This window comes from Crinia signifera, chromosome 9 (assembly GCF_055691185.1).
Source record: "Crinia signifera chromosome 9, ASM5569118v1, whole genome shotgun sequence".
Classification (NCBI taxonomy): Eukaryota; Metazoa; Chordata; class Amphibia; order Anura; family Myobatrachidae; genus Crinia; species Crinia signifera.
In genome coordinates, this window is record NC_139225.1 from 13,110,638 (window position 1) to 13,182,726 (window position 72,089).

The window sequence follows — 72,089 nt, forward strand, 5'->3', positions numbered from 1 at the left end:
ATAGTGGGAGCAGGAGTGGCAGCGAGCCCTCCGGAACAGGGCGAGTGCATGGCGAGAGAAAAAATCTCTTGCCATGCACGGAGAATTTTTCACATTGAATACTGCCCTAAGACAACACTCAAAAACTTTTTACCACTTTTATGATCCGTGTATTAAAACCCTTTATAAAATACAAAAAGCTAAAAATAAATAAAATAAGACTAAACTTCTAAACTAGTTTCCCAAATATTGGTAAACCTAAAATGGCTGTGTATGATAAAGCCTACTGACAATAGAAAGACTATGGAAGTCTATCATCTTGATGCTAAAACTTCCTTAACCTCCATTACTGAACCACCTACAGGCACCTGTAGTCATTACCCAATTTCTTGTCGTCTTCTCATGAAGTCTGAAAGGATATGATCGTTCTCTCTAGGCGCACGCACTGACAGATGTACTTTAAATAGCATGTATTTATTTTAATACTGTACAAATAAAAAAAGACATTCCAACATCCTTCATTATATGACACAATAAGTATACAGAAGCCGGCGAGCCATTTCTATGTTGCCACTGCTCTGGTAAATGAGAGATAGATTGAAGGCAATCTCTCTGCGAAGGTCCACTTGGTCCTCGTCGATCCCCTAAGAAAAAGTAAAATAATAAATTGGTTATTCACATTTATTTTTAAAGCAAATTGACTTTCTTTTACAATACATCTCTCTTTTTTGGGATTACAGAGCGTTGTTGTGTTTCCCACTCTTCCTGGGCTACATGTGATGGGGTAAGAGCTGGCGAAAGGTATTTAAGATATGAATGGAGCACCTCCCAGGGTTCGCCAGAATGCCCCCGCTGACGATCACAGGCAAAGAGACATCCTAGTTACCGGGCGGCGGGGGACATGAACCCTGCCCATCTCTGCTTCAGGGAGATGAGCAGGGTTACCGGGCGGGGGGTGCAGGGAGGCGGCAGCAATCGTCGAGGACCGGCGTCTCATGCGCGCGCGTCCCCTTCCGGCAGTTGGCTGTCAGACCCCCGCTGAATGAAGGCGGCTCTATCTGTACCACATAAAAGGTGATACTTTAAACTAACGGAAAGTATTTGTTTTGGTCAGAGCCATCTGTAACAAAATGTCACCAAATTAGATTGGGAATTAGGACACAGGAAGCAGAATTCCACAGATAAAAAAATATCAAGTCAAAAAGCTATAGGGGAATATGACACTGTACAGTGACATTCAACATTTCAACAATGACAGAATGTCAACTTTAAATAATGTTAACATTGTGGTTAGGATTAGGTGACATCAGACAGTACGTATGAAAGAGAGCCAGCCCCCCCCCCCCCCCCCTGCCCCCACATGACCACTTCATTCACCGGCGGACATCTGCTAATGCCTGTGAATAAGAAGGTTGCAGCCCAATTATCACAAGCAGGTTCATTTGAAAGATGGACATTGGTACTCCTCCGAAGGCAGCCCTGTTTAGTGAAGACCGCTACTCACGGTCAACTATAGACATTCACAATGTTTAGTCCGTGTCGAAATTCTAAATGTAGACTTTTCATACAACACCAATATAAAAATATAAACTTAATCTTAAGGGATGTCATGTACTCAACACAAAAAACTGGTCTAAAAACTGAAGTACTATTAAATCTATATGGGGGTATTTAATCCCAGCCGCTATCTGGGACAGGGAAAAATAGCGGCGACCGCCTATTCAAAGCGGTCTTTACCGACAGCATTGAAGAAGCAGACCGACAGAACTGGCACGACTTTAAAAGTGGTCAGGCCCGTTTTGTCGATTTCAGCCGTGAATTGTCGCGATCGCGCCCGAATAATGACAATTTACGCGGACACGCCCCCTTTTCGCCGATCGGCAGGTGGGACATTGAATCGCGCCTGGCGATCTGCAGTCGTACAGAATGAAAAAACGGGACAGGGTCACGGCTGTTGCGCCGGACCGACAGTCGTGACCCGGGACTGAATACCCCCATAGTGTTCTGTAATTTATTAGCAGATGTAACATTTTTCCAAGATGTTACCATGGATTTGTAGTAATAATTGTTTCGCTTGTTGTAGTATGTCATTTGTGCAATGTGTATGGCAGAACCCCCAAAAACAACGTAATAACCCCCACTGTCACCTGTCTAATGAGCACTAGATATGCCTTCAGAAATTGATTTTTGAGAAACAATTATACCCCTTTCAGACCGCACAAAAAAAACCGGTATTTCGCCGATTTTTTACCATTTTAAAACGGTTATATGCGCGGTCTGAAAGGTGCAGAGTGATTTTACCATTTCCAAAAACAAGTTTTTTGGAAACGGTAAAAAAGCAGAGTCCTACCCGTTTTAGACCTTTTTTGGGTGTCTGAAACGGTAATCCCCCCCCGTGTACCTGCAGCTCAGCTCCCGTGGTGAGTAGTGCCAGAGCTGGCAGCCAGGCTCACGGAGTGCAGACTGGCACACCCCTATCAGATGCCTGGAGCTCCCAGCAGCACCCGGAGCATTCAGCAGCACTGCGCCCAGCGCACAGAAGAGAGAGCAGCATCATCAGGCGCAGGTGGGGTGGGTCCCTGGGATCGGACTGGATCTACCGCCTGCGGGGAGGTGAGTGGGGATGGGCGAGCCGCTGGGCTGCGAGTGGCTGTCTTCCCTGTCCCAGCAGCTCAGCTCCCATGGTGAGTAGTGCCAGAGCAGGTAGTCAGGCTCCCGGAGTGCAGACTGGCACAACCCGGAGCGTCACACACAGGATGATGCCCGGAGCTCCCAGCAGCACCCTCACTGCCCGGAGCAGAGAGAGCAGCATCAGGCGCAGGTCGGGGGGGTGGGGGGGGGGCAGTGAATTTTACCGCTTTCACACCGCAATCCTGCTTTAGACCAGGTATTTACATGCGGTGTGAAAGGGGTTAAACTTCCTCTGACCCGTTTTAAAAAACGTTTTAAATACCTGGTCTAAGCAGGTTTTGCTGTGTGAGAGCAGCATTAGACAGCATTTATATTATTGTGGCATACACTGTACCTCTAACTGGAGAGGTGGCAGCTCCAAGGCTTGCTGGTAATACTGTATGGTAAGGTGAGTTAGCCCCATTTGGTGCAGGGCGCGTCCAATGTTGTAGTAGGTCTCCTGGCAAGGGCCGCGTAGGTCAAGATATCGATTCAAGAATGAAAACCCCTAAAACACAAACAGTATATTGTATAAACAGAAATAGAAGTAATGAAAGGGCAACTAGAGAACAATGCTACTATGTATTTATAACATTAAAATACCAAATAATCTGAGTAGGTTTATTATAAACGGCCTAATGTAATCATTACTGCAAATGAGAAAAACATTAATTCATTATAATAGAAGTCAGCAAGAAGCTTTGTTGCATGTGTATTTCAATCCCAAAATCCCGGGATTGGAGATGCCAATCCTGGGATTGAAATCCCGGCCCAAAATGACCAAAATACCAGGATCCAGCCAATCCTGATCCCGAGATTGGCATCCCTAGGCAAGTTGTACTAAGCCCTGAAAAGTGATAAAGTAGAGATAAAGTACCAACCAACAAGCACCTGTCATTTTCGAACACATCCGGTAACATGGAACTTTTTTGGATTTTGACTATACTAGAATTAACATACTGGGTTGGTTTTTAATTTCAGATCTCCTAGTGAATATCTCCCTCAGCAGTGAATACCAGCAATCTTGACTAGACAGCCAGCGATCTAGTTAACAATATTCTTGCCTGGCAACTAGTTTTTAGTAAGCGATATTATAGGACGATTTTTCTAACCTTGACAGCACTTTTTACTAAACTTCTAAGCAATTTTGACGCGTGTGGATCGTTTTATCGACCACACTAAGGTCGACAGTCATTAGGGCGACACCGTTGGGTCAACAGGTGGGAAGGTCGACGGGTATCTAGGTCGACATGGTTTTTTTTACCCGAATGTCGACACAGTCAACATGGACACAGTAGGAAGTCAACCGCAGCCCCTCACATCGCTCGCAATGCTTCGGGCACGCTATTTTATTCTTCCCTAGTGGATTGTTGGGCATGAAATACCGCCTGTCGGCACATGTCGGCTCAAAATACATTTAAAAAAAACCATGTCGACCTTCTGTCCTGACCTAACCCTATGACGACCTAAACACGTCGACCTTGTCCTATGTCGATGTAGACACCTGTTGACCTTCCCCTATGGTCAACCTAGATACCCGTCGACCTTCCCACCTGTCGACCCAACGGTTTCGACCTAATGACTGTCGACTCAAGTGTGGTCGACAATACGACTGTATCCCAATTTGACTATGTAGTCAAAATCGCTTAGAAGGATTGCTCCGTGTGTACACCCCTTTAGTCCCCCCGTCCCCCCCCAGATGAATGCCTGTACATGTTAGGATGAGTCTCACTTGTCTTTAGCAGCAAATGTGTTAAACATTGTATAATTCGTCCCCAAACCAGTGAATTAACAGTCCCGATATCTGTTCAGTACCTGTACTAGCAGAGCGTGTCTTTTTAACACAAATTTCTGTGATGCCATATGAACAAACGTTAATCCAATACAAAGACAGTGCATGGGATCGTCAGATTTCATCCGAAAGGCCTGGACATATTGAGCTACAGAACAATGGGAAAAAAGGAAGTGACTATAATTACACAATAATAACAATGAACAGTGCTAGGACAATCACAACTTGGGGTGCAGTAATGCTAAGCATACCCTAAAAATGGCATGGGGGTCACAGAAGTATAAATCAGAGTAGTCACAATTGCAGAAAGAGAAATTAAAAGGCAGTTCTAAACAGTGATTTAATGGGAACATTCATTTAAAAGGACCCTAAATGTCAACGACCAATCAATTGAGAGCAGTTATTTTAAGACAAAATCTAATTGAGAAAGTGTTTAGAAAGACGATAACAGTGATTCAGTATTAATTCCTGGGTGCGTGCGTGCATGCGTTAGCGGCTCAACTGTTTGTTGCAGTTGGAAGAAAGGGGTGGTATTGACATGCCTGATATGTTTGGTGAGGAATTTGGGGTGTGCAATCGGTGGCAGCTGTTCTGATCAGGGCGGGGGCTATAGCATCTGTGGCAGAGCTTTCATTAGGAATCGTGAGGCTGGGGAATGACACATCAGGAAGCCCCCTTCCATTCATCATGCATGTGCTCAAAGAGGCCCCATTTATGACATCACAGATCCTGACATTGTGCATTTTCACACTCTCCATGAATGCATATATACACCTCTGACATGCCACCTGCTGCCCCAGATTACAGCCAGCCATCAATCTTCCACAGTGGATAGGCCTCTTGATAGTCCACAAATGATGACAGCCCTGATCTGTAACCACATCGTTCAACTTTTGGGGTGGGGCGTTATTGGCCACAGGGTCCTTAAGCAACTGCCAAGTTAGTATACGCTTTGTTCATTATTATTATCATCATCCTCTATTTATATGGTGCTATGAGGGATTCGTCCAATTACAGAATACATAAATAAGCAAAACAGTGACTTACAGCTGTATACAATAGAGGACACGTACAGGGCACATAACCATAGCTGCATCAGCAGGGGGCACTGACATAAGTATCAGGGGGCAGAGAACAAGAGAACCGCAGTGCCCTATTACAGAGTATATAACCCAGGAGGCAGTGACTTATAGCTGCATACAATAAAGGACAAGTACAGGGCACATAACCATAACTGCATCAGCAGAGGACACTGACATAAGTATCAGGGGCCAGAGAACAAGGGATCCGCAGCGCCCTATTACACAGTATATAACCCAGGAGACAGTGACTTACAGCTAAATACAATAGAGGACAAGTACAGGGCACATAGCCAGGTACTTGTGTATTTTGGCGGCGCCCATCGCATCACATACCATAACGTATGCGATGGGACGCGATATCGTGCCATAGTGTACGATGGCATACAATTTTCAAATTGTATGCCATTGTACATGGCATACAATGCCATACGATACGATGCGATTAAACATTGTATAAGCACCCTAATGGGTGCTTACAATGTTAAATGCACCCCCACGCCACCCCCCCACTATAAACGTGAACCCGAAGCGTGGCGAGCGCAGCGAGCCCGCGAGGGGCGGTGGTATGTGTCCTACGACCTTTTCATATCCCCACTATCCACGTCGGCGTGGAGTTGAGAATAGAAAGTGTGGCGACCTGTGAAGGTATCCGCGTCCGCTCGCAACACTTTCTATTCTCAACTCCACGCCGACGTGGATAGTGGGGATATGAAAAGGTCGTAGGACACATACCACCGCCCCTCGCGGGCTCGCTGCGCTCGCCACGCTTCGGGTTCACGTTTATAGTGGGGGGGTGGCGTGGGGGTGCATTTAACATTGTAAGCACCCATTAGGGTGCTCAAAAGCACCCTTTAGGGTGCTTATACAATTTTTCATCGTATAGGGGGCAAAAATCGCATTGCATGCCATCGGGTACATGGCATGCGATGCGTTCATCGAACGATGCTGAAATCGGGCGCCACCAAAATACACAAGTACCCATAGCCATAGCTGCATCAGCAAGTGGCACCGACATAAGTATCAGGGGGCAGAGAACAAGGGATCTGCAGTGCCCTATTACAGAGTATATAACCCAGGAGATAGTGACTTACAGCTGTATACTATAGTGGACAAGTACAGGGCACATAACCATAGCTGCATCAGCAGGGGACACTGACATAAGTATCCTGCAGAAAACTGCAGGACTTGGTGCCATCAAAGAGGGTTTAAATAAGAGGTGGGAAAAGCACATGAGGGAAGAGAGCCCTGCTCGAGAGAGCTTACATTCTAAAGGTACACAGTCTTTTATAATAATAGAATAATTGCACAACTGCTTTTCTAGAACAGTTCAGAACATGTATATTTACTGTAGATTATAGGACATATTTGATGTCACCCAAAATATTGAAAAAGTTTTATGATAATGTAAAACTGAAGCATATTCTTCAATCTCTCATTGAAACTACAGTATAAAAAAAAAAAAAATTTAGACACTAAATTCTGCGATTTGTTGGACAAATAAAATATTTATTTACCAAGAGCATGTTTAAAGCTTCCAGACACGAATGCATTGTGACCGCTAAGTACGCACAGAGCCAGGTTGTCAGGATTTTTGAGCATCAGTCTCAGGCAGAAGCGATGATGTCTCACATCCTGGGAATGCATTGTAACTTGATTGAAGATGTTCCAGAGTTGAGGTTTGTTCACATTTTCCATCAACATTATTCTGGGAAAGGAAGTCATAGTGATTACAGCGACACCTAAAACTTATAGTAACATTACACCAGACTGCAAACATAACCAGTACAAGTCGTCATATAACTTGCCAGACATTGTAATATCTGACACTGAATTTCCACTCTGCAGGAACACGCAAGCTATTATTCTCTATTATGAGGACATTTCTGGTAAAAAAAAAACAAAAACAAAAAATTGAAAGAAAGATGACTGAATTGTCCTTTAACAAGCTTAAGATCGGTACACATTATGTAGTTATTAACCTAAAGCAGCCCATACACGGTCCGTTTAACGGAACCGTTTGGGACTTAAATAGTACACATCAGATCGCATCCCTAGTGCATGCAGTGTGCATGCACTGCGATCCGATCCGATGTGTACCTAGTACAAAAAGTATGCAGCACACTTTTTGTACCGTACTATGTGATGCGCGGGAGCGCGCATCGCATAGTACAGAACGGAGCCGTACACAACGGACCGTGTATAGGCTCCTTAAGTTGTATATTATCAGCAGATTGGGCCAATATTTGGATAATGCACACAGATTGAGCGCCTCTCAGCCAGTGCCGGGGATTGCCAAAATGTCCCCGCCGGCGGAGAGGCGCTCCATCTGACTAGGAGTCACGAGCGTCTCACACACGCACAGTTTTCCAGCGGCGGGGGACGGGAACCCTGCCCATCTCCGCTTCAGGGAGATGGGCAGGGTTAGGGGGTGGTCCGGAGAGGCGGCAGGGAGCTGTGTCGGAAGGGGACGCGCGAGTGTCTCGTGCCCGGGTCCCCTTCCGGTTCACATTTTCCAGGTCCCCCGGCAGGTGCACAGGTGCACTTATTACTAACTGACACATTTTAAAAGATCCACAGGTGGGGGTAATTATTTCACTTGATTCTGTGAGGAGACCTGCAAAACATGCGCTGTGTGGGGTCCGGAGGACCGACTTTGAAAACCTGTGACTTAGAGGATAGTCAGACAGTTTACTGTATGTGTGCGTGTATATACCTGTGTATGTGTGTGTGTATGTGTGTGTGTGTCTGCGTATGTGTTGAAATAAATTAAGCAATAATTCAGTTGCCACCAATCAAAGTTGTTGGATCATAAATCAGAAAATAAAAGCTGCAGAAATCGGGTAATTCAGATCACCCACGGAGCAAGGCCGCTGTTCTAATACTTGTCCGAAGTTCCACAGAATCAAACTGTAAATGTGTCAAATCCACAATGACTCTTTAAATAATAGTTTCCAAAATGATGGTGGAAAGGTCCCAAGCAACCACTAATGCCTTACCGTAATAAGATGAGTTAACAGAACATACCGTTCTGTGCAATGAGGAATATATGATTAATGATCCAAAATCGAAGTTCTTTAGTATAAACATGTACCTTATATAATTGTATGCTTTCCTAAAGTTCTTGTCAAGAATCGCTGTGGAAAGTCCAAAATACTCCAGTTCTTTCCTTTTTTGGCGGTCATCGTAAAACGAATAATATTCCAAAGAAGAGTCTACGAGCAGCTCCCCCTCTTTATACCGCGCCAGGTCACATAAGGCGTAAATTGCCTTTAAAAGAAGAGTCCACCAATCATCCTTGGTCAGTACACTGGTAAGAATAGCAAAAATGGCTGTGGAAGAAGACACACATAACTTGTAAGTAAAACATACGTGCATGAGACTACTCAACTTCATGAAAAAAACAGCTATTCTGCTTAGACTATACTTGCCGACTCTCCCAGAAGCTGCAGGAGGCTCACAATGTTTGGGGTAGTCCCAGCACCACCAGAAGAGTAGGCGGCGGCTCTCCCACATGCTGCCCGTGTCCTAGTGACGCGGGCAGGATTGTAGGTTACTCACCGGCTATCACATCATTTAGCTCTGAAGCCTAACCGCAGACCCAAGAATCGCCGGTGTATCCCTATGCTGGGGGCGGGGCCTAATCTAATGACAAGATGATTGGGCCTGGTCTTTGAAATGCCAAGAAGTGTCTCCTCTCCAGGCTTCTTCTGCGCGCTTGTGGTAGGGAATATACTGTAGATTGTAAGCTCCGCTGGTTCCAGTGACTGATGTGAATGACCAAATATGCTCAGTAAAGCTGGTAATAAATAAAATCATAGTGTATGGGGGCCATCACAATGTAGGTAACGATGGCTTAGATTTAAATGGGGAAAGATTTACAAAAACGTATGCGCAGATAAACAATTCATGTCCTTTACCACTAACAGCAGTTTGGATCAATGAGAGATTTGCTTTCATTTTATGAAGAGGCTCTAGATATAGATCTCAGAAACAACCCTTTGGCATTAGAATGAGCCAGTGCTATTGTCAGTATAAAACAGTTTAACAGCCCATTTGTATGTAGGAAATGTGCCTCTGTGGGAGAACAGAAGCAGCCAATGCTCCTCCTGCACTATATAATAAACGTCTCATTGTCAGATGTAATCTAACAATAATGGTGCACTTCCAAAAGTCTCATTATGGTACTTCGATAAATATCTGTAGAATCTGCTACTTGGAGACTGTAAAAACCATCCACTCTGCTCTGTTCACGGAAGTAAAACCCACACACAGTACAGTATCACAGTCTACACTGAAAACACGCGTGTTACAATGTAAACATGACTGCAATCAATAGAACAGTAATACTCATTTTTTATATGGTTCTAGGGATTTTTATTTATTTGTATTTTTTTAGAAAATATTTTAAACAGAGCACCATTGACCTTAGTCTAGAGATCTACTAACTTTTATGGCATAGGGGGTCGACAGTCACTAGGCCAACAATTCATGATCAACAGTGACTAGGTTGACACATAAAAAGGGTCGACACAAGCTTAATGTCGACCTGGGCATGGTTGACACGGCCATGCTTCGGGCATGGTTGACACGGCCATGCTTCGGGCATGGTTGACACGGCCATGCTTCGGGCTCGCCCCTCTCGCCATGCTCCGGGCTCGCCCCTCTCGCCATGCTCCGGGCTCGCCCCTCTCGCCATGCTCCGGGCTCGCCCCTCTCCCCATGCTCCGGGCTCGCCCCTCTCCCCATGCTTCGGGCTCGCCCCTCTCGCCATGCTCCGGGCTCGCCCCTCTCGCCATGCTCCGGGCTCGCCCCTCTCGCCATGCTCCGGGCTCGCCCCTCTCCCCATGCTCCGGGCTCGCCCCTCTCCCCATGCTCCGGGCTCGCCCCTCTCCCCATGCTCCGGGCTCGCCCCTCTCCCCATGCTCCGGGCTCGCCCCTCTCCCCATGCTCCGGGCTCGCCCCTCTCCCCATGCTCCGGGCTCGCCCCTCTCCCCATGCTCCGGGCTCGCCCCTCTCCCCATGCTCCGGGCTCGCCCCTCTCCCCATGCTCCGGGCTCGCCCCTCTCCCCATGCTCCGGGCTCGCCCCTCTCCCCATGCTCCGGGCTCGCCCCTCTCCCCATGCTCAGGGCTCGCCCCTCTCCCCATGCTCCGGGCTCGCCCCTCTCCCCATGCTCCGGGCTCGCCCCTCTCCCCATGCTCAGGGCTCGCCCCTCTCCCCATGCTCCGGGCTCGCCCCTCTCCCCATGCTCCGGGCTCGCCCCTCTCCCCATGCTCAGGGCTCGCCCCTCTCCCCATGCTCAGGGCTCGCCCCTCTCCCCATGCTCAGGGCTCGCCCCTCTCCCCATGCTCAGGGCTCGCCCCTCTCCCCATGCTCAGGGCTCGCCCCTCTCCCCATGCTCAGGGCTCGCCCCTCTCCCCATGCTCAGGGCTCGCCCCTCTCCCCATGCTCAGGGCTCGCCCCTCTCCCCATGCTCAGGGCTCGCCCCTCTCCCCATGCTCAGGGCTCGCCCCTCTCCCCATGCTCAGGGCTCGCCCCTCTCCCCATGCTCAGGGCTCGCCCCTCTCCCCATGCTCAGGGCTCGCCCCTCTCCCCATGCTCAGGGCTCGCCCCTCTCCCCATGCTCCGGGCTCGCCCCCCTCCCCATGCTCCGGGCTCGCCCCTCTCCCCATGCTTCGGGCTCGCCCCAAAGTCTGTTTAAACAACAAAACCATGAAAAAACTCATGTCGACCATCTGTCAATGTCAAATTAAGGTATGTCAACCAAGTCTCTATCAACCGACAGTGGTCGACCTAGTGACCGTCTACTTAGACAATGTTGACCCAGGGACCGGAAACCCTTCTAACTTATATGCAATAGCTGTGGATCCCAAACTTCAATAGACCCCAATAGTCTATAAGGATATCTGTACTTCACCAAAGATGGGTAAATCAAATTCTATACCTCATTAAGTCGGCCCTATTACTGTCAACATGCATCGGGTCAACAACTGATGGTCGACAGGATTTAGGACAACAAATGAAAAGTGTTGACATGGGTAAGGTTGACAGGGTTGGAAGGACGAGACAAGCATTAGGTCAAAAGGTCGACAGTCACAAGATCGGCATGAGTTTCGCGTGTTTTGAGCCGACGGGCGGTATTTCATGCCCGACCGTCCACTACGGCACGGTGGAAAAATAAATAGTGTGCCGAGCGCACCAATAGCAGGATTTATAAAAAGCTATAAAGGTTGTGTTGGATAGGACAATCACCTTGTTAATGATGCCGCTTACCTTTTGCATCAGAATTCGCTGTCTCCTGTTCATCGCTGTCCGATATTTTATCCCTAGAGACTTTAATCAGATACAAATGTCTCTCCCCAGATTTTGAACTGGAAATCAAACAGACCTGTGCGCGATTCATCGCAATCTAAAAACCACAAGGATGAAACATCACAACAGGATTACTGGTCATAACTGACATTTAGATGATGACACCAATGGTTGACTGTACGGTTGATATTATTGTAACCTTTCCAGACCACAAACCTCATCCTTTCAAATGAAGACCCAAATTCAGAACATACAAATGCAGACAAGGGATGGATAGAGAGAAATCATACACAGGGAGGCTGCTGGACATCATTTTCACAAGTGTAAATAACCACATATACGTACTAGAAAATATAAACTACAGTACACGATTACCTGGCGGTAATAGAAAATGTATATAGAGGTTGAGTATCCCTTTATCCAAAATGCTCGGGACCATGAGCATTTTGGAAAAGGGATTTTTTCAGGTTTTTAAATATATTTTTTCCCCCATACTTACCCAGTCCCCTGGTGGTGCCCCGAAGATCCCCCGACATCCACGGTGTCCTTCAGGATCTTCTTCAGTGGCATCTCTGGTCCCAGGGGTGCATTGCACACCCAATGCGCTCCTCAGACCGGAGATGCTGCTGAAGAGGATCCCGGAAGCGGTCGTGGACATCGGGGGACGATTTAAGTATGAAAAAAAAGGGCAGTGGGAAACAAAAACAAAAAAACTACCCCTAAAATATTCTGAAAAAAACACGGTTTTCGAAATATTTTGGTTTTTGGAACATACAGATAAGGGAGATCCGACCTGTATATATATTTCGTCTTTCAACTTGGGTCTTTTGACCGTCTCCCATTATCTATTTTAAATTCTATTTGTGTTGTGTAGCTCATAGTTCTAATTTATAATTATTTCAGAATGCCACCACTAAAGAAACACTATCTTGCAACATTATATCACTATGCAACCTACGACCCCAAGATGTAACACTAAAGGGATACCGTAAACCATTTAAAAAGGAAAAACAATCCGCACATCCCTTTGAGGACAAACCACCTCTTTTTCTGAGTTTTTCTTCTCTTCATCTCCCCCGGTCGGGCTATTTTCTTCCCTCTACTTTTTTATTTTACGATTGCCTTCTTGTGAACTTAAGGTGGCCGTACATCTACAGATCGATTGTCAGATTGGGCTGGTTGGAACAAAATCCTGGTAATATCTGAATGACCATTTTTGGCAATTTACCACCATTTCAAAGCAAATGGTCAACTGTCATTTGCTCTCATCAGTTACCAGGATTTTGTTCCAACCAGCCAGATCTGACAATCGATCTGTAGATGTATGGCCAGCTTTACCCAGAATATGAATGGACTTTTCTGGGATGAAACCAAATAAGGAGTTTCAATGAAACAGGCAAGAAACTAGACGTTCCCTTTACGAGTCTTCTGGATTCCAAATACTACGCACCAATGCCTAATGTGCTATACACACAATGCTTTGCCTGCGGCTTACAGAAAACGCTGTGACACCAGTGAAGAGACACACCAGCGCAGACACTATCGCTTACTGTAAGAGGTAAGTGAACACATCACCTAGAACAGTTCAAGAATATTATTATTATTTATTATTATTGTTGATTTATATGGTGCCACAAGGGTTCCGCAGCGCCTGACAATACATAGATGATCAAAACAAGAAAATTGTGATTTACAGTACAAATGGAAATTAGGACAGGTACATGGTAAATAGAAAAACAGTTGCAGCAGCGGACACTGACGCAATTATAACAGTGGCAGAGATATATTCTAAGAAAAGCACATGAGGAGAGAGGGCCCTGCTCGTTAGAGCTTGCATTCTAAAGGGGGAGGGGCAGACAGACTGGGGTGACACAGCAGGGATATAAGTGAGCATAAACAGAGGGATAGGATGAGAACTGGTTAGATTTAATGAAGAAGTGGGGTATTGAGAGCCCGTTTAAAAGTTTTGTAGGGAGGTGGCAAGTCTGATAAGGAGGGGTAGAGAATTCCAGAGATAAGGAACACAACGGCCAAAGTCCTGGAGGCGGGAATGGGAGGCAGTGACCAGTTTGCAGGAGAGGCGGTGTGCCTTTGTGGAGCAGAGAGGGGAGATGGAGTGTAAAGAGAGACAAGGTCAGTTATGTAGGTGGGAGAGGATTGGGTGACGGCTTAGTAAGTGAGTGTGAGGAGCTTGAACTGTATTCTGAAGGGGAAGCGGAGCCAGTGCAGGGCTCGTAAGAGAGGGGAGGTGGACATACTGTAATAAGTCTGGAGAGGATGATGAGCCGGGCAGCAGCATTGAGGATAGATCGGATTGGAGAGAGGTGTTTTACAGGAAGACCAGAGAGTAGAAAATTACAGTAGTCCAATCTGGATATAACAAGTGAGTGGATGAGGGTCTTTGTAGCATCCTGGGTGAGAAGGGTCTGATCCTGGAAATATTTTGCTGAATGTAAAGAATAGTCTAGAATATGTACTAGAAACTGGAAATTTCACACGACAGTGATACATCCATTCCTTAGTAAAACGAACAGGCACTGCAGCATTTGGCCAAGCTGCAACAAATGAAATTCTCTACTGGGGAAAGCTCCGCAGCGCGCTGCCTGGATGTATATACACCAGCATGGGTAAGACATCTGTTCACAATCAGCACCTTATATTTTGTTAGCTTGTAAATCCTAATACCTCACACACACACACAAATGCAATATCGACAGGCTATGGTGAGACCATGTTCAGCCTTTTTACGAACACATCTGTTTTAGTCGTAAAAATCACCCACACACTGTACAGACAATTCGGAAACAAATCAATTCCTCATTAGGTCCCAATAATTGTAAGGTAATATCTGCTAAAGTGCCCAGGAATAAATCTCTCATAAATAATTGAGATTAAGGCAATTAAATATTCCTTGTTAGTTAATAATTATACATCTGCAGAAATACATAAATACATACCTCTGGTTATACGTTTCTTTTATGCCAAAACAAACATGACCCCAACCACTCAGCATTTCATAGCACATGTTTTATATAGACACATACCTTTACATAAAGGCCTCTTGCTATGGGGGCTCAGCCCACCTTTCGCTCCCCTACCTTTCCTCCATCCACCCACCTTTCCCTCCCCTCCCTTTCAACACAGAATTGTGAATTGATGGAACTGCGAAAAAAATATATATTTTTAAACACCAGACTGACAAATCAGTTACAATTCAACGGAGATCGAATTTAATTTCCCCCAGCTAGAGTGTAAGATCTTGTTAGTATGAGCAACTCCCTCTTGTGTAGGTGTTAAAAATTGTATGTCAATGTTCCATTCTTTTCAGGCCTACTTAAAGAAGTAAATAAATACAATACAGGTTTAAGTATCCCTTATCCGAAATGCTCCGGACCACAAGCATTTTGGATAAGGCTAGACAAAAGTGAGAGCGCACTGTATTGACCTGTAAATGATTTAAATCGATGTAATAATCAATTTAAAGACATTAAAAAGACACAATTATGACATTTACAATTATTGTAAATGTCATAATTGTGTCTTTTCAGTGTCTATAAATTGATTATTATTCCGATTAAATTATTTACAGATCAATACAGAGCGCTCTCACTTTTGTCTAGTTTTTTCATGTTGGTATTGAATTTCTGGGAGCAGCATATTCATTTGTTGATGCTGTGGTAGTTTTATTAATCGCTAATTCACAATTAATTATTTATTCTTTTGAGCTGAATATACTTTTGGTATATATTTTGGATAAGGGATTTTTCCCGATTTTGGAATATTTTTTCCATACTTACCCGGTCCCCTGGTGGTGCCCCGATTGGTCCCCCGACATCCTTCAGGAGCCTCTTCAGCGGCATCTCCGGTCCAAGGGGTGCACTGCACTTGCGCAATGCACCCCTGGGCTGGAGAAGTCGCTGAAGAGGATCCTGAAGGCTGCCATGGACATCAGGTGACGAGGTAAGTATGAAACAGAGGGCGGGCGGGCAGGGCGGGGCGGGAAACCCCCCCCATAAGTATGAAAACAGGAGCGGGGGAGAAACCCCCACCACAAAAAAACAACACCTCAGAAATATTCTGAAAAACATAGGTTTTCGAAATATTTTGGTTTTTGGAATACACGGATAAGGGAGACCCAACCTGTATAAAAAAAAACTATGGATAAGTACAATGAAACGCGCACTTACTTTCAGGAGCATGGCGAGCATGGTGAGTAAAGTATCCACATAATGGTACATCTTCCCCTGAGAGAAAAGTAGGGTTGACCGATGGAGTAAAAGTTTAAGTTCCTGGAAGTAAAAATAACATTTCAATACTTAAATGCGCTAATGTTGTGTAAATAATTATATTATTAAGCGTTTCTGATCATTGTCTTTCATACAGGCACAGGATAGCACAGTAATAATCACCTCGACATAGGCTGCACCAAGACTACACAAAATACCTAATCTGGGGACTGAAAACTGAGCCAGGATTGGCTCCCCTAGTGGAAGCGGATGGGTAAGGTGGCTGCAAACATTGGGTAGCAAGGTCGGTGTAGTAGGGATCAACACTGTATCCTACAACGCACACATACCGTGTACTGAGTAATTGGCTCCATACAAAAAAGACTAACCCTAGCGCGCGTGTGAGTATATGTGATGGGGACTATGGATTGTAAACTCCGCTGGAAGAAGATAGCTGAGTGTGCTGATTAACTCTCATCCCTTGTGTAGGGAGAGTGGCGTACAGCAGAGGGTTGATTTTCTATAGTGTGGCGAGCGCAGCGAGCCCGAAGCGTGGGGAGCGCAGCGAGCCCGAAGCGTGGCGAGTGCAGCGAGCCACGCGAGGGGGACGCGTAATACGTCTGAAGTAATGCGCGTCTGCTCGCTACGCTCGCCACACTATATAAGATCAACTCCACGCCGACGTGGATAGTGGGGGTATGAAAAGGTCGGAGGACGCGTACCGCCGCCCCTCATGGGCGCGCTGCTTCGGGTTGACGTTGATCGTGGCGTGCCGTTAACAATGGGGGGGGGGGGCATACAATGAAAAATGGGGTCTGGGGGGCATTTAACATTGGTTCCAATGTAAAAAAATCAGGTCGGTCGGGTCGATCGCATGCGATTTGGTTGCATGTGATGCAAATGACCCAATTTTTGTGACTCGATTGCATACAATTAAAATTAGTGGCGCCGTGCTAGGAAACAAGTACCAAAAAAACATATATACAGTAGGACAATGAATAAATAAAATCAAGAGGCTTTCAGCAACTAGTGTGGTGCTAGGTTACAATCTATCTATTTGTTTGTAGAAAAAGCTAAAACTGATATAACTAATTGTTGCCAACAGTAACCGGGGGGGGGGGTTTGCCAACAGTAACCCGGGGGGGGGGGGGTGTTCGGTTTGTCCTTAGAAAGCTACTTAACCTGGGTACACATCTATACAATCGTTGGGCCGTTCTTCCGTACTGGGTCGGACGGCCGTTCAATTGTATAGGTGTGTACGCTGTCCCGACTCCCTCTGTACGATCGATAAACAGGATAAAAAGGTCTTGTCCATCCATACTCAGTCGGTCGAAGGTTCTTTGCGGTTTAATTTTCATCCGACAGCACGGGCCCATATCGGAACAAAAGTGCAGTGTGTACGCACGTTCGATCAATATGCTGCCCGTCCTTGTGACTATACTGCCAAAGCTGGAACACCCATGTGCGTTCCATAGCTGCATGATCTCTCCTACAGCACAAGAAGCGTTCACCTCTCTATGAACAGATGCGGTATGCGACTACCCAGTCAGTTTGCCATATCTTTATAGCAGTTTGCCGTATATGTCCACATGTTTATGGGCATGTGGACATATACGGCAAACTGCTATAAAGATATGGCAAACTGACTGGTAGTCGCATACCGCATCTGTCCATAGTCACCCTGCCGGCTGCTATAAAGATGGGGTATGCGACTCAGTTTGCCATATCTGTCCATAGTCCCTGCCGGCTGGTACAATCTTTTACTTGTGGCTGTTTGGACGGGAGTACATCGGACGTCGCAAGTAAAAAATTGTACAGGTGTGTACTCGCGTATCGGCTGTTATTTGTTGCGCCTATGGTCGGTCGAACGGTCGCAAGAAAACAGGGATTGTATATATGTGTACCCAGCTTTACTCTAGGAATCAGATATAATACCCTGAGAATCCCTGGTTAAGAAGTTGGATAATAACCATAGAATAAAATGAGCATACGATAGGACACACGGAATCTCCACACGGGTCATTTTAACTTGCACTATCTCACTTGTTTGTATTGTTTGTTTTGTGTATTTTTCGCAGTTTTAACAAACTATTAAAAGTTACATTTTATAAGTGTCCATTTTTTGAGGTGCATCACATTTAGACAAACCTTTGACTCCTTCTGCTAATCATATCTGGAAGCAGTAGTGTAATGACTTGATTTGCACTCCCCCGGTGAAAATTTCGTCAGCCCCCTCCCCAACAGTAAAGTTAACCCCCCCCCACCCACCTACCTACCTTACCCTTCTGCATGCCACTTCTGTGGCAGGGACCCACAGATCTGGCCTGCTGTCCCAGCACCCCTCCTGGCTCATGCTGCTAATGAAGACGAACCCTCACAAAATGGCTGCCCCTAATTTTTAAGGATGCTAGAGAAGGCCGCCTCTGCGAGTTCCGGCCACAGACGCGGCAGGTCCCAGCAAGCGGCAGTGGCGTAACAATAGCCTTGCAGCCCCCCCTGGAGCGCATACTTACAAAGCATCTCCCCGCCACCACGGGGCTATTGTTACGCCACTGTCTGGAAGTCAGGCCGCCAGTAAAGCAGAGGTGCGGCAGCGCCTCCCCTTCAGACCTCACAGCACTTGCTATAAATGGACGAATTAGATTATTTAATAGATTAAAGTATTGATATTTTGTTTTGGTTCATAACCACATCATTTGGTTTACCTACTTGTTGGGCAGCATTGGCATCCTGCGCCAATGTGTCTGGATCATACATCGGTTCCAAAGCCTCCAATGCCTTTTCTGGGTGGCCAAGCTGCTGCTGAAGTGTAGAGAGGGAGATCCTGGCATCTAAGTGCAGCGGAGCCATATCCACCACCTTACAGTAACTCTCTGCGGCACTTTCCATGTGTCCCAGGGCCTTTAAACAATCTGTAACATGAGTTAAACATTCTGTAAGGAAACATTCAGATCCTGAAAACAGGTTTTTTTTTTCCATGTGATTTTTTTATTTTTATTTTAACAGCTTACCCCTTTGAGTGCCAAGTGAATTTGTCAAAATAGGTGTGAAAACTGAAAAATACATTTTTTTATTCACCATAATGACTATGGTAATGTTCACCTTCTATAGGAAATATAATATAGTTCTTCTTTCATACACAATATTTTTTTCTTTCATTTATATGTATAGATGGATTTGGTTATGGCGCTGTAATCACTATGTCTGTGGGAGCAGCTCGATTGAGTAGTCAAATCTCAGAGAATAAGTAGTTTTAAAAGGAATAATGTTGGGCGCTCACTTGGTGTGTATTTGTAGGTGCATATCCCTCTGCACCTCTGCATTTACATATCCCTCTGCACCTACAAATACACACCAGGTGCGCGCCCGACATTATTCCTTTTAAAACTACTCTTTCATTTATATAACAAATGTGAGCGACGTTGGCCTTTTTAGTGGATATTTTGTACATCTCTCACAGAGATGTTGCCACTCAAAGGGTCAGAAAATACAAAACTAAAATTCCATATAATTACAATATCAGTATCTGTAACACCAAAGTCAAAATCTGTACACAATTGTAATGTGATTGAAGGCGTGAGGAATTTTTGTTTTTTAGAAGAAAGGAAAGAAAGACGGAAGGAAGGAAAAGAGGAAAGAAAGGAAAAAGGGGTGGGGCTAAATTCATAATAGACTGATCACTCTGTGACATATGTCTGGTAATGCGAGGGACGAGACCCCCTTAAGTTACACACAGGTTACCTTTCACAATATTTGGCGTGTCAAAAACCAAGTAATGTTTTTAAAATATCGGATTCGACGTAGGTAAAAGGCAGACTGTCAATATATCAACCCCACTTCTTTTTTCAATATGAAAGGCCGCCATTTTACATTCATCCCATAATACCTCCATCAAAGTAATTTTCCATCCACCTATTGTAGTGGCAGCAGAAACTATCCAGTGATTCAGTATTATTATTTAGCAACCATAACCATTACAGAAAGCACGGGGATCAGGAGAGCATTGCCACTTTAAATGCACCAGAAAAAAAAAAAATATCTGCGAACAGTAATAATTAATTAATTAATTAATTATACGATTACCTAAATCAAGGAATTTACAACAAAACTTTCCTATTGTACCACAAAATCAGAATAGGTATGAAATAGCGAGTCTGGGTTTGGCAGATGCCGAGAGAACATCTTTACCTGCCTGACTGCATTAAGCCAACTGTGAGGTTTGGTGGAGGAGGAATAATGGTACGGGTCTGTTTTTCAGGGTTTGGGCTAGGCCTCTTATCCGGTGAAGGGCAATATTAATGCTTCAGCATACCGAAATAATTTGATTTTTGAATGCCATGCTTCCAACTTTGTGGCAACAATTTTGGGGAACGCTCTTCTCTATTCCAACATGACTGTTTCCCAGTACACAAACCAAGGGCTATAAAGATATGGTATGGTGATTTTGGTGTGGAAGAACTTGACTGAACCGGACAGGGCCCTAACCTCAACCGCATCAAGCACCTTAGAAATGAACTCTAACAGAAACTGCGAGCCGGGCCTTCTCATCCAACATCCGTGCCTGACCTCAGAAATTCTCTACAGAATAAATGGCCAAAAACTCCCAGAGAAACGGCAAAATCTTGTGGGAAACGTTCCAAGAAGAGTGCAAGCGGTAAAAGGGGTACCAACTCCATATTAAAGTATACAGTTCGTGGTGGTGTAATGGTCAGGCACCCAAACCCTTGTCCATATTAGTGTCTGTGTAATTGTGAGTATGTCCTGTGGCTACCACTAATCTGCGACTGAGACAGACAGGAAGTGGTCACTGTGGACGTCACAACCCTTTATCAAAGATGCCAGGTCACGCAGGAGGTTTTCATACACCTACAAAACAGCAGGCTCCCGCCCCCAAAATGCTGGCTTCCTGCCAGTCAATAGCTCTTACCTGCATGTCGTAGCCAAACAACAGCCAGATTATATTTCTCAGAGCACACCAGCGCACTAAGGAGTGGCAGCGCAGAGTTATATTCTCCAACGTCAAGAAAAGCTTCTGCCACATCCAAATACAAATCCCCCATTTCTTCCGGATTCTGCTCCATTAAGGATGTCAACATGGGCTATAAAAAAAGAAAAGAAAAAAAAGTTCATGATATATATTTTGTTAAAGCCGTATGAGGGTGGCCACTTGGGCGATTGTGTATGGCTGCAGGTATCTGTGAGAGATGAGCTGCAGGCATCTTTGAAAAAGCTCACATTGGAGCGAAACTATTTAGAGGATCCCGGCACCCGTGGAGAGGAGTTACTTTTTCCTGTGAAGTCCACCATTGTTGTCCCATACGCTTGTACTCACTGCCAATTCCGCCAGAGACATCGATTACACAGGCGGCCACTACACGGACACCGAGTTCCAGCTTTGGTGTTACCATCAACTGTGCAGCGGGTGAGAGACGCAGCACAGTACGCCCCACGGACACACCGCACTAGCCGGAGGTGAGACCCCCCCACTGCAGCGGGTGAGAGACGCAGCACAGTACGCCCCACCGCACTAGCCGGAGGTGAGACCACCCACTGCTGCGGGTGAGAGACGCAGCACAGTACGCCCCACCGCACTAGCCGGAGGTGAGACCACCCACTGCTGCGGGTGAGAGACGCAGCACAGTACGCCCCACGGACACACCGCACTAGCCGGAGGTGAGACCACCCACTGCTGCGGGTGAGAGACGCAGCAGTACCGGAATGACATCACACTGCTGGTTTTCAGGTGGTTCTCTTACCCGGCAATTCATCTTGCATTCACCGCAAATTAGCAGGTAGCAGCACTGGGGGCAGTGAACACTTCACGGAATCGTCCCTCAGTCTCCCTGCTTCTTTCCACCTTGCTACAAAATATTTACTGGAGTCCGTGAGTACCACATATGTGGAAATATTATCCCTGCTAAATAACCAAATACACTTGGAGACCGAGTAGTTTATTGGCAACCTGGTGGACAATCTATATTCATATATTCCCATATGGAATTTGAATAAATCCCGGGGACATTCATTTTTATCTTATATCAATTTTTATGCATATATATTTCGTATTATTTATTTCTATATATATTTTTGATCTTTTTTATTTAATTTTCATTAATTAGGTTATAGCTTGCATATAAACCAACAGAAATAGCTGGCCACCTAAATTATATGAGCATTGTCCATTTATCCATCTAATATTCAATAATATTTTATATTGTGTGAAAATTATTTATTGTATTTTTTTTATATGTTTTATAAACGAGATTTTTTTTACAAATCATTAAATAATCATTTATTAAAAATTGTGTGGAACGGTGACTCAGCCATATTGCACTCTATACAGACAAAAGCGCAGACACTGGGATTTTTATCTCTCTTTGAGGCATCTGTGAGAGACAGGCTCCACGCGTTCCGTGCCAGAACAAAAGACAGCTCCAGAGGCAGGAAGCTGCTCCATGAAGTCTCTGAAAACAAAGGGAATTCATTGTTCGTGTATGGCAGGAGAAGCGTGTGTTATATATTTATATAGGTGTCCTTCCACATAAGTACTTGCATGTTTGTATCTCTTAATTTTTTGAAGGTAAAGCTTGTATAATCAGTATATTGCTAAATGACTAAATACCAGTTTATATTTTTGGCAGAAGACGGGTTCAGCCGCTATCTACGATTTAGTGTCAGGATGTCTTAGCATAGTCATGTTTAGTATCACTGTATTTCTTATTATATTGGATAAATTAAGTAATGGTTTATATTAGGATAGCTTGTTTAGTTTCAGAGATCTAGATAATAACTGACAGACATTTGTGATAGAAATTAAATTAATGACAGGAGACCCCTGTATGAAACTGGGTGAACCCGTAAGATATGCTGGTCCAGTCTCGTGGATGGGAACGAAGAACCAAGCTCCCCTCCAACCAGCTCGCAGTTACCGGAGATGACCTGAGTGAATGACCAATAGAAGACACCTGGGAAGTGACATCACCGCCTGTTGTTTAATGTTAATTGATAACGATTGTACATTGGGGTCTGAAGGCCAATGCCGTTCTAAGCTGCATCTTACGACCTTGTACTTTTGGACTAATACGACCTTTTTGACTTGAGAGTAAACCTTGCTCTTGGACTTCTCCTCATCTTTGTAGCAACTACTATTTAAACGTAACAGTTTATACAAAGCAAAGTATTTCTCCAGTACCAGGGTTTATGTAGTTTGACTTCACTTACATTATAAATTAACATAATCATGGCATATGAAATAGTCACTGTTTGCGGGCCGATTTGAGGCATACATAAAAAAGCTTTATTTGCAGGGAACCACAATGCAAGATTCCATACTAGTTCATCTGCAAGAAGGAAGAGATTGCCACCCCTTGATTTTATGCAAACCCCAGCAATCATTTTCATCATCAGTAGTATAACAAAAGAGATTGGAAAACCCGCGCTTCAGACAATAGGCGGTATTCAATACAAGGGCGAGCGGCTGGCGAGGTGGGTTTATACGGCGAGGATGGGTTTTTTTTAGCAAGGAAAAGCCATCCTCGCCATCTAGCTCCCTCGCCCTATTCTATGTTCTGGGGAAATTCTTACCGTCAGAGGGCGGCGAGGATTCCCCAGAACAGTGAGGCAAATACAGGGAGCCCGCTGCATATAGCGGCGAGCGACTCGGTTTCCACTTCGCCACAGGCGGCAGGCAAGTTGGAAACAGCGAGTAAGCGGGGGGTTGAATACTCTGACTGTGAGCTATTGGCACTGCTCGCCGTATAGCTCGCCAGATGCCATTGAATATCACTGAAAGGGTGTAGCCCTATCTAGAAAATACTCATCAACTATTCAAGATAACACGTACAAATAAAAAATAAGACAGGGCGCTCCCCACTTGGGAAATTCCATTTTTCACAGAGCTGACGATGTAGTCAGTGCTGGTTGTTTTTGATTTGTATCGGGCACGATGTACAGGTCTTTATACCTCAAAGAAAAAAACAAATCAAAAGCTCCTCGTCTTATTTTTTATTTGGATCATCAGTAGAATTAGAAGCACCAGCCCTATCATAGGTGTAAGATATCTATCAGAAGCAGGTGTCCTTATCCCCCTAACCACAGAGCATTGGAAACAATTCCAAGCCACTAAGTTTCCACCTGAAAAACTTCCAATGGAAAGTCAGATTTGGACAAGTACCAAACGGCGGGGATGCACGTGCATGTGAGATGCTTGCATGTCCCCGTCAGATTGAGTGACTCTCCCCCCGCTCTCACCAGGGGAGGGGATCTGGGGAGGGCTGGGGATAAATGAGAGGTGCTCCATCTGTAAGTGTTCCAATGTTGTACCGTATTTCGCAGCAACAGATCCCAGCCTCCTGCTGCATTCCAAGGAAGCAGCCGCGATTCACACTCCAACCACAACTGAATTAAGCCCTGTGTGCAAAAACTTCTGTGTATCCGTAAACTGAGATTAGTCCAATTTATAAATCAGGCCCATAGTATTGTAGAAGAACAAAAACAACTTCATGTCAAAATCTTGGATTATTATTATTACTACTTACACTGACAGGCTCCAGAATATTTAGATGGATCAAACAAAGCATCATCTTCACTGTAATATCTATTGGGACTCCATCCGGTACATGGCACAGAACACTCTCTACAGAGACAATATCTACAAAAAACAAAAAAATAAAAATAAAAAAAAATACATTTTACACAGTGACTGGCATACAATTTTAACATACATCTTATACCCCTTTCACGCCGCAGACAATTACCGGTTCGACCATACATCTACAGATTGATTGTCAGACCTGGCTGGTTGGAAGAAACACCTGGTAATATCTGAGTGACAGATGCTTTTGGCAGTTTTCCAGCATTTCAAAGCAAATGGTCAACTGTCATTTGCTCTCATCCATTACCAGGTTTTTGTTCCAACCAGACAGATCTGACAATCAATGTGAAGATGTATGGCCAGCTTTAGTCAAGTTTTAGTAAGTGGATGTTGACGAACATTTTCATCTAATTTTAGTCATTGATTTAGTCGTAGCCTTGCAGTTTATTGATACTGTATTGGATTTTGCTGAAGATCATTTCTCTACCATTCCCTGGAGTACTTTGTATAATTTTCACTATGTGTTTCGTAATCTAGGTATCAAACAAGTGCAACACAAATGCGATTTCCGTCACAGCAGGTCATTTATTTTCTGAAAATATTAATTCAAGAACATAACTGTTTTACTTTTCATTAAAAACATTAATTGAAATAATTAAAAAAAATCTACAACCTGCCTGATACCAGCAAGTAGTAATACAGTACTTGTCTACTGCAAAATAAAATGAAGCTGTAAGGATGCATATTATAATATATAGTTATAATGCCAAAGTTAACTAAACAGCTAGCTACAAAAATTGACTGAGTGTTTCTCATGACACAGTAGTTTTGCAGCCGCAGCGTAAGTAAATCTAGGGCCAGAGAGGATGGGTAAAACTGCATAAGATACAGTATTATAAATTAAATAATCCCAAAAACCAATCACTCAAAAAATGCTTGTCCTGATGCAAAATGATAGAGCATTTTCGTCCAGTCAATCTTAGCCAGGAAAACATGGACTAATACTGTATAAAACATTTTCGTTATTTAAAAAAAAATACTATTTTTGTTATCGTCACATTTTAATTACAGAAAAAACCTGTCAAACTGTTATAGACTTGAATTTTAGTTGATGAAATTAACACTACCCCCCATAAAACCAGTACATTTCCCTATCATGTGAATTTAATTTGGCGCACTTAACACTGCTTTAAAGAAGTCCCAGGAAGGGAAATCTGAATATAGATTAACAGCTGAGGAGGGCACTCAGTACTTATGTAGTATCTGGGCGTCCGATTTAGAAATCGGGTCGGATCGGGCACATCGCATCGCATGCGACCATCGGATGCGATGCAATGCCCCGATTTTTCCATAGGAATCAATGTTAAAATGGACTGAGTCCATTTTAACATGGAATTCAATGGGAAAAAGGGGTCCTTTTCATACCCCTACTATCCAAGTGGGCATGGAGTTGGATATAAACCTGTGGCGAGCGTAGCGAGCCACCGAGCCCGAAGCGTGGCGAGGGGACACAGAATACCGTCCCCTCGCGGGGCTCGGTGGCTCGCTACGCTCGCCACAGGTTTATATCCAACTCCATGCCCACTTGGATAGTAGGGGTATGAAAAGGACCCCTTTTTCCCATTGAATTCCATGTTAAAATGGACTCAGCCCATTTTAACATTGATTCCTATGGAAAAATCGGGTCATCGCATCCGATGGTCGCATGCGATGCGATATCGCAATGCATCTGATTGTATGCCTTAACTTAAGGCATACAATCAAAAAATCGGACGCCCAGATACTACATAAGTACCGGGCACTCACTATTAGATGTGAAAATCAATGGTGGTTTAATGAACAAAACTACATATTCTATGTCGATGTTTCGACTCTAAACGGATCTTTTTCAAGACATACGGGAATCAGCAACAGCCCAACAAGCAGGTCACTCTGATAACCTGCTTGTTGGGCTGTTGCCGCTTCCCATACTGTGGGGCAGATGTATTAAGCTTTAACAAGAGATAAATGCAAGGGTGATAAAGAGAAATAAACGTCCAGCCAATCACCTGCTAACTGCCATGTTACAGGCTGTGTTTGAAAAAAGTCAGTAAGGAGCTGATTGGCTGGACGTTTATCACTCTTTATCACCCTTGCATTTATCTCTTGTTAAGGTTTAATACATCTGCCCCACGGGTGCCGGACGGGGTCCCGACAGTCGGGTTCCCGACTGTCAAAACACAGACAGCCGGGTTCCTGACGGGCGTCTGCTATTTTCCCTTGTGGGGGTCCACGACCCCCATAGAGGGAGAATAGAATAGGTGGCTCACGTAGCAAGACACCGTGCCCGTGGCGAGCGCAGCGAGCCCGTAAGGGGCTTTGTTGCGCTCATCATGCTGTCTGGGTCCGGCCAGTCGGGATCCCGACAGCGGGATAATGACTGTCGTTATCCCGACTGCCAGACCCCTGCCCCACTATGTCTTGAAAAAGCCGTGTTTAGGGTCAAAACGTCGACATTTAATATATGTACTTTTGTTTAATAAACTACCTTTGATTTTTGCATTGAATGGTGAGTGCCCTCCTCAGCTTTTATTTGCTGGACTGTTTATCTATATTCAGAATACCCCTCCTGGAACTTCTTTAATGGTGCATTCCTCTTCTATATACACTCCTGAATGCGAGTCCAGACCCTGAATTATATATAAATAAATGATTAACATATACATGTACATACCTGGCTGACATATAAACACAATTAAAATGAATTACATTTTTTTCAAAATTTCTTAAAAAATGTTCATGGGGTTGGACATACTAAAATGTTTGAGAAAATATAAAGCCATTCTGCCCGGGGAATCCATAACATTTTCAACCTACACTGACAACTCCAGGGGTAACTGGTCTTTGTTTTTATAAAACATTTCAGGAAGACCTTTAATGTGCACATTAATGACATCGCTCTGCATCATTGATTAGCCATAGTTTTCAGCAGAGCATCTGATTACCTGGATTATCTTCAGAGTTGGGGTCTTCGATTCTATTAAGTGTAATCCCTGAGAACTGTGTAATGACCTTAAAAAAAAAAAAAAAAAAATAACATTCTCTTATGAAGAGTAGATCCAAAGCTGGCCATACAGTACCCCGCTCCAAGGTATCGCATGCAGTTCTGCCGGATCCGATAAACCTTGCGTGCAGCACTTTGGTTTGGGAACTGCTCACCCGGATTCTCGGCCCGATCAGTCAGAATCGGGTGAATAGAGATCGAATCGTATAAGTGCATGGGCCCCTTTAGAAACATCACATTCCTGTATAAATACATATTAACAATCAAAACTATTTTCCAAATAACATTGTGTTGTGTGGTTCTTCCTGGCCATTTATTAGCTGTAGGGAAAAATACAAACAAAAGACACACATCCCCTAGCGTCTATAACACACATGGAAATAAAAAGATTCTGCAAGGGCTGTATTCTCATAGATATGTTGCCATGTTCCGTTAACAGGACCAGATTCGCAGATGCATCAAATGCCTTTGCAGCTAGACACACCAGGATTTGTATTAAATCGCCCGCTGACTATGTCGCTGAACTGCCACTTGTGTACAAAGACTCAAATCATCAGCACAAAATCGACCTAAGAAACCGTATAACCCACACTGGTGCCGAAACAGAGGGGGTACTAGTGGGGAGACAGGCCTTCAAGGTCAGGTTTTTTTCTAGCAGGCGATTTGATTGGATCGCCCAATAAACGACCCGTTTTCACCGACCGCAGCCTGAGGCAAGCAAAAACAAATCCCCGACAAGCCCCGGCGCGCACCCACTTATCAGTCTGATTAGAATGCCCTGCATATTGTTCTACGTTGTCGTTTTCCATTATCTTAGTGCAGACAAATAGTTAAGCATCATTTATTTACACAGGAGAGACTGCTAACTACCCACTGACCGAACAAGCGCTCCTTAAAAGAATGACACCAAGTACCGGCAGAATATTTTGTTACGTATCACACAAGTACGCCACCAAAATACATAACATCTTACTGGTCCGGAGGAGTCTTCCCTATGCTGAGCTACCAGCAGCCTACCACTGCTGGCAAATAATTGCGAGGCCCAATTTATAGGAATTCAGATGGTAGCAGCTGGACTCTATGGTTACCCAAAGTCCCTAGCATGTAGAGTAAACAGACTGAACGATGTGGGTCAGCGCTTGGACTACATTATATGCAAATGTGAGGACTACGAAAACTTTTATTAGATCAGCGTCACAATGCTCCACATACATATGTGTGTGCGTGTGTATGACAACAGGTAGAGGGGAGCTGGCCCTGAATGAGAGGCGCTCCATCTGTATGTCCTGAATACTGCGTTTTCCTCATTGGATTGGTATAATTATATATCTTGCCCTGCAGCTGTATAATGAAAGGACACTGAAATAATATAATATGAATGCTGCGGGAAACACACAGTTACAGTACAAATACCTCGAGCGCTTTGTCGTACTGGTTGTTGGAGATGTAAAGTTCTGCAGCAATATTGACATCCTCTATTGCGACAAGATCTTTATGCTTGGAAAACGCTTCTTCAATAATGACGATGGCAGAGGAGACGTCGTTGGTTTCATAATAACTCCTGTAAAAATTTTGCACAACATTGTGTTATTAAAGAGAGAACGTTAACCCATGTATCCCGTTGCTTGATAACCCTTTACATGAAAAGGTGTATATTATAATGAACAATGAGCATCCTACTATAAAATTACGGATATAAAAAAAAAAAAAAACCCTCAATGTTTCTTAATTTATGTATGCACAAGGTTAACGCCTCAGGGAATTGCAATATTAATATACACTAAGTACAACATTATTACTATTATAAGTTGAAAGCCTGTGAAAATGATGGATACCAGGGCCGTATTATGGGGGAGGGGGAAGGGGCTGCTGATCTCACAGGAGCTGCGGGGTCTCAGATACTCCTGCTGCTGGGAGTTACTTCTCAGTCATACTGATTGTGAGTGAATGAGAGTGTGTGTGTGTGTGTGTGTGTGTGAGTTTGTAGGTGTGCACCACCATTGCACCATAGAAGCGAGGAGCAGCGTTAGCCTTTTCTATACCTAGATGCTGTATATATGGGTGATGGGCTAGAATGATTCTCTATACACTAGCACTGGCCCATGTAAGCTCACCAGTCCCCAAACATCTCCTGGCAGTCGGGAGGTAGAGGGGAGCAAAAGCCAACAGCAACTGGAAGGTGTGTGTGTGTGTGTGTGTGCGTGTGTGCGTGTGTGCGGGGTCTGGGTAGGCCTCTGTGAGGTGTGACATAGTGTCCGTGCGGCTTCTGAAACACTGCTATCTGTTGGCAGCGAGTGAAATTACACCTACTAGCTTTCGACGCATTTGCTTTGAGCGGGCTCACTAATATCCATCTAACTACGCCTCACCTCTAGGAGTACTGCCATAGACCACAAGAGGCCACTCAACAGACCAAATCACTCCTTTGTGTTCTAAAAAATGTAAATAATAGAGAAGTAAAAACTATTTTTGGAGGTAGGAGCAGATGGGGACTGGGGGTGGGGTGCAGAGTTTGTGGGCTAAAAAACTGTCACAGTTCAAAGTGAAAGTACATGTATTTATTTATTTACAGTTTCATATATAGCGCAGAATATTCTGTTGCACTTTATAATTGGAAACAACAGTGATAAAACAAACTAGGTAGTAACCAACCGACACAGGAGGAAGTAAACAACAGACACAGGAGGAAGGAGATTCCTGCTCGCAAGCTTAGTACATTGCAGAAGCTGTCACTTTGACGGGCTTTTAACTAGTTGTAGAAATAACAACACAGCTCCTGGCAACCATTGGCCATCACTTAGAAGTCATATAGTCCACCAGAAAGTCCCCTTTAAATTGCAGCTATACAGAAATCTACAAAACAACTTTTACATAAAGAGAAGATGCATCTCAATACGTCCCAGCTGAACTGATAAGCAAATTGTGAAGCATTCCATAGCTCAAAACATTTTGAAGTATACCACACTACAATTTGGAAACCAGCTATGTTAGTCTGCTACACTGTAGTCTCTTTGCAGCTTATGAATGTTTATCTCATTGTTTACTAGCTCAGTGTTAATGACCGCTTACTGAGTACAGGGCCGGTGCTAGGGTGTCCGGCGCCTTCCTGCAAACCATACATTTTGCGCCCTTTCCCATTGCCATTGCAACAAGCTGCCGTCCGATTGTGGGAGTGTATGCAACATGCAATCCTATGGAGGATCTCGGGTGCATGTACATGTATGCATACACCATCTCCGTGCTGTGTCCGCAAAATGTTGCAGGCACTAAAGGTGCCCATACACGTTGCGAGAACCACAGACGTTATGGGCTAGATCACATCGCACAGAATGCATGCAATGTGTGTGCGATGCGATCCGAAAGCAGTACAAAAAGTATGTGCAGCACTCGTGACTGAGGGGGAAAGGAGGGGAGAGAAGTAGGAGATGGAAGAAGAGGAGAGGAGATAGAGGGGGCGGAGTGTTGAGGACTGGCATCGGCACTGGCACAGCACACTGAGAAGAGGGAAAGAAGGGGAGGCGGCACTGCTGCCTGTTCGTCATTTGATTGACAGCTGACAGGAGCAGGGAGCAATGGGTAGGGGGCGGATCCGGACATGACATGTCATCCAGGCATTCACAGTCAGCGCTACATACCTCAGCGCAAGTGTCTGTAAGGAAGAGGGGGCAGGTCGCAGGAAGAGGACAGTGTGTGCATGGTGCAGGGAGCTGCTCAGCCTCTCCATACTGCTGCCCGCTGTCAGACAGGCGCTGCGGGCGGCGTGCAGGAGGCAGTGACAGTGAGGGCTGAGGCAGCTTTAGCAGAGCAGGGAGAGAGACAGCGCCTTTTCAGCATGGCGCCTCCCTGAAGGAGCTGCTGAGTGGGTAGCGCCGGCCCTGACTGAGTAATACCACTTTTACACCCGACCCGGTATTTGGTACACGGTTCCAAGCCAGGTCGGATCCGGGATATGCACCGTTTACACTGCTGTGCCGACCCGCAGTGTGACATCATCTTCAAGCACCGGGACCGCCGATCGTTGTGCTGTGGTCAAGCCCAGCACCAAGGTAAGCTGCTGGGCTGCTCCCAGTTCCCGTGAACCCCCTCAGCCCCCATCCGTAAGGTGAATGGATGCCGCACACAAGTATCCATTTACCCCCTCCCTGCAGAGTACAGCAGACAGCAGCGGAGGCTGTGTGCACCCCCGTCCAACCTCCAAGTTGACCGCAGGATGCTGCGAAACGGAGGTTGAGCTTCCCCCATTGCTGTAAACGGGATGACCCGTACCCATTTACACTGCCTTCTACCCAGGTCCTGCCCGTGTTCCAGGACCTGGGTAGAAGTCCCGTGTAAAGGGACACTAGTTAACCCCTTTTACACCGCCGCTGACCCAGGTCCACGAGGGAAAAACTATTTTTTGGCAGCGGTATAAAAGGGGTATTACTGTTACCAGGGGATCTCCTATTTGGCAATGGAAAACTGGGATAAAGATTTGTTTTATGACGTTTTATTACAAAAGGTTTTAATTGTTTTACATGTGTATGTTCATTTATCTTTCCGATTGATATATTATTTACCAATTTAGCACTGCCACCTCTTTAATGTCAATAAGGATCTCGGACACCATCATTGTGGTCTCCAGACAGAGCTGTCTTTCCCGACAGCATTGAAGAGGCATCTCGGCAAAACAAGCCCGACTTTAGAAGCATTCGGGCTCGTTTTGCCGAGAACGGACGTGGATTGTCGGGCTCACGGCAGGATCTTGATAATCCACGGCCGTTTCTCGCAGCCACACCCCCTTTTTCAGCACTCGGCAGGCAGGACATTGAATCCCGCCTGCCGAGATGCAGTCGAACGGGCCGAGAACGGGACCTGGTCACAACCATCGTGCTCAATAAACATCATGACACCGTCCATGTCACGTCCTACTGTACAGTGAACAGCGAATTGCCTTCCGCAAGATCAGAACTAAAAACCTGTCGATACTGTATAATAACTTACTTGGCCATATCTCTTGCCAGCTGCATGAAGCGATCCCCGTCCGTAGGAGACAACAAATTAAGGATACGGCGATACCCATCCATTGCCAATTTATGCTCTCCCACCTGCTCATAGAGGCTCGACCTCTCCCACAGATAACGAACATTTGTAGGATTATATTTCAGTGCTGGAAAATGCGAAATCATTTATAGTCAATAACGATAAAATATTGATAATTTGCCTCATGTACTCGAACAACTAAAAATACAAATAGTGCAAGAAAATCTCTTAATAAAAAATAATGCTTACACAGCGAAGTGTACAGAGGGGCTAATTTGGTATGGACCGTTTGTGCAATTCCCAGCACGGTTTTCCCAAGCATCGCACACAGAACACGTTCTGCGTATACAGTGTGTGCCTAATGGGTCCTGCGATTGCAGCCCAGTTCAGCAAAAGCCTTTGCCTATTTAAAAAAGCAGAGGCGCTCGGGTAACCTGGCATGGTGAGGCAAAGCACTGCATCGTATACACAGTTTACAATGCCCCCTGCGACTGCACGTCTGGGTAGGGTCAGACTTACTCTGGTTGCAGTCACAGATGACCATCATGATCGATGGTCGAGAGCTTCATGTAGAATTCCAATCTCATCGCAGTTCTAGCACTCGCAAATACAGGAAGGAAGTGTATGCACCTTCTCCTGCAATTGTATTGCTAAGGGTCGCAAGCAGTTAAGTAATATTATCCATACAGAGGACCAGGTGCATCACGCTTCAAAAAGTGAGAAAGTGGAGAGTGATAAACAACTAGCCAATAAATATTTGTCGTTTAAACCTAGCCTGTAACATGGCAGTTAGGAGCTGATTGGCTGGTTGTTTATCACTCTTATTATTTATTTACAGTTTTCATATAGCGCAGCGTATTCCATTGAGCTTTTCAATAAGACTCAACAGTGATAAGACAAACAGGGTAGTCACAGACAGATATAAAGGCGGGAAGACCCTTCCCCCATAGGGACATTTTAAGGATACATAAGGATAGGCCCTATCTATAGCACAGGGGCCCCACCAAATTACTAGGAACATACAGTGGCATTATTACTTCTTTCTTCCTACTGCTGATACCTCTCCCTATGCAACCAAGCATCTGACTTGCCTTCTTCATTGCTTTATTACATTGCCTACCTGCTTTTAAGTCCCATGAAATAGTGACACCTAGGGGTTTATTCTAGTTCATTCTTTCTGACAAAATCCTTCTTAGATGGACAAAACCATGTGCACTGCAGGGGGTCAGATGTAACATGTGCAGAGAGAATTAGATTTGGGTGAGTTATTTTGTTTCTGTTTTTGTTACTGACTGCATGATTTTACACTGCAATATAGATCTCACTTTGAAGAAAAACCCCACCCAAATCTAATTCTCTCTGCACAAGTTACATCTGCCCCACCCGCAGTGCACATGGTTTTGTCCATCTAAGAAGGATTTTGTCAGAAAGAATGGACTAGAATAACCCCCCTAGATCCCTCTCTTCCTCAGTAGTTTCCATTATAGTGCCATTTATACTATATTTTAGTCTTTGGGTTTTTGAGACCCAAATCCATGATTTTGCATTAAACTGTAATTTCCAAGATCTTGCTCATTCCCTTAGTCCTGCAGTTTCCAACCTGGTGTACTCTGACTCCTGGGGGTATGATGCAGACCCACCGGGGGTACTTGAAGATAATATTGGTAATGGGGGAAGAAGAAATCTCCCATTGGCACGGAGACGACCCATGTTGTGTCGCTTCCGGTTCCGTCTGCAGCGTTATCAGCGTCTCCACATGCTTTTGTCTGACCAGCAATCCACTGGGAGCGAACCACGCTGCCCCCAGACATCAGCGACCACCTGACATGGGAGGAGGAAGCAGCGGCATTGATCCTACAGGTAGGCACAGAGGGAACCGATTGCTCCTTGTGCACGAGCGGTCATTCAATAATCGCACAGCAACCGTAAGGTCAGAATGACCCCCATACTGCGTACACACTAGATCAGTGGTTCCCAACCTGGGGTATGAGTACCTCTGGGGGTACAGTGCAGACCAGTTGGGGGTACTTGGAAGTAATATTCATAATGGCGGAAGAAGAGGAAGTAGTTTGCGGATGGCAGAAGAAGGCTACCTTTGCTGTTGGGTTCCACAGCATCAGGTATGTACATATGCTGTACTGTACCCCTTGTACATTCTATGCCCCTATATACCATGTGCTGTGCCCCCATGTACTTTGTGCACCCACTGTACTCAGCCCCTATGTTTCCTGTACTTTCCTGCTTCTCTGTGCTGCACTCCTATATACACACTGTACTCTGCCCATATGTACCCAGTGGTGTATACTCTGTGCCCCATATGTCCAGTTGTGCCCTGCCCTTATAATCCCTGTGCACTCTGTGCCTCTATAGAGCCTGTGCACAGGACCCTATATACTGGTTCTGTACCATCTTACTCTATCTGCATGGCCCCAAAATAATGTATGTTGACATAACATGTATATCTGCATTACACCAGCACAGTGACACCGCAAACCACAGATACTATCATTTATTTATCAGTCAGAACTCCTTACCTTCAGCACTGCCTGCCCTTAACTGCCTGCACTGTGCCTTGCTCACCCAGTACTGCTCATATCTACTCTTATCCCCTACCTACCTACCCCCACATGTAACAGCTACTCTAGTTGTTGCCAGAGTCAGCTTCGTACAGGTCCACAACTAACCTAACCCGTGACACCCAACAACCCAGGATGGCCTGGGAGGGAATTCCCTTTATTTGGGGGACCAGGGCTGACTATTCACAGAGCGGTCGTGGCTGCAGGACTTGACTTGACCCTGATGACTATTGAAGCCCGATGCTGGTTGCAAAAAATACGGGAACCCCTACACCTTTTGTCCCCCGTATTTTTGGAACCAGGGCTGGCTCAAAGAACCTATGGCTGGTTAACCTTGTGGGGGGCACTTCACAACTTTTTTTTTGTTACTTTTGCCCCCCCAAAAAACACTTTCCCGTTACTTAAAAATCATCAGAAATTGCGATAGATTTCTGGATTTTGCACCCTACGCGCCTTTCAGACAAAAATTTTGGTGCAATTTTTTTGTGCCTAAAAGAAAAAAAAAATTGCATTGTATTACATTTTTAGCCCATTGTATTCAATATTATTTTATCCACTCTGAAACGTCAACCAGATCATAAATAAAATCATTGTGGGGGGTTCAGATTAGCTTTTTTTTTTTACAGATGGCCACACACTAAGATATTTTTCAGGCAATCTGACAGTGGCAAAAGATCTTCAAGTGACTCCATACATTCATTTATTTGCCCAATGTAAAGTACACTGGCGTGATATTAAATAACTCTGAAGACTAAAGGTCTGACAAACGGAACATCCATGAAGGATGAAATCAAGAGATTACAATTGTTTTTGAAAGTTTTTGAGCATTGGCAGATTATCTTTCAGATACAGATACTCATTCAGAACAATCGTTCGTATACGGGATTGCTGATAGTATCTCCAGTGTATGGCCAGCTTTAGAGGGTTCATCTACCTTTGGCGTAGCAAAATATGGCCTGCTTGATGTTGTCTTGTTCCAAAGACATCTCTGCCAGCCGGACCCATTCCTCTGTGTCACTGGGGTTTAGATGGGCAGCAATCAGTTCAAACTGCAGTGATTTCTCCATGTCCCCCTGGTCCTCATATATCATAGCGAGTGTTGAGAAAGGTTCATAAGCCAGAGGAGCTGTTGGAATGAAAATAGAAAGCTATGATAGGTAAAGTAATATACATAGATTGCAATGGTATGGCATTTAAAATGGAAATTTGGCTCATGTTATATATGGTGTCCGTTTGTGTGTCTCCAAAACACTACATCTCTTTCTCTCTCACACACGCACAAACACAGAGGCAATCACACTGTAGCACACTAGCTTTTGAAGCATTTGCTTTGAGCGGGCTTACCAGCGTAATATATATGGAATTAGTGTAACCTCAGCTACTTGCACAATTAGAGCAGAGAGCAATTCCACAAATCTGTGGTTTGTACTCAGACCTATGTACTGGGTCTAGGAACAAAGACGTGCCTTTAAATCATCAAAATTATGACTGCGTACCTTGTCTGATGATTTCCATACACATTACTATGGCTTCCTCTCCCTCTCCTCGGGCAAAGCGAATGTTGGCCTCGCCCATGAGCCCTCGCAGGGCCCTAGGAAGCTTACTTCGAGGTCTTTTTGCCTAACCGAGAAAGAAAAATATAAACGAACAAGTCTACAATTGCAGAAAATTGTCATTTAAAATAACTTTATGATTAAAGGAAAAAAAAACATTAACGTTTTGTAGATATCACTTTCCTACCAATAGAACTCCTTGCTTTACATGTCAATTTTAAAAACCAAAACCACACAAGATACAAAATAAGCCAAACAGAAATGAGAATTAGGGCTGTATTATTTTCTTTGAGGAATTCTAGAGCGGTGGTCTCTCAAACTGTATCTGAAGAAACCTGACCACCATAACTTTCCAGAGACCGGGACTTTGCAAACTTATTATATGTGCTTTTACCATGTATACATCTAGTAGGCAGAAGACACAGGGGAAGGGGAAGACCCCAATGTGGTTTGTATAGGATATGCTATTTAGTAGAGATGGCCATCGTTAGTTGCCATCGATGGCAATTCTGCAACTGGCCACCGATAGTGCTAAACTATGCAATGGATGACCATCGATATTTTTACATATCGAAGGTCTTCCATTGTGTTTGATTGAGTGGCCTGTAGGCCTATTAAAACATGGGGGTGGGGCTTGGTGGGGGCGGAGCTATGCTCTGTGTCCCGGCACTTAAAAAAAAACAATCGATTAAGGGAAACCAGATGGTTCTCCCCCATCGAAGGAAAAAGTATTCGTCATCGGCCATGAACCATCAATGATTTTGAATCCTCAATGGTCATCCCTACTATTTATGCAAGTGCATATGTATGGAATTATATTATATGTACTTGTATTATAATGTTGCACTAGTGATTCTTTTCTTTCTTTTAGCTACTGTACACGTGAGGAGTTGATTAATTACGATAGATAAGAAAGGGGGATTCTGCATCTATTATGTCCAACCTAAAAATAGAGAGTTAGTAAGTTAGTAATTCTGTGGGGAATGTTTTTTATTTCTTGAGGAAAGATGTATGTTCAGCCTGAGGACGGGACAATAAAGTCCTGAAACATCGCTGATATTATGGCTCCTGTCTGTTGATTTGAAATTAAGTCCGGAGTGTGCGGTATTTCTGGAAAATGTATATTTAATGGTATATAAGTCACTGAGCCTAGAACACTTCATATTCAGTTACGCAGTCACCTACATTTAACAATTCGTTGCATCGTTTTATAAAAAAAATAATTATATTATACTATATTGCATTAAATTGTGTCTGTTTACATTTAGAACGTTGTCACAAATATTTTTTTAGCGAAAACCCCCATCTTTGTTTGTGCCCAGGTCCAGGCAGTCTGTATAGAGACTGGAGTCGTTTTTGGCAACGCAGCCTCATTACTGTGACGCAAGGTGGGGGAAGGCGCTCAAAATTAAAGCTACAGTAGTTTAAGTGCCAAACCCCAGCCCAACCGACAATCCCATGGTCAAGTGTCGCTCCCCTTTTGCCGCAAGACAAAATATTTTGCTGAGGTTTAAACGTAAGGGCCCAACTGAGAATTAACTAATGCATTTAATTTTCTGCCATAAGCCTGTCTTGTGTTTTGCAGCTTTGTGTTTGTGTTACTGGCCTGATCTTTAAAATACCTTCATCATCTTTTTGTTTTCTCTATTAATTTCCATTTCCAAGGCAAAGACATCTCCGGCAGAAGGTTGCTGACCGGTGTCATCTCCATCCTCCTCCTCTTCTTCATCCTCCCCATCATCCTCTCCAAGCATTGATGCAAATGCCTTTTGAACGGACTTGCTGACACCATCAGCCGTTTCCTCTGAATAAATTCATACAAAGAAAAAAAAAAACAACGTGCTTCAGGAGCAAATTATGTTTTAAGAGACAATAATACGAGAACAGATCCATCTTGCGTAACTTGTTTGACGTAAGTTAATTGAATCACATTAATACTGAACTAAGAGCAAATCTCAACGGTTCCAAACAGCATTCATCTTGGTCAACCATGAGTCAAAAGCAACCACTAAGTAGTTCCAACAAAACCCCATTGTACACACAAATACTGGAACACTTTTGAAGGCAATTCTGAAATAGACATCACAAAGGGGTTCAGTATGATTTCACGACAAGCATTGGCCGACAGTCAAAATACCAACATGTTCAAAATGGCGACGTTCATTATGCCGACATGGGCAAAATGGCGACAGGTTCAAAATGGCGACATTTTTTGTTGTTGTCTATGTCAACATAGACACCATATAACTGTAGAGCGTTCCCTCGCAGGGCACGGTGCGTTGCTGCGCTCGGCACTCTACTATTATAATATAACTCTATGCCGACTTGGATCGTGAAGTAAGAACAAGTTTGTTTAAAAAAAAAAATTCTGAAAAACCTCACGTCGATTTTTTGATATGTTAACATGTTTACTTTCAGCATTTTGACCATGTCAGCATTATAAATGTCAGCATTTTGACTGTCGGTAAATTGACTACATCCCCGACAAAGTCACTACAAAGATGAAGCCAGCCTTATTCTTGCAGGGGCTGGCGGTAGTATCCCGCCAGGGGCGCTCGCGCGCCCCGTGGCAACGGAGCTTGCCCCGGGTCCCCGCCGCACCCCCCGCCGTCGACTTTCACTGTTCGACTCAATGTATGTTGACCTTTCCTGTCTATACCTAAACCAGCGCTAGTTATGAACTGATATACAGTATGGCAGTTCTTGAGAGGGAGGGAATCTGAAAACATGCTGGAGAAGAATACCTCTGTCCTCATTGTACTCGGCACATGCTGAAGTGGACGGAGCATTAGGGTCGGTAGAGTCACCAGCTGCAGGGTCTGTAGGTATTATATTGGACACTTCCTAAATACAATAAAATAGTGCGTTAGTCAATTTAAAGCAGACTTCCTAAAATGATCACAAGCTCGGGTGATATTTCTAAATTCTGGAGTAAAAGGTGCCCACACACGGTGCATTTTTCGGGTGCGATGCACACTCCCGCACACAGCCCATCGTCTGTGTAGTCCGTGCTTTTAGTACTAGATTGCATCGTATCCAGTACAAAAAGCAGGCTGCTGTAGCACAGTGTATTCTTTTTGTAGTAGATACAATGCAATCTAGTACTAAAAGCACAGAGTTCAATAATAAACTTGCTCTTTTGCATTTTTACTCAAGGTAAAAAAGCTTGAAATGACTGAATACATTTAAAACGTGACACTGATTTAAGTGCACAGTAGTAGCTAATACCCCATGGCTTGCACGGACCATGCATCAATGAGGATCTGTTGGCTTGACCAAACTGCAGTTTGAGATTTAATACAAAGGACAGTTCTCAAAAACGTTGCTATCGATTACCAGTAGGACTTGGCATCATGTTTGTATAGGAGTCAAAAGGTTGACATGGGGTTTTCACTTGTCTTGAATGTCGACACAGTCAACATGGACACTAAAAAAGTGCACCGTGTTCACTTGCATGGCTCGCTACGCTCGGCACACTATTTGTTTTCTCCCACCACCTCCTAGTGGATGGTAGGGCATGAAATACCGCCTGACGGCACATGTCGGCTGAAAATAGTGAAACACCAGGTCGACCAGCACCATGTTTTCTGGTCAACAGAGCTTTTTCTGCTTTGGGTTAGTCACAGAGTGGGTTTACTTAAAGAAGTTCCTGAATTCTTTGGTGTCATCCCTGTTCTATTGCTGAAACGCGACACCATACTTTAGTATCGCAAGTGCATCCCCTCTGTGTTCTGATTGGCTCTCTCAGGATAGCGTCATCTGATGTATACTTTAAGCTTCCCTGCGCTCTGTCCGGCACTAGACTCCAGCTTGGCCGCTTGATATCCCAGCAGCCAGGAGAAACCAAATCCCTGATAGAGGCACCTAAAAGCTAGAAGTGCAGTGAAAATACATACAGTAGGCCCACGGCTTTTCACGGACGCTATGTATTTTTAGTATACAAACCACATACAGGTTGAGTATCCCTTATACAAAATGCTCAGGACCAGAAACATTTTGAATAACATATTATGCAGTATTATGGAATATTTTTGTATTTCAATGAGGTATCGAGGACAAGACCGATGTGTGAATACAAAATGAATTTATGTTGTGAAATACACACAAATATGTTCTATTTGTGCATGGAATAAAGTTTCAAAACAGGAAACAAAGTTTGTGTCCTAACTCAGGCACTGAATTTGAATGCCAAGCAATCATTTTCTTGCACATTTTCAGTGCCAGTTACATATTATTTCCCCAGTAGTGCCCATTACAGATGTCCCCGGCATTGCCCGTTACATATGATGTCCCCGGCATTGCCCGTTACATATGATGTCCCCAGCGGTGCCCGTTACATATGATGTCCCCAGCGGTGCCCGTTACATATGATGTCCCCAGCGGTGCCCGTTACATATGATGTCCCCAGCGGTGCCCGTTACATATGATGTCCCCAGCGGTGCCCGTTACATATGATGTCCCCAGCGGTGCCCGTTACATATGATGTCCCCAGCGGTGCCCGTTACATATGATGTCCCCAGCGGTGCCCGTTACATATGATGTCCCCAGCGGTGCCCGTTACATATGATGTCCCCAGCGGTGCCCGTTACATATGATGTCCCCAGCGGTGCCCGTTACATATGATGTCCCCAGTGGTGCCCGTTACATATGATGTCCCCAGCGGTGCCCGTTACAATATGATGTCCCCAGCGGTGCCCGTTACATATGATGTCCCCAGCGGTGCCCGTTACATATGATGTCCCCAGCGGTGCCCGTTACATATGATGTCCCCAGCGGTGCCCGTTACATATGATGTCCCCAGCGGTGCCCGTTACATATGATGTCCCCAGTGGTGCCCGTTACATATGATGTCCCCAGTGGTGCCCGTTACATATTATTTCCCCAGTGGTGCCCGTTACATATGATGTCCCCAGTGGTGCCCGTTACATATTATTTCCCAAGTGGTGCCCGTTACATATTATTTCCCCAGTGGTGCCCGTTACATATGATGTCCCCAGTAGTGCCAGTTACATATGATGTCCCCAGTAGTGCCAGTTACATATGATGTCCCCAGTAGTGCCAGTTACATATGATGTCCCCAGTAGTGCCCGTTACAGATGTCCCCAGTAGTGCTTTTAGCGAGGAAATAAACTACGATTTTCGAAATAAATTTCAGCCTATACCTTAAATTGAAAGTCATTGTTTCTGTGTAAAAGGCAGTGGGGGAGATTCTCTAAACTAAAAATGCAGTAAAAACCACTTTGTCAGGGTTTTTACCGCATTTTGGGATGCCCTAAGCATCCCCCGCTGGGTTACCGCGGCGGGGGGCATTGGCAGAAAAATCTGGCGATGCCCCATAGAAGCCTATGGGCTTCTACCGCAACCCACCGCCGCCCCACACCAACCCCCACTCACCTGTGTCCGCGCAGCACAGAGCTGTGCTGCCCGGAACTGTGACCTCCTCCTCCCTGCACTGTACATCCTCTTCCGGGTGCAGGTAAGAGGAGAGCCCGGCGCAGAAGCAGCAGCGCCGGGTAAGGGAGGGAGGGGGAGCCACCGGGACCCGGCGACTCTCACCGCAAAGGACAGCTCTTAACGCAAGAGCTGTCCTTTGCCATATGTATCGCATATGTTACAACATATCGGATAATTATGTATGCAATGGGCGACGAAGGGGGGCGGAGCTGGGCCGCGATTGTTAGAGAATCTCCCCCAAATTGATTTGACATTGTTGCTCGTTTTTACTACTATACCGTTTTGTCACGAGCCTGCCTTTCTTCTCGTCGTTTCTCGAATTCCTCAAAGGAAATTTTACCTTCCAAGTAATCGATGAGCTCAGGACTAAAACCAGACATTGTTAACACAAATTAATGGGCATCTGCAAAAACACATAGAAAACAAAAACACATGACAAAAATATACAACACACTCAATTAATAGCAATACATGCAAATAGTTGAAAATGAGGATACAGAACCCCCCCCCCCACTACATTAAGGGGCACATGTATCAAAGTTTAAAGAGAGATAAAGTACAAAAGGTGAATGGTTGGACCTCTCTCCAAGTCGAGAGAGAGAGCAAGAGATTGTATCTAGAAACAAAGGCACTCACAAGTGAATTTTAAGTTAACTTATATTATGGAAAGTACATTTTGGCGCCACACAAGTTCAGGAATCCAGTTCCTGATTATGCCATAATGCTTGGAGACCTAATGTACGTCTATTCAATGATCCCATTACTTTCCTGCTGGAAAATAGCAGTGCATATATCCTTTTTGGTTTGTAAAGCTCCATACCTGTTTAGTACGATGCATATAACACATTTCTCACATAATAAAGTTCTATAGATGTGTACACACGGGCAAAAATCGCTGGCAATATGGTGGCTGAGCGACAATATTGCCAGCGATTGGAGTGTGCACAGACAACAAATCGCTGGGTGCGCGCTCCCATTTTCAGCCCCCTAATGGTCGCTGGTCGGAGGAGCATGCTTCCCTGACCAGCAATTTCCCCTGCCTCTTCTCCCGGCAGTGTGACATTTTCATCAGCGGCCATCTCTGGTGGCTGATGAAAATGGGACACTGAGCAATGATTGCTGAGCAATATATTGCCAGCGATCATATTGCTCGGTGTGTACACAGCATAAGTATGCAGGCTAGTTCTCCTAAGCGTTATAAACGATAGACAATGACATTACAGAATAAGATGTATCACAATTCAGCCTTTGTTGTATGAACATGAAGCGTGCTACATAAGCAGGTCAGTGATGATGTTATTTGTTTATTTAGGTTTGGATTAACAAGACACATGTAGACAACCCATACTATCGGTCCAGCCATGGACAACCCATACTATCGGTCCAGCCATAGATAACCCATACTATTGGTCCAGCCATACTATTGGTCCAGGCATAGACAACCCATACTATTGGTCCAGGCATAGACAACCCATACTATTGGTCCAGCCATGGACATGCCATACTATTGGTCCAGCCATGGACATGCCATACTATTGGTCCAGCCATGGACATGCCATACTATTGGTCCAGCCATGGACATGCCATACTATTGGTGCAGCCATAGACACACCATACTATTGGTCCAGGCATAGACAACCCATACTATTGGTCCAGCCATGGACATGCCATACTATTGGTCCAGCCATGGACATGCCATACTATTGGTCCAGCCATGGACATGCCATACTATTGGTCCAGCCATGGACATGCCATACTATTGGTCCAGCCATGGATAACCCATACTATTGGTCCAGCCATGGATAACCCATACTATTGGTCCAGCCTTGGATAACCCATACTATTGGTACAGCCATGGATAACCCATACTATTGGTACAGCCATAGACATACCATACTATTGGTACAGCCATAGACATGCCATACTATTGGTCCAGCCATGGACAACCCATACTATTGGTCCAGCCATGGACAACCCATACTATTGGTCCAGCCATGGACAACCCATACTATTGGTCCAGCCATGGACAACCCATACTATTGGTCCAGCCATGGACAACCCATACTATTGGTCCAGCCATAGACATGCCATACTATTGGTCCAGCCATGGACAACCCATACTATTGGTCCAGCCATAGACATACCATACTATTGGTCCAGCCATAGACATACCATGCTATTGGTCCAGCCATAGACAACCCATACTATTGGTCCAGCTATAGACAACCCATACTATTGGTCCAGCTATAGACAACCCATACTATTGGTCCAGCCATAGACATACCATACTATTGGTACAGCCATAGACAACCAAAACTATTGGTCCAGCCAAAGACATACCATACTATTGGTACAGCCATAGACAACCCATACTATTGGTCCAGCCATAGACAATCCATACTATTGGTACAGCCATAGACAACCCATACTATTGGTACAGCCATAGACATACCATACTATTGGTACAGCCATAGACAACCCATAGTATTGGTACAGCCATAGACAACCCATACTATTGGTCCAGACTCCAGCATTGTCTGTGCCTCTGTGAGCAATAACACCATTGGACAAGACAAGTCTTCCGCAGAGACTCGTGCACAGGAGTCACAGGTTATTTGCGGTACCTTGCGCTATAGACAGCAGTAGATCAATAAGATCTTACCCCGCAGTGACAATAACGCAGCGAGCACCATAAAGCCGGGACACTCAGCAGCAGCACTTCCTCTGTATACAGCAGCGGAGCTTTCCGCACCACGTGGGCTGTGACGTCACTGTCAAGGGTCTTTATACTTTAAAGCGACAGTGTTATATATATAGCGCTGTACACATACACGTGCGGTGCTGCACCCGAGCTTTCTCTCCTGTGGGAGAGGGGTCATAACTACAGTACGTGGATATTGGGCTGCTTGTCCCAGTAGGATACAGAATCGGGGGGGGCAGCTTTCACCGGGGACATGTGGAAGGTTAGCTTACTCCCCCCCTGTATGGTCCGGACCGTTCCGGCTTTTAACTTTTACTACATCTCCTGACCATACAGGGAGGCTTTATTCTCTCTCTTCTCCTCTCTGTAGTGACAGGTGTCACAGGCACCCCCATTGGGACACCATATGTAAAGGCCCCCATACACCGAGGCGATTTGGTCCGATTTCAGCTGATTGCTACCAATCGGCCCGATAAATCGGACCAAATCGTCCCTCCCTTACATGCCGTCGGGTCCTATGCTCGGCCCCGTGTGCATCGGACCCGACCAGGTGGTCGGACTGGCAGTCCGTTCAACCACCCGTTCCTTCTGTCGGCGAGGCAGGCGGGAAGCAGGGATGCATGCGATCCATCACAACGCACAAGGTCCCGGGGGCTCGCAGGCTGTCGGGTGTCCGTACACTGCTGGGAGACATCGTAGGCAGTGTATGGGTACCTTAAGTGTATACATCACTAATGCAGTAAAAGTGCAGGGCTGGGGTACCCTGGATAGTGGCGCTGCCAATTATTATCATACAGCATATATATTACACAGAGAATGTGGCCCTTTGGATTCTTGCTCCTAGACTGGACATACAGATTATTTCTATCTCCTGAATATACCACTGTGGCCCTCTTCTACAGCCCATATCGCTCACTATTATAAGGAGCCTGCTCTTCTGTGATTTGAATGCCACCTAGTGGCGCTTGTGATATTAACAAGGCCTCAGGATCGCTCACAGATCCTTTGCTATCATGATGTGACTGTCCTTTCTACTGCTGGAGCCCGCTGCTCCTTTACCAGCTATGTAAGGCCTCCTTGTGGAGAGGCTGCCGATGACCCCCAACGTATCTGATTTAATATGTACCCAAACACCATTTTTTAGCACTCTTGACTCCTCCCTCTCCTTTGCACCCCACATCCAAGCTCTGACCAATTCTTGTCGGTTCCCGTTACGCAACATTGCCTGCATCAGGCCCTTTCTCTCACAGAGTGCAACTAAGCTGATCATCTACTCATTGGTCATCTCACGGCTCGACTACTGCAATGTTCTCCTCACCGGCCTCGCTCGATCCCAACTGGCTCCTCTCCAATCTGTCCTCAATGCTGCAGCCAGGCTTATCTTCCTCTCCCGCCGCTCTACTCCCCCACTCCCCTTTAACAAAATCCGCACTGGCTTCCTTTCCCCTACAGAATCCTCTTCAAACACCTCACACTCACATACAGGGCCATCTCTAATTCCATTGCTCCATATATCTCTAACCTCATCTCCATTCATACACCCTCCCGCCCTCTACGGTCAGCTGACGACTGTCGTCTCTCCTCCACCCTGATCACTGCTTCCCACGCTAGAGTTCAGGACTTTGCCCGTGCTGCACCCCTTCAGTGGAACGCACTCCCTCGCTCCATTAGACTCTCCCCGACCTTGCAAAGCTTCAAACGGGCACTGAAAACTCACCTTTTCATCAAAGTGTACCCTTCCACTGCATAAACTAGTCCTGAAGCTGATTCTCCGACCCCCTGCCTGCCTACATCCTGCTATCAAGCCACCGCCCACTTGCTTGCGCCTCATGTAATCTGTCTGTCTCCCCTTCCTCATCAGAGCAGGGCCCTCTTCCCTCCTGTTGTTAAAGCCCTCCTCTCTTCACATGTCACTCACAGCTCTCCCATACTCAAACACTCAGTGACCATCTTTGTCCGCATACTCATCTCCATCATTGGCCACAATCCACTAGTATTACATTGATCTAGTCCTCAATACTTATATTTAAGCTGTAATGTGTATTGAACTGTAGCGCTCTTTACCTGTACTTCTGCAACTACGTACCATTGCAGGATGAAACACATTTGCTGAAATGGAAATATTTGCTCTGTGCCTATTGTTGTCCTGTCTGCATCCTCCCCATTCTCTGTTGCACACTTCAGCCTCCTTTTGCATTCCCTACAATACAGTACTCACTCTGATATTAGGGCAGTACGGATGGTGTAATGGTTAGCATTACTGCCTTACAGCGCTGAGGCCATGGGTTCTATTCCCGCCATGTGTTATATATATGGGGCAGTACGGATGGTGTAATTACTGCCTTACAGCACTGAGGCCATGGGTTCTATTCCCGCCATGTGTTATATATACAGGGCAGTACGGACGGTGTAATGGTTAGCATTACTGCCTTACAGCGCTGAGGTCATGGGTTCTATCCCCACCATGTGTTATATATACGGGGCAGTACGGATGGTGTAATGGTTAGTATTACTGCCTCACAGCACTGAGGTCATGGGTTCCATTCCCGCCATGTGTTATATATATACGGGGCAGTACGGATGGTGTAATGGTTACATTACTGCCTCACAGCGCTGAGGTCATGGGTTCTATCCCCATCATGTGTTATATATACGGGGCAGTACGGACGGTGTAATGGTTAGCATTACTGCCTCACAGTGCTGAGGTCATGGGTTCTATCCCCACCATGTGTTATATATACGGGGCAGTACGGACGGTGTAATGGTTACATTACTGCCTCACAGCACTGAGGTCATGGGTTCCATTCCCACCATGGCTCTGACTGTGTGGAGTTTGTATGTTCTCCCCGTACTTGCGTGGGTTTCCTCCATTTTTCTCCCACAATCCAAAAATATACTGGTAGGCTAATTGGCTCCCAACAAATTAACCCTAGAATGTCTGTGTGTGCGTGTACATGTGGTAGGGAATATAGATTGTAAGCTCCACTGGGGCAGGGACTGATGTGACTGTTCTAATATCCTCTGTAAAGCGCTGCGGAATATGTGTGCGCTATATAAGAAACTGGTAATAAATAAATATCACCTGGGAGTCCACCCTCGAACCCTGAGCAGCTTTTTCATGTTTTGTGGGAAACGTTCAAGTGGTAAGAACACAGGGCCTTATTCTAGTTCACTATTTCTGACAAAATCCTTCTTAGATGGACAAAACCATGTGCACTGCAGGTGGGGCAGATGTTACTTGTGCAGAGAGAATTAGATTTGGGTGGGGTTTTACTTCAAAGTGAGATCTGTATCGCAGTGTAAAAATAAAGCAGCCAGAATTTACCCTGCACAGAAACAAAATAACTCATCCAAATCTAATTATCTCTGCACATGTTACATCTGCCCCCCTGCAGTGCACATGGTTTTGTCCATCTAAGAAGGATTTTGTCAGAGTGAACTAGAATAAGGCCCATGGTCTGCTCGGGCAACGTGGCCTTCAGTTATGTCCTACAGAAGTATCTCAACATTCCACAGGGTTTGGACATGTCTGCCTCTTCCATGCCCACTTCCCTGGCTCACTCTGGGGCTTCAGAGTCATCTGCTGATGTCAGAAGCCCATCATCTGTGGTCATGGATGATACACATGACATGCAGAAAATTCTTATTGCAGTCCCTGCCAACAAAAGCAGACATCCTTACCAAGGCAGGCTTTTCTTCTCTGGAAAATAAAGTTAAGGGAGGCAATTCACTGTAAATTCTCATCCCTCAGGTCAGACCGGATGCACCTGGGTTCTCGTATGGATACACTAGAAACAAAAGAAGAGAAAAATAATACCTTCTGACAATCTCTGGTGGACACTATTGCACTCCAAGCAGAGTAAATTCTAAATCTGCATGATCATCTGTATGATATGGACAACAGGGGGTACAGAAACAACTTAAGGGTGTGGGGCATTCCTGAGGATACCCTCCAACAGAATATACCAGATGTCCTCACTAAAATCATTAAAGAAGTCTTGGAAAATGAGCCTAATGATTCCATTGTCTTTGATGGCACACACAGGGCACTAAGGCCTAGAGGCCTTCAGTCTGAACTGCTGCAAGATATATAAGTAAATATGAAAGGTATAACGCCCCACAGTTAGGTCAGAAATATAGGGTGACATTCTATGGGATGAGATAATTAGACTTTTGCAAATTTTTTCGCAAAAACGGCCGAAATCGCATTTTTTTCCATTTTCGCATATTTAATGAGCTCCGAAAATGTGAAAAAAATGCGATTTTTGCCAACAAGTTGGACACACTGGAAATGCGATGGCTGCTTTTCGCAGCACATCGCATCCAGATGTTTTCACATGGAAAAGTATACAAATCGCATATTTAATGGTATGCGATTTGTATAAAGTGTGACTATAATTCGCCCAAAAATCAGACCAGGTTCTGATGGGCGAATTAGCCAGAAACCTGCACAGATCGCAATGTTCTGTGCAGGTTTCTGGTGAAAAAAAATAAAAAAACAGTTAAAATAAAAAAAAAACGAGCGCGGGGTCCCCCGCCAGAGCATAACCAGCCCCGGGCTCATTAAGCCGGTGCTGGTGACATAAAATCAGGGTCCCCGACAAATAGGGGTCCCCTTGATTTCATGAAACCAGCACCAGGCTCAAGGTCCGGCGCTGGTTCCCAAAATACGGGGGACAAAATGACTAGGGGTCCCCCGTATTTTAAGAACCAGCACCGGACCCAACCAGCCAGCGGGGTAATGCCACAGCCGGGGGACACTTATTATATAAGGTCCCGCGGCCAAAGCATTATCCCGGTGGCTGGTCAGCAGGGGTCCTGGGGAAGTGGGGACCCCCCCAATGAAGGGGTCCCCCCCTCCAGGACTTACCAGCCCATGCTGAAAGTCCGGGGCTGTCCCCGATGCCCCTGGGCGGTGGGCATCGGGCTGATGTATTGTGTAAAAAAAAAGCAGAAAAACTATAAATCCCAGCGAGCCTCCCCCGCATGCTGGGACTTGGAGAACCACAAGTCCCAGCATGCGGGGCATTAAAGGGCCCGCTGGCACTTGTAGTTCTACAGTACAAAAAATAGTGAAATAACACACACACTGACACTCTAAAAAATAAAAGTTTAATACACACATAACACACACATACTGATACTTACCTACCTTGAGCCCGTAGGTCGGTCCCTGGGTCGGGGCTCCAGGGCAGAAGAGTCCGGTTCCGGGGCCTTGGTCCTGGGGTTCCGGGGCTCCAGGGCTGAAGAGTCCGGTTCCGGGGCCTTGGTCCTGGTTCCGGGGCTGGTCCTGGGGTTCCGGGGCTGGTCCGGGGTCCAGGATCCGATGAAGTCCACAGGGGTACCTGAGGAAGGAAATCCTACTCACCTGGTCCCCGGCGACGACATCGGCATCCTCTCCGGCAGACGCGCTGCTCCCGGCTGCTGTAGTACCCGCTCTCGGACTGAAGAGGCGAAGAGATTTTCATCTTCCGCGCCTCTTCTCAGAATGATTCCATTGGCCGGCTAGCGGCCAATCAGGAGCCGAGAAAGTCGGCTCCTGATTGGCCGCTAGCCGGCCAATAGAATCATCCGGAGGAAAGGTGCGGAAGATGAAAATCTCTTTGCCTCTTCAGTCCGAGAGCGCCACCGCCCAGGGGCATCGGGGACAGCCCCGGACTTTCAGCATGGGCTGGTAAGTCCTGGAGGGGGGGGACCCCTTCATTGGGGGGGTCCCCACTTCCCCAGGGCCCCTGCCCATGCTGACCAGCCACGGGGATAATGCTTTGGCCGCGGGACCTTATATAATAAGTGTCCCCGGCTGTGGCATTACCCCGCTGGCTGGTTGGGTCCGGTGCTGGTTCTTAAAATACGGGGGACCCCTAGTCATTTTGTCCCCCGTATTTTGGGAACCAGCGCCGGACCTTGAGCCTGGTGCTGGTTTCATGAAATCAAGGGGACCCCTATTTGTCGGGGACCCTGATTTTATGTCACCAGCACCGGCTCAATGAGTCCGGGGCTGGTTAGGCTCTGGCGGGGGACCCCGCGCTCGTTTTTTTTATTTTTTTATTTGCGCTTTCCTGCAAACGTGCGATTTTCAGACATGAAAATCGCACATTTTCAGGACTAAAGACTTCGCACCACCTCGCACCTATTCGCACTATTTGGCCCGTTTTTCGCATCTCATTAAATATGCAAAAAACGGGGCAATCTTGCGATTTAAAAAAGTGCGAAGTGGTGCGATAAAAAAAAACGTGCATTTATCTCATCCCATAGAATGTTACCCATAGTCTTATGTTCTATTCATATACATATCTTTAGTTTTTTTACCAGAGTCTTCAGAACTCCCGCTCCACAAGGTACATGCAATAAAACATATAACAGACAATGTGTAGTCCAGTTTTTAACAAAAATGTCCACACCCCCTGGGATCAGGGCTGGATTAAAGCAGGGGCAAAAGGGGTCAGTAGCCCTGGGCCCCCTGTGGTTGGCATGTATTTTGAAAAAAAGTTTTTTTTTTTTTTTTACCTAAAGGATTTGTGCATGGGAGTGTGTTAGTTCTGCAGCTTCACCTATCTGCCAATGTGATAATGATTAATGGTGCTGAGCATGGGGTGCCAAGGCACACTGACTGCACGAGTGTCCAGTGCATTACTGGGAGCTGACTTAAGTCCCATGACACTTTGCACAAGAGGGCAGAGGCTGAAAGCTTTGTGCTGAGCTCTGATTGGTGGAGCTCATTACATGCTTCTCAGGCCCATGGAGGACAGCAGCAGCATCCTAGTCTCCCATGACTAGGATGCTGCTGCTGTCCTCCATGGGTTTTTAATCAGAGGCAGCACTGGGACTGTGAGGTCTCCTACAGTCCTACAGAGTAAGGTGCAGAGGGACAAACAGGCTTTTCATGTGGTATGTATGTGTGTGTGTATGTATGTGTGTATATGTATATATCTCCCCCCTGCAGTTACCCATTGACCAAGTTTATACTGCCTTTTGTAATGACAAGTGCAAGGGGCCCCCCAAAGGCTTAATCTGGCACTGCCTGGGATGTAAAAAAATGGGGTCCCTTCACAAGAAATCTATTTCAGCGTGCTCTTCTATTCTGATCTTTAAAGGGATCACCACGTGCAGAGAGGTATTAATATATTCGTACATGTATGCTTACATGCAACAGAAATGTATCCCACACTTCAAGGTTTCTTTTGAGGTAATCAGTGGATGCCACTTCTACCCACACCTTCTGTATTTTCTCACTGATAATTCAGGTGCTTACTTGTATGCTTACATTTGTATATACACTATATGCCTAAAGAGGGATCTCCTCTCGTTTATCTGGCGGTTGGATCGCCATCCGCCAGACCCCACCAGCCGACAGAGGGGGACGTGCGCACTAGACGCTTGCGCGTCCACTTCCGACAGAGCTCTCCGACGTTCCTAGTCACTGTCCGCCGGTCCCCGCTGCCTCCCGGCAGTAGCTTTATAGTCTACTACTGGGGTAGCCAACTCCAGTCCTCGAGAGCTACCAACAGTGCATGTTTTCAAGATCTCCTCACAGAATCACAAGTGAAGTAATTAGCTCCACCTGTGGATCTTTTACAATGTGTCAGTCAGTAATGAGGGCACCTTTGCAGCAGCTGGGTTGCCTGGAAAATGTGAACTGTTGGTAGCTCTCGAGGACTGGAGTTGGCTACCACTGGTCTCCTACCTTGCTGGGGGCTTTTTTATGTACCCTACACATAGGGCACACACCACACCTGTGGAAGCCCTTTGTCTTTGTTCGGGTATGGCACTTTTCACAAGTTTTTGATCTGAGGTTATCTGCTTGTCTGTATACAAATTTTGGTCCATCTCCAATATGATCTTTTAATAACGGATCTGGGTCAGAATAAGCCAGTGTTTTTTTAATAATCTTCTCTAGTTCTTTATGTCGATTATTGTACTTCATGATAAATGCCAATTTGGGTTTACCTGTTTCTGATTTTTTTCTTTTTGTACTCTAAACATTGGTAATATTCCCTTGGTTTTAAATTCTTCTATCTTGTTTGTGATTTCCCCTCCTGATATCCTTTCTCGATAAAACAACATTTCAGTTCTTCTGCCTGTTTTTTGAAGACTTCTATTTCTGAACAATTTCGTTGTATCCTCTGGAGTTGTATCGAAGGAATGCTTCATAGCAAGGTTGGACTTGTAACTGGTATGTAACGGTTATTATCAATAACTGCGAACATGAGGGAAGGTCATAGGGCAAAAAAAGCTATTTCAATTGGAATCTAAATGGATTTTTTTTCTGAAAACTCTATCACCCATCGGCCTTAATGAGACCTTGGGTCTTAGTTTTTTTTATATTTTTCTATATTTGCCTTGTAAAAATATTTCTGCTCTGTATTCCTCATGTATAATACAGTATGCATATAAATATATTTTGCTGCAGATGGATTTGAAGAGAAGGCTGCGGTTTTTATGGTCGCCACCAGAGGTCACTGGAGATCCAGTATCTGCTTTATTTAATTAGAAGCTTCACGGAACCCATTTCCATGGGGTGTGGATCGTTTTATTGACCACACTTAGGTCGACAGTCATTAGTTGAAGGTCAACAGGTGTCTAGGTCGACATAGGACAAGGGTTAAGGTCGGAAGGTCGACATGTTTTTTTTTACTGTTTTTTTACTTGAATGTGGACACAGTCGACATGGACACAGTTGGAAGTCAACCGCAGCCCCTCGCTTCACTCGCAATGCTTCGGGGACGGTGCATCGCTGCGCTGGGCACACTATTTTATTCTCCCGCCACGCTCTAGTGGATGGTAGGCCACAAAATACAGCCTTATTTTACATATTCCGTCTTCCTGAGGAACATCGGATAATTGTGTATACAGACCTTTCATCGCCCCCGGTCCAATTCTCCAAACAAGCTTACCGCCTGTCGGCACATCGGCTCAAAAAACAATAAAAACATGTTGACCTTCCGACCTGTCGACCTAACGCTATGTCGACCTTAACACATGTCGACCTCGTCCTATGTCGATAGAACTTTTGGACAGGAAGAAATGTCACTTTGTGGTGCACCTAGGAGTTTTAATTTTGTTAAAATGTAACCTTTATTAATACATGGTTAAAAATGTAGCGAAATGAAAGACACAAAAAAGAAACCTGAAAACATACACAGGTGTTAAAAAGGATATAAATATCCTTACGACGTGGGACCCCACACCCCTTATATGCAGTAATGTTCACTATAATAGTGATATATGGGCTGTCTAGTGAATAAATCAGAATATATCTGATAATTAGCTAAGCGGCGGTCTAGAAATATATCACACTCCGAACTGGTTCTATTGCTATAAACCAATGTCCAGTGGTAGCACCACCCTCACTGCAAATACCAATCAATACCATTTAATAGTATATGAGGGGCCACTTATTTTCCTGTGTGATTACAACTTCTCCTTTTTCTTGTCCTATGTCAACCTAGACACCTGTCGACCTAAGTGGTGTCGACAATACGACCGCGTCCCTTTCCATGGATTGTACAGTTTATGAAGTGACATTCCTAATGCATTAGTGTTTGTTGTTTCGCTATTTTATACTTGGAATTGTGCTTTGGCTCAATGGAAATAAGTTTGTGTACTGTGTTGAGAAATGACCTGTTTGCACAGGTGTCACTACACTGGCTGTGATTTCCCTCAGGTGCTGACCTGGAAGGGTTCTTCCAGTCTGATTTCATGTGGTGTGGGCTGTATAATGTTTGCACTTGTTCATTTATGTATCCTGACGCTGCCTGGGGAGGTCACTGGAGACCCACTCTAAATCTAAATCCTTACTCCTATTTTTTGAGCATTTAGATTTTTCTCTTTATTGTAGCCATGTCAATTTATTATCAATAGTTCTGGTGAACCGTTTTTAGAAGCATATTCTGGTCTACCTTTTATTTGTAAAAGATGTTGTTACAATTACAGCTTTACCTTTGAATCAGCCTATAATTCGTATGTAGATTTTGAATACCAATTACACCTTGAATACAGTTGTTTACAGTATCATTAGAAAATCCTTTTGATATTCACCTTAGGACTGGTATAATATGAAATTCCAAGTTAATTAAGTTGTCTCATCCTTATGCGGAGTTATCGCTCGGACTTCAAATGGGTAGGTAACGCCTATGAATTTTTAAACCTTCAAATGATATATTCCGCAGCACTTTACAGAGAATATTTGAACACTCACGTCAGTCTCTGCCCCAGTGGAGCTTGATATTCCCTACCACATGTACACACACACGCAGACATTCTAGGGTTCACTTTGTTGGGAGCCAATTAGCCTACCAGTATATTTTTGGATTGTGGGAGGAAACCGGAGTACCCGGAGGAAACCCACACAAGTACGGGGAGAATATACAAACTCTGCACAGTTAGGGCCATGGTGGGAATCAAACCCATGACCTCAGCGCTGTGAGGCAGTAATGTAACCATTACACCATCCATACTGCCCTGTATATATAACACATGGTGGGGATAGAACCCATGACCTCAGCGCTGTGACGTAGTAATGCTGACCACTACACCATCCGTACTGCCCATATATATATATAACACATGGTGGGGATAGAACCCATGACCTCAGCGCTGTGAGGCAGTAATGCTAACCATTACACCGTCCGTACTGCCTGTATATACAGTATAACACATGGTGGGGATAGAACTGTGAGCGCTGTGAGGCAGTAATGTAACCATTACACCATCCGTACTGCCCCGTATATATAACACATGGTGGGGATAGAACACATGACATCAGTGCTGTGAGGCAGTAATGCTAACCATTACACCGTCCGTACTGCCCCGTATATATAACACATGGTGGGGATAGAACCCATGACCTCAGCGCTGTGAGGCAGTAATGCTAACCATTACACCATCCGTACTGCCCCGTATATATAACACATGGTGGGAATAGAATCCATGACCTCAGCACTATGAGGCAGTAATGCTAACCATTACACCGTCCGTACTGCCCCGTATATATAACACATGGTGGGGATAGAACCCATGACCTCAGTGCTGTGAGGCAGTAATGTAACCATTACACCACCCGTACTGCCCCGTATATATAACACATGGTGGGGATAGAACCCATGACCTCAGCGCTGTGACGTAGTAATGCTGACCACTACACCGTCCGTGCTGCCCCAAATATAGAATTATAGGGGATAGAACCCATGACCTCAGTACTGTGAGGCAGTAATGTAACCATTACACCGTCCGTACTGCCCCATATATATAACACATGGTGGGGATAGAACCCATGACCTCAGCGCTGTGAGGCAGTAATGCTAACCATTACACCATCCGTACTGCCCTGTATATATAACACATGGTGGGGATAGAACCCATGACCTCAGCGCTGTGACGTAGTAATGCTGACCACTACACCGTCCGTGCTGCCCCAAATATATAACACATGGTGGGAATAGAACCCATGACCTCAGTGCTGTGAGGCAGTAATGCTAACCATTACACCATCCGTACTGCCCCGTATATATAACACATGGTGGGGATAGAACCCATGACCTCAGCGCTGTGACGTAGTAATGCTGACCACTACACCGTCCGTGCTGCCCCAAATATATAACACATGGTGGGGATAGAACCCATGACCTCAGTGCTGTGAGGCAGTAATGCTAACCATTACACCATCCGTACTGCCCGTATATATAACACATGGTGGGGATAGAACCCATGACCTCAGTACTGTGAGGCAGTAATGCTAACCATTTCACCATCCGTGCTGCCCCAAATATATAACACATGGTAGGGATAGAACCCATGACCTCAGCGCTGTGAGGCAGTAATGTAACCATTACACCATCCATACTGCCCTGTATATATAACACATGGTGGGGATAGAACCCATGACCTCAGCGCTGTGAGGCAGTAATGCTGACCACTACACCATCCGTACTGCCCATATATATATATATAACACATGGTGGGGATAGAACCCATGACCTCAGCGCTGTGAGGCAGTAATGCTAACCATTACACCGTCCGTACTGCCTGTATATATAACACATGGTGGGGATAGAACCCATGACAGCGCTGTGAGGCAGTAATGTAACCATTACACCATCCGTACTGCCCCGTATATATAACACATGGTGGGGATAGAACCCATGACCTCAGCGCTGTGAGGCAGTAATGCTAACCATTACACCATCCATACTGCCCTGTATATATAACACATGGTGGGGATAGACAGGGCCGGCGCCACCACTAGGCAAATCTAGGCATTTGCCTAGGGCGCCGGCCACTGGAGGGCGGCATTTTGCCCCCCCCCCCCCCCCTGTGCCGGCCGGGTACCTGTCCTGCGGCGCTGTGTATTTAAAGCTGGCGGCGGAGGCGGCGGAGGCAGCGGGGGTCCCTGCAGTCCATTAGAAATAACGAGCGCTATCCGCCGGGCTATGCGGAAGCGCTTCTGTTGTGAAAACACTGGCAGCACGGCGCACGCTGATCTCAGCCAATCAGCGTGCTGCCAGTGTTTTCACAACAGAAGCGCTTCCGCATAGCCCTGCGGATAGCGCTCGTTATTTCTAATGGACTGCAGGGACCCCCGCTGCCTCCGCCGCCAGCTTTAAATACACAGCGCCACAGGACAGGTACCCCCCTCCCCCGGCACCGGACAGCGCGGCAGGACAGGTACCCCCCTCCCCCGGCACCGGACAGCGCCGCAGGACAGGTACCCCCCTCCCCCGGCACCGGACAGCACCGCAGGACAGGTACCCCCCGGCACCGGACAGCGCCGCAGGACAGGACGCTGCCCCCCCCCAAATGCAGCTGGCTTGAATGTAATACCTGTATTTTTGGTGTTCAGTACATGTATATACAGGTTCTCCTATTTTTGGTGTTCAGTACATGTATATACAGGTTCTCCTAATTAGCCCTCAGTACAGCCTTGAGAGATGCATGCAGGATATGACTGATAAGTCCTATACACACTGGGTGACTTTGAGCTGAATGCTTTCAGCTCAAAAGCCATCCAGTATGTACGGGGGAGCGATGGGCGGTGAGCGCTGATGTTTGCTCCTGCATCATTGCTGGCTCCACCGCTCATCAGAATCACAATCATCTTTATTGACCAGTTATACAATGTACACTCGGAATTTGACTTCGGAACACTATTACAGCAGCCAATGGGTTGGAGGGGGGGGGCGCTTCAATTACTGTAGGACACATTTCAGTCGGGGGGTGGTCAGCAGCAGTTCAGCGGTGTTACCGCTTGCGTGAAGACTCCTTTCAAAGTTCTATTTGTCTTTGCAGGGATGGCCCTGAATCGCTTTCCGGAGGGGAGTAGGTTATGTGCTGGTATTACCAGCAGATGAGCGACAGGGATAGAGATTGTATAGTATGTGTACATTTTGTATTGGTTTCTGTATGTGTTTATGTCCTGATGGAGACGTATAAAACTTCAAAACGGTGACTGATCTACCAACTATTGCTAATTTATTCTTTATCCTGAGTGAGCCCTCTCTCCTCATGTGCCTTTCTTAGAATATATAAACCACTGCCACCCTGATAATTGCTTCAGTGTCCTGTCCCCTGATGCAACTATCCGTATTAACCATGTACTTGTCCTAAACTGTCTTGTAATGTAATTTGTTTTGTGTTTGCTCATAACTATGCTCTGTAAAGCGCTGCGTAATTTGTATGCGCTATATAAGAAACTGTTAATAAATAATAATAAATAAATTAAAACTGACAAAAAAGTGGTATCCAACATTGTTGTATCCATAGTTAGCGGAAATAAGGCTGCACTAGATTTTAGATCTAATCTTGATTAGAATATTTTAAACAATAAAACAAATGAATATGGCATTGGCAACAATAATGGAACCCTTATCCAAATATTTTGCTGCACACTCTCTAGAGGCAATCACTACAATCAAGCATTTTCTCTAGCTCTCAATGCCACTACTGTACTTGTCAACAGGTAGTTTGGCCCACATCCTTCGCAAACTGTGAACGCAACCCATGCCAGATGCGAAAAGGCATCGACTATATAGAGCCAAGCCTCCTCCATGTTTCACAGTAGGTTTTGTGGTTTTCTCTTCTTTTACAGCTTATGTGGCCTACTGGAATGGTAGGAGACAACAGACGCTGGAAATAGAAGTAACAGATACTGAAAAGTGTTAAGAACCATTCAGCCTTATCACTGAGAGGGAGTTTATGGTCTAAACCAGATTCTTCTACATGTAGGGGGTAGTACAGGAAGTGAGGGGGTCTAAGGACAAAGGATGGGCAGCTGGTCAGTGTGAGCTGAACTTATGGAAGGCACTGGCATAGGATAAGTGTCCAGAGAGAAAGCCCATCCTGGGACCATGGACTGACGAAAGTGAGTTCTACGGTCCTCTACATTATGGAGAGGAGAGCAGCGTGTGGGTGTTGTTATGGAGAGCGAGAGATTCCATCTTTGCAGTGTGAGATGGGAGCCACCAGCTTCATGGAGAGAGAGGCGGCAGTGGGAGAGCAGCAGCGTGCAGAGTTCAGTGGAAGGAACAAGATGGATCCCTACCTTTAGGGGTTCCCTAGAATGGTAAAAGGTGTGAGTCTTAGGAGAGGTGGATCTGGATGAGTGGTTGTAAAGGCCCTCATCAAGTCCATGACGTATCCCATTGAGATAGACTGAGAGTATCTGCAGCGAAAAGGAGAACACACCAAAGAGAGTAAAAAAACGGTACTCTTTACCTAGCACGGCGCCCACGATGTCCATCGCGGTCATCGGGTGTAAAAAATCGCGGGCATCGCATGCACTACAGTAACGGGTGCGACGCGACCGACGCGATTTCCCATAGGGATCAATGTTAAATTTTTCAATGGACGCGATTTTTCAGTTCAATGCCTCAATGGCCGCGATTTTGCCATAGGAAACAATGTTAAATGGGCCACAGAGCCCAAATAGGCACCCTGAGCAGTGAAATGTCCCCCACAATTGTTAACGCCACCCCACGATCCACGCGAACCCGAAGCGTGGCGAGCGCAGCGGTACGCGTCCTCCGACCTTTTCATACCCCCACTATCCACGTCGGCGTGGAGTTGAGAATAGAATAGTGTGGCGAGCGCAGCGAGCCACCAAGCCCGAAGCGTGGCGAGGGGACGCGGATACCTTCACAGGTAAACGCGGCCCTTCGCGGGCTTTACAGGTATCCGCGTCCCCTCGCGGGGCACGCTGCGCTCGCCACGCTTCGGGCTCAGTGGCTCGCTGCGCTCGCCACACTATTCTATTCTCAACTCCACGCCGACGTGGATAGTGGGGGTATGAAAAGGTCGTAGGACGCGTACAGCCGCCGCTCGCCACGCTTCGGGTTCGCGTGGATCGTGGGGTGTCGTTAACAATTGTGGGGGACATTTCACTGCTCAGGGTGCCTATTTGGGCTCTGTGGCCCATTTAACATTGTTTCCTATGGCAAAATCGCGGGCATTGAGGCATTGAACTGAAAAATCATGTCCATTGAAAAATTTAACATTGATCCCTATGGGAAATCGCGGGCATCGCGTCGGCCGCGTCGCACCCGTTACTTTAGTGCATGCGATGCCCGCGATGGGCGCCGTGCTAGGTTAAGAGTACCAAAAAAAAACAAAGAAAAAACAGCGCTATACCTTGAAATAAAAATAATTGAAATTGGATGATCTTCACAATATATTTAATAAGTGTAATAACACAATTAGAACAAGTTAAAAACAAAATAAAATTACAGATAAACCCCCACTTCCACACTATAGCAGCAATATAAGGAGAGTCCGTTCCTAGTAAGCCCAACAGTAAATGAGGATACAACAATAGTTACCACTCCTGGCTGGTTAGGCAAATGTGATGATGATATAGCGTCCAAGTGTGCGGCCAAAGTTTTGGCACAAATTATCAGTCCAAGTCCCAAATGGCCAAAAGGAGCGGTACCTGGTAGGTATTGGTTTTGAAGGTGTAAGGTGCCCCAAAGTGGAATGTGGGGTCACAGGGCAAAGCTGGATCCTGTTGGGCTTGTCCGGACTGCAATCCTGGTTTGTAGTGGTGTAAAGTGGGCTAGCACTTCCTGACACGTTTATAGGTATACTGCTAGTGGGGCATGGTTCAGTGTATATATACAATTTCTTTTAATAGAGTCACATGACCATACATTCTGACATAGATCATCCAATTAACTAAGTAGCTTAAAATAACATTAACACAGAACAGGAGGCAAACTTTAGTAAAAATAGATAACCAAATACAACAATAATAGAACAAAATGCTGTGTAGAAAATGATGATTTTAATTTAATTGCGAAACTCACGAGAGGCGGGTCACATGACCGCATCATGCCGGAAACGACATTACCCATGTAGCCAGGATGTGGATCACGTGACTTAAGATCCGGAAAAAAGAGAATATAGAAATTGTCCCTCGCATTTCTATATAGTACCGGTTGAGTCTCCCTTATCCAAATATCCGTTATCCAAATGATTCCGAAAACCACAGTCTCCAAAATGTACTTGTATTTTTTATTTTTTGCTAAAAACCTACTGGAAACATCTGTAACTGGCACTACTGGGGAAATAACATGTAACTGGCACTAACATGTCCATGTCCAAGGATGTGATTGCTGAGATCGTAAACAAACTTTGTTTCATTGTTTAAAACCTTGTTTCATGCACAAATAAAATATATCTGTGTGTATGTCATGAGTTTGATGTTGTTGTACAACATAAATGCAAGATACCTCATTCAAATATAAAAATATACCAAAATATGGAATAATCCGTTATCCAAAATTCTTCTGGTCCCGAGCATTTTGGATAAGGGATACCCAACGTGTAATTGAAAAAAAAAAAATGGAGGTACAAGCAGAATGCGCTGCACAGATCACCAGTAGAGCTTCCCAAAGCGTTTACTCCAGTACATATCAAATTGGGAAAATGAGGGGATTATAAAATTACACAATATGGTTTGTAAAATATGAGCATTTACATTTTGATTGTAAAAACCAAACCATATCTACCAATTAAACATAATTTGGAACAATTACAATTCGCCAAAAATGTGTAATCTGGTATGTTATTTTCCCCCCCCCTACTTTTGTGCAGGAATTCAATGTTCTGAGATTTTACTTAGAAATTATGGATAATTTTTCAATTGTATCTACAGGGAGGACTCAGTGTTTTAATTATAGAATTCTAGTATGTTTAAAATATGCGTGCCCGCTGGCTCGGGGGATTGGTGGCAATAAGATGTATTGTCTTGCAGTCTTCTCCCAGTTGGAGGCTTTTTGGGGGAATGTTATCCTTTTAGATTTAATTATATAGCACAGAAAGTTTGTCTCTTCAGGCGCCTATGATATTGTACCTTTTGCTTAAAAGCAGGACGGGATTATAGGGAAGAAGAGACGGAAGACGGGAGATGTGATATTTGGGGTGGGTCCATAAAGAACAATAATTTGTCTCTAAACCATGTTCTCCACTGTAACAATCAGCAAGAACATTACACTATATCGTGCTTTGTCTGGTTTAGTAGCAGAAAAATGACATTAAATGCTTGAACCGTGCAACGTTTACCAGGCACAAAAAGCTGTATTCTTTGCGAAAAACAATATGTCGCAAAATAAAATATCAAAAATGAATTTTATAAAATTGAAAAGTAAAGAAAATGTATATATTAGATCTGAAATGTCCCCACTCAATCTCAAATATAGTGGCAGCTGGGGGGGTTCTCCGTAAGATGAAAACCATCAAACGATACAAGGAATAAAGTGATGGGCACTCACCAAGGCTTGGAATTTTTAAGGCTTTAATAGGTAGTTCTATCCAGAAATCAACGTTTCGACCCTAAACGGATCATCATCAGGATCAGTGTCAATTTAGATCAGACCAACATCAAGGAAGCCATCCACCAGATAATATACAGGTTGAGTATCCCTTATCCAAAATGCTCGGGACCAGAAGAATTTTGGATAACGGATTATTACGTATTTCAGTATGTTTTTATATTTCAATGGTGTATCTTGAGGTATCTTGCATTTATGTTGTACATATACATCAAACACATGAAATACTCACAAATATATTTTTATTTGTGCATAAAAAAGGGTTTCAAAACATGGAACAAGGGGGCAGATGTATTAAGCCTTAACCCCTTCCCGACAATTGACGTACATTTACGTCATGGTCGGGAAGTACTTCCCGACACATGGCGTAAATGTACGTCATGGCATTTAACTGTCACCGCGTCTATAGACGCGGTGACAGTTTCAACATGTCTGCTGTCCCTGACAGCAGACATGTCCGTGCATGCCCAGGGGGGGCTGCGATGCCGCCCCCCCGTCGGCGATCGCTGTGATTGGCTGTTCAGTGTGAACAGCCAATTACAGCGTTTTCTGTGTCACCGGCGAATAACGTTCGCCGGTGACACGCGATCGGAGGTGATTGGTGCTGTAAAGTACAGCACCAATCACCGCGGGGTGTAAGGGTGACACTGGTGTCACCCCACCTCACCCCGCCCGCCCCCAAAGGCCGTGATTGGTCCGTCGGACCGACGGACCAATCACAGCCATGGAGGGGGGTTTAAACTAACGGTGACTGCACTGCAGACGCCATTCCGGTCTGGAATTGCGTGCAGTGCGGTCACCGTGCCAATCTGCCGCGATATACTGACCAGAACCTTGCAAAATACTTACCTGATCCTTGCAAATATCTTGGCTGCTTCATCTGTGCTTGTAGTGTGCTGGATGCTTCCTGGATCCTGTTACTTGTGACTTCCTGTGAACTTGTGCTGCTGCAGTGTAATAGCGTTAGTTAGATAGAGAGAGATAGTGTCAGATAGTGTCAGATAGTGTCAGAGAGTGCTGTATTTTGTGCTGCTGCAGTGTGATATAGTTATAGAGAGAGAGATAGAGAGAGATAGAGAGAGATAGAGAGAGAGATAGAGAGATATAGAGAGAGATAGAGAGAGAGAGATAGAGAGGCCTAGTGACAGAGAGTGCTATATTTTGTGCTGCTGCAGTGTGATAGTTATAGATAGATAGAGAGAGATAGAGAGAGAGAGATAGAGATAGTGACAGATTGTGCTATATATTTTTTATATAACTGACTGCTGCCCCCCCTTTTGTGCTGATCAGTATAAATTAACTGATCAGCAACTTTTTGGGGGCGCAGGGTATTTTTATATATATATATATATATACCTGTCACTGCTGCTGCTGCAGTGTCATAGAGTGTTAGATAGTGAGAGATAGAGAGATAGAGAGAGATAGCGACAGAGAGTGATAGAGAGTGCTAAATTTTGTGTCTGCTGCCCCCGCCTTTTGTGCTGATCACTATATCTGAGGTGATCAGCAACTTTTTAGGGGTGCAGAGGTTTTTTTTTTTTTTTATATATACCTGCCAGTTGCACTGTCAGTTGCACCTGCTGCCCCTCACTGGTAATCAGTGTCGCATCACTGATCACCTTTTTTTTTTTTGTGTGTGCTGTGGGGTCTTTTTTTAATTTTTTTTTTTACACACACTGTGATTTTGTGGGTGTCCTGTGGCCGCTGTGCGCGGATCAGTGACGTACATCACTGATCATCTTTTTCGGCACAGGGTTGATCTATTTTTTTTTTTTTTTTGATCAAATTCCTGTTGCCTTTCAGCGCTGTTCAGTGACGGACGTTACTGACCAACATCTGTGCTCAATTTTTGGCGCAGGACCTTTTTTTTTTTTTTTTTAACCCCTTCAATTTTTTTTTTTTAACCCCTTCAATTTTTTTTTTTTTTTAACCCCTCCATTTTTTTTTTTTGTATAAAGTATTTTTTTTTTCTGCACACTACATACACACTACACACTACATACCCCCCGGGTTGAAATAAAGTTTGTACCCCCCCCTACACTATACACGTGTTGAAACATTTCACTACCAGTAACACAAAAATAAAAATGGCATCCCAAATGTCATCCCAAATGTCATCCCAGTCATCCAGAAGAATGTATTCAGCGGAGAAGGCATATGCCCTGCTTGCTTCTGACTCTGACACAGCCAGTGATGCAAGCGGGGAATTTGAAGGATTCGCCTTAAGCTCCTCTTCCTCCTCTGGTGATGAGGGACCCCCTCAAAGACGCCCCCGTAGAGCAGCTGAGACCCCCCCCCAATAATTGATCTCGTATGGACCCCACCACCAGACAATTTTGAGCCCCAGGTTCCTGAGTTTTTGGCCATGCCAGGAATCCAATTTGATTCCACAGGTCTCAGAGAAATTGACTTTTTCAAATTATTTTTCTCTGATGATTTTATAAATTTAATGGTGGACCAAACTAATTTATATGCCCAGCAGTTTATTGCTCAAAACCCCACGTCATCATTTGCTAGGTGGACCCCTGTAGATGCAGTAGAGATGATGACGTTTTGGGGTCTGGTGTTTCATATGGGCATAGTAAAAAAGCCAGAAATTAGGCAATATTGGAGTACAGATGTTCTGTAAAGCACCCCATTTTACCGTATGGCCATGCCCCGGGCTCGATTTGAGACGATCCTTAAATTTTTGCATTACAACGATAATGCACAGTGCCCACCCAGAGATGATCCCACCTTTGACCGGCTATTCAAAGTCAGGCCGGTCATTGATCATTTCAGTGCCAAATTTGAAGACATGTACATCCCAGATAAATTCATTTGCATAGACGAGTCCCTTATACATTTTAAAGGAAGGGTTAAATTCCGCCAGTACCTTCCCAGTAAGAGGGCAAGGTATGGCATAAAAATGTATAAGTTGTGTGAAAGCACCTCCCACAGGTTTAGGGTATATGAAGGGAAGGATTCAAGAATTGAACCGCCAGAATGCCCCCCCTCCCTCGTAGGTGTTAGTGGAAAAATTGTCTGGGATTTAGTGCACCCCTTCCTGGATAAAGGTTATCACCTCTATGTGGATAACTTTTACACCAGCATCCCCCTGTTTAAGGCCCTTGGTTCAAGAGGTACAGCAGCTTGCGGTACTGTGCGCAAGAACCAAAGAGGCCTCCCAAAAACGCACATTGCCCAAGTAATGAGAAGGGGTGAAAGCAGGGGAATATGCACCGAAAATATGTTGTTGGTCAAATATAAGGACAAGAGGGATGTCCTTATACTGACAACAATTCACGGAGACAGTACCACCTCCGTCCCTGTACGAGGTACCAGTACCCACACCTCAAAACCTAATTGTATCCTGGATTACAATAGGTACATGGGCGGAGTGGATCTTTCAGATCAGGTACTGAAGCCGTACAGTGCCCTGCGGAAAACAAAAATCTGGTACAAGAAGCTGGCCGTGTATATCATCCAGATGGCACTGTATAACGCTTACGTGCTATTCCGTTCTACCGGCCAGAGGGGGACATTTATGCACTTTCAAGAGGAAGTCATAAAGGGCCTAATATTTGGGAACCAGCAGGCTGAGGGCCCCAGTACTTCTAGTACTGGCCCCCGTATTGTACCAGGGCAGCATTTTCCTGATGAAATCCCCTCCACTGGAAAAAAGGGCAGGACACAAAAAAGGTGCAAAGTTTGCTATAAAAAGGGAATAAGAAAGCAAACTATTTTCCAGTGTGACACTTGCCCCGACAAACCCGGCCTATGTATAAAGGAGTGTTTTAAAATATACCACACATCTATGGATTATTAGGTTCATAATTTCACCGTGCTTCGGGGGTCTTGCTAATGCCACATAGCACCCACCATTCATTCCACCAGAATCTGAGCTGCAAAAACCAAAAATCACTCCTTCCCTTCTGAGTCCTGCCATGCACCCAACTGGTATTTTTTGGTCACATGTGAGGCATTGCCGTACTCGGGAGAAATTGGGGCACAGATTTTGGGGTGCTTTTTCTCCTTCATACCTTCTGAAAATGAAAAATTTTGAGCCAGAACTGCATTTTTCTGTAAAAAATGTAATTTTTCATTTTCACTGCCCACTTGTATCAAAATTGGTGAAACCCCTGGGGGTTTGAAATGTACACTATACCCCTAGATGAATTCCCTGAGGGGTGTAGTTTGCAAAATGGGGTCACTTGTGGGGGGGTTCCACTGTATTGGTGCTTTGGGGGTCTTGCTAATGCGACATAGCACCCACCATCATTCCACCAGAATTTGTGCTGCAAAATCCAAATATCACTCCTTCCCTTCTGAGTCCTGCAACTTTTTGGTCACACATGAGGCATTGCCGTACTCGGGAGAAATTGGGGCACAGATTTTGGGGTGCTTTTTCTCCTTCATACCTTCTGAAAATGAAAAATTTTGAGCCAGAACTGCATTTTTGTGTAAAAAAATGTAATTTTTCATTTTCACTGCCCACTTGTATCAAAATTGGTGAAACCCCTGGGGGTTTGAAATGTACACTATACCCCTAGATGAATTCCCTGAGGGGTGTAGTTTGCAAAATGGGGTCACTTGTGGGGGGGTTCCACTGTATTGGTGCTTTGGGGGTCTTGCTAATGCGACATAGCACCCACCATCTTTCCACCAGAATTTGTGCTGCAAAATCCAAATATCACTCCTTCCCTTCTGAGTCCTGCAACTTTTTGGTCACACATGAGGCATTGCCGTACTCGGGAGAAATTGGGGCACAGATTTTGGGGTGCTTTTTCTCCTTCATACCTTCTGAAAATGAAAAATTTTGAGCCAGAACTGCATTTTTGTGTAAAAAAATGTAATTTTTCATTTTCACTGCCCACTTGTATCAAAATTGGTGAAACCCCTGGGGGTTTGAAATGTACACTATACCCCTAGATGAATTCCCTGAGGGGTGTAGTTTGCAAAATGGGGTCACTTGTGGGGGGGTTCCACTGTATTGGTGCTTTGGGGGTCTTGCTAATGCGACATAGCACCCACCAAAATTCCACCAGAATCTGAGCTGCAAAATCCAAAAATCACTCCTTCCCTTCTGAGTCCTGCCATGCACCCAACTGGTATTTTTTGGTCACATGTGAGGCATTGCCGTACTCGGGAGAAATTGGGGCACAGATTTTGGGGTGCTTTTTCTCCTTCATACCTTCTGAAAATGAAAAATTTTGAGCCAGAACTGCATTTTTCTGTAAAAAATGTAATTTTTCATTTTCACTGCCCACTTGTATCAAAATTGGTGAAACCCCTGGGGGTTTGAAATGTACACTATACCCCTAGATGAATTCCCTGAGGGTGTAGTTTGCAAAATGGGGTCACTTGTGGGGGGTTCCACTGTATTGGTGCAACATAGCACCCACCATTCATTCCACCAGAATCTGTGCTGCAAAATCCAAAAATCACTCCTTCCCTTCTGAGTCCTGCCATGCACCCAACTGGTATTTTTTGGTCACATGTGAGGCATTGCCGTACTCGGGAGAAATTGGGGCACAGATTTTGGGGTGCTTTTTCTCCTTCATACCTTCTGAAAATGAAAAATTTTGAGCCAGAACTGCATTTTTGTGTAAAAAAATGTAATTTTTCATTTTCACTGCCCACTTGTATCAAAATTGGTGAAACCCCTGGGGGTTTGAAATGTACACTATACCCCTAGATGAATTCCCTGAGGGGTGTAGTTTGCAAAATGGGGTCACTTGTGGGGGGGTTCCACTGTATTGGTGCTTTGGGGGTCTTGCTAATGCGACATAGCACCCACCAAAATTCCACCAGAATCTGAGCTGCAAAATCCAAAAATCACTCCTTCCCTTCTGAGTCCTGCCATGCACCCAACTGGTATTTTTTGGTCACATGTGAGGCATTGCCGTACTCGGGAGAAATTGGGGCACAGATTTTGGGGTGCTTTTTCTCCTTCATACCTTCTGAAAATGAAAAATTTTGAGCCAGAACTGCATTTTTGTGTAAAAAATGTAATTTTTCATTTTCACTGCCCACTTGTATCAAAATTGGTGAAACCCCTGGGGGTTTGAAATGTACACTATACCCCTAGATGAATTCCCTGAGGGGTGTAGTTTGCAAAATGGGGTCACTTGTGGGGGGGTTCCACTGTATTGGTGCTTGGGGGGTCTTGCTAATGCGACATAGCACCCACCATTCATTCCACCAGAATCTGAGCCGCAAAATCCAAAAATCACTCCTTCCGTTCTGAGTCCTGCCATGCACCCAACTGGTATTTTTTGGTCACATGTGAGGCATTGCCGTACTCGGGAGAAATTGGGGCACATATTTTGGGGTGCTTTTTCTCCTTCATACCTTCTGAAAATGAAAAATTTTGAGCCAGAACTGCATTTTTGTGTACAAAAATGTAATTTTTCATTTTCACTGCCCACTTGTATCAAAATTGGTGAAACCCCTGGGGGTTTGAAATGTACACTATACCCCTAGATGAATTCCCTGAGGGGTGTAGTTTGCAAAATGGGGTCACTTGTGGGGGGGTTCCACTGTATTGGTGCTTGGGGGGTCTTGCTAATGCGACATAGCACCCACCAAAATTCCACCAGAATCTGAGCCGCAAAATCCAAAAATCACTCCTTCCGTTCTGAGTCCTGCCATGCACCCAACTGGTATTTTTTGGTCACATGTGAGGCATTGCCGTACTCGGGAGAAATTGGGGCACAGATTTTGGGGTGCTTTGTCTCCTTCATACCTTCTGAAAATGACAAATTTGGAGCCAGAACTGCATTTTTGTGTAAAAAAATGTAATTTTTCATTTTCACTGCCCACTTGTATCATAATTGGTGAAACCCCTGGGGGTTTGAAATGTACACTATACCCCTAGATGAATTCCCTGAGGGGTGTAGTTTGCAAAATGGGGTCACTTGTGGGGGGGTTCCTAACTTTTAGCATCTTATGGTGCCTAGAAACCTACATGGTGCCTAAAAAATAATCTCATAAAAAGGAGGCTCCAAAATCAAGTAGGTGCTCCTTCTATTATGAAGCCTGTGGTTTGGTCACCGTGCACACTAGGGCCACATATAGGATATTTATGAAAACAAAAGAATTGGGGGAATCAATTTTCAGTCACATTTCTCTAGTAAAATGTACTGTGTTCCTTAGAAAAATGTATTAAAATTGCAAATCTGCAAAAAAAAAGAAATTTTGAAATTTCACCTACACTTTGTTTTAATTCCTGTGAAACACCTAAAGGGTTAACAAACTTCCAAAATGCTGTTTTGAATACTGTGAGGGGTGCAGTTTTTGAAATGGCATCATTTATGGGGGTGTCTCACATACAAGTCCCTCAAAGTCACATCAGAACTGAACTGGTCCCTAAAAAAATCAGTGTTTGAAATTTTCTTGAAAATTTGAGAATTTGCTATTCATATTGTAAGCCTCCTAGTGTCCCAAAAAATTAAAAGGAAGTTGAAATAATGATGTCAACATAAAGTAGACATATGGTCTTTGTTAGTTATTAACTATTTTGAGTGGTATGATTATTTGTCTCACAAGCAGAAAATTTAACATTTTGCAAATTGCTTAATTTTCCATTTTTTTACGACATTTTGGTATTTTTCACAAAAAAACACAGACTGCATCGACCCAAATTTACCACTAACTTGAAGTACAATGTGTCTCGAAAAAACAATCTCAAAATCACTGGGATAAGTAAAAGCAAAAAAAAGTTATCCCCACTTAAGTGAGACATGTCAGATTTGAAAAAAAGGGCTCTGTCAGGAACGCAAAAACTGGCTCTGTCAGGAAGGGGTTAACAAGAGATACATGCAAGGGTGATAAGGATAGATAAACGTCCAACCAATCAGCTCCTTACTGACTTTTTTCAAACACAGCCTGTAACATGGCAGTTAGCAGGCGATTGGCTGGACGTTTATCTCTACTTATCACCCTTGGATTTATCTCTTGTTAAAGCTTAATACATCTGCCCCAAGGTGTGTGTACTATCTCAGGCACTGAATTTAAATGCCAAGCAATCATTTTATTGCACATATTTAGTGCCAGTTACATATCATGTCCCCAGTAGAGCTTAACATTTTTTTTGGTACTTATGTAGTATCTGGGCGTCCGATTTAGAAATCGGATCGGATCGCATCGCATCGTATCGCATCGCATGCGACCAAATCGTATGCGATGCGATGGTCAAGATTTTTCCATAGGATTCAATGTTAAAATGGTCTGAGTCCATTTTAACATAGAATTCAATGGGAAAAAGGGGTCCTTTTCCTTTCCCCACTATCCAAGTGGGCATGGAGTTGGATATAAACCTGTGGCGAGCGTAGCGAGCCACCGAGCCCGAAGCGTGGCGAGCGTAGCGAGCCCCGCGAGGGGACACAGAATACTTTTAAAGAAATATGCGTCCCCTCGCGGGGCTCGCTTCGCTCGCCACGCTTCGGGCTCGGTGGCTCGCTGCGCTCGCCACGCTATATAAAATCAACTCTATGCCCACTTGGATAGTGGGGAAATGAACAGGACCTTCTTAACATTGAATCCTATGCAAAATCGCATCGAATCGCATCGCATCGCATCTGATTGTATGCCTTAAGGTAAGGCATACAATCACAAAATCGGCAGCCCAGATACTACATAAGTACCTTTTTTTTTTACTTTCTGGAATGTATGTTTTTCGGAATAATTTGGATATTTGGATCAGGGCTACTCAACCTATGTATGTATGTATGTATGTGTATGTATATATGTGTATATATATATATATATATATATATATATATACATAGTCCCAGGGTGGCCTGGCACAACCTCCTTTCACTATGCTGGCTGGGTGCCCGCACGGTCAAGCGATAAATATTCCCAGCGTATGTGCGGCACTCCAAATTACACGTCTCAGGTCGGTAAAACAAGTAGCCTGATGACGATGTCGCGCAGACATTGAAACGTTGCTAAATAAACTTCTTGTTTTACCGACCTGAGACGTGTAATTTGGAGTGCCACACATACGCTGGGAATATATATAGATAGATAGATATAGAGAAAGAGGCTTGAAATCAAACAGCGGCACTCCACGGATTTGAAAATAGCTTGTTTTATGTGACCAAGGTTTCGGGGAATGGATACCCCTTTATCAAAGTCTACACCCTGATAAAGGGGTATTCATTCCCCAAAACATTGGTCACATAAAACACTTTTTTTTCAAATCCCCGGAGTGCCGCTGTTCGATTTCAAGCTTCTCTATCTAATTGTGCCAGGAGGCACCCACGGTGGCTGTATCAGTCAAGGG

General features: G+C 45.0%; 1 protein-coding gene across 1 annotated transcript; it reads right to left on the reverse strand.

Moving 5' to 3' along the window:
• Positions 1–434: 434 nt before the first annotated feature.
• On the reverse strand, positions 435–45,072 carry GTF3C3 (general transcription factor IIIC subunit 3). Its single transcript, XM_083161045.1, has 19 exons — positions 44,961–45,072; positions 42,577–42,701; positions 39,589–39,688; positions 38,467–38,648; positions 36,788–36,911; positions 36,226–36,417; positions 32,677–32,842; positions 29,110–29,257; positions 27,638–27,704; positions 24,598–24,710; positions 20,988–21,159; positions 18,770–18,972; positions 16,022–16,123; positions 11,796–11,931; positions 8,615–8,852; positions 7,038–7,228; positions 4,465–4,589; positions 3,005–3,157; positions 435–623 (listed from the first exon to the last, which is right to left on the reverse strand). Exons 2-19 carry the CDS (start codon positions 42,676–42,678, stop codon positions 501–503), a joined length of 2,637 nt encoding a protein of 878 aa, XP_083017171.1. The 5' UTR covers positions 42,679–42,701; positions 44,961–45,072; the 3' UTR covers positions 435–500.
• Positions 45,073–72,089: the final 27,017 nt, after the last annotated feature.

Coding starts and splice junctions, on each gene's coding strand:
- GTF3C3 (XM_083161045.1), bottom strand. CDS start 42,678: ATGTCTGGTTTTAGTCCTGAGCTCATCGATTACTTGGAAGGTAAAATT. Junction 36,418..36,787: donor TATGGAAATCATCAGACAAG/GTACGCAGTCAT, acceptor TCATTCCAACAG/CTCCTCTGGCTTATGAACCT. Junction 21,160..24,597: donor ATATTCTGGAGCCTGTCAGT/GTAAGTAGTAAT, acceptor CTTTTTTTATAG/CCCATGTTGACATCCTTAAT.